Source organism: Culex quinquefasciatus, chromosome 2 (assembly GCF_015732765.1).
Source record: "Culex quinquefasciatus strain JHB chromosome 2, VPISU_Cqui_1.0_pri_paternal, whole genome shotgun sequence".
NCBI classification, from domain to species: domain Eukaryota; kingdom Metazoa; phylum Arthropoda; class Insecta; order Diptera; family Culicidae; genus Culex; species Culex quinquefasciatus.
Window position 1 is genome coordinate 87,955,354 of NC_051862.1, and position 71,285 is coordinate 88,026,638.

General features: G+C 38.2%; 6 protein-coding genes across 6 annotated transcripts; 4 read left to right on the forward strand and 2 right to left on the reverse strand.

The window, feature by feature from the left end:
- Positions 1-3,373: 3,373 nt before the first annotated feature.
- Positions 3,374-50,489, reverse strand: LOC6045987. Its single transcript, XM_038250477.1, has 14 exons — positions 50,196-50,489; positions 49,027-50,140; positions 47,409-47,428; positions 42,984-43,378; positions 34,965-35,391; positions 34,794-34,906; positions 27,895-28,138; positions 26,174-27,204; positions 25,899-26,106; positions 23,040-23,543; positions 21,164-21,400; positions 20,831-21,103; positions 4,045-4,566; positions 3,374-3,978 (listed from the first exon to the last, which is right to left on the reverse strand). The coding sequence occupies exons 1-14, from the start codon at positions 50,385-50,387 to the stop codon at positions 3,472-3,474; spliced, it is 5,787 nt and encodes a 1,928-aa protein (XP_038106405.1). The 5' UTR covers positions 50,388-50,489; the 3' UTR covers positions 3,374-3,471.
- LOC6045988 lies at positions 16,183-17,207 on the forward strand. Its single transcript, XM_001863225.2, has 2 exons — positions 16,183-16,258; positions 16,327-17,207. The coding sequence occupies exons 1-2, from the start codon at positions 16,217-16,219 to the stop codon at positions 17,152-17,154; spliced, it is 870 nt and encodes a 289-aa protein (XP_001863260.2). The 5' UTR covers positions 16,183-16,216; the 3' UTR covers positions 17,155-17,207.
- Positions 28,231-48,590, forward strand: LOC6045985 (zinc finger protein 551). Its single transcript, XM_038250129.1, has 2 exons — positions 28,231-29,353; positions 48,501-48,590. The coding sequence occupies exon 1, from the start codon at positions 28,327-28,329 to the stop codon at positions 29,341-29,343; it is 1,017 nt and encodes a 338-aa protein (XP_038106057.1). The 5' UTR covers positions 28,231-28,326; the 3' UTR covers positions 29,344-29,353; positions 48,501-48,590.
- On the reverse strand, positions 34,422-44,046 carry LOC6045982 (7-methylguanosine phosphate-specific 5'-nucleotidase). Its single transcript, XM_001863221.2, has 3 exons — positions 42,984-44,046; positions 34,965-35,391; positions 34,422-34,906 (listed from the first exon to the last, which is right to left on the reverse strand). The coding sequence occupies exons 1-3, from the start codon at positions 43,346-43,348 to the stop codon at positions 34,790-34,792; spliced, it is 909 nt and encodes a 302-aa protein (XP_001863256.2). The 5' UTR covers positions 43,349-44,046; the 3' UTR covers positions 34,422-34,789.
- Positions 48,558-48,962, forward strand: LOC6045979 (small integral membrane protein 8). The gene is made up of 2 exons (XM_001863219.2): positions 48,558-48,726; positions 48,785-48,962. The coding sequence occupies exons 1-2, from the start codon at positions 48,592-48,594 to the stop codon at positions 48,938-48,940; spliced, it is 291 nt and encodes a 96-aa protein (XP_001863254.2). The 5' UTR covers positions 48,558-48,591; the 3' UTR covers positions 48,941-48,962.
- A 218-nt stretch (positions 50,490-50,707) lies between the features above and the next one.
- LOC6045980 (DNA/RNA-binding protein KIN17) lies at positions 50,708-54,558 on the forward strand. Its single transcript, XM_001863215.2, has 3 exons — positions 50,708-50,754; positions 51,266-52,217; positions 54,283-54,558. Exons 1-3 carry the CDS (start codon positions 50,708-50,710, stop codon positions 54,478-54,480), a joined length of 1,197 nt encoding a protein of 398 aa, XP_001863250.2. The 3' UTR covers positions 54,481-54,558.
- The last annotated feature ends 16,727 nt before the right edge of the window (positions 54,559-71,285 follow it).

Here is a 71,285-nt window from a genome sequence, read left to right on the forward strand (position 1 = left end):
GTAAAATTTTTTTTTTGCCCCCTGATTTTTCGGGCCAATTTTAAAGGGGGGGGGGGTGACAAAAACTTTTAAAAATATTTGTACCAGCCTTATTGACAAAATACATGAAAATTTGACATAAAATTTCACTCAGTGTGTGTTTTTTGGAATTACAAAAAATGTTGTATGGAACTCGTTGCAAAACTTGATTTTTTCAGCACTCTTCGTATTTATTCAACTCGGTGAACCTCGTTGGATAAATGTACGACTCGTGCTGAAAAAATCATTTTTTTTGCAACTTGTTGCATAAACTACTATTTTCCACAGCCTGGCATTCATACTGTGTGACTCCGAAATACATCTCTGTAGCAGGCTTTGACCTGTTAGGAGAAGATTTTTCAGTTCTACGCTGCCCATGTTCGCACTAATGTCCCATATGCGAAAACAGCATGCTGAGAAAGACGGATTTGAAGTTTGTCCCACATATAAGGCTACGTGTTAAGTTTGTGTGTGTTTTCAAGTTTCGATCGGTTAGAAGAAGTTACTGGAGTTTTTTTTTAAAAAGGTCCAATAAACCAAATTTTAATTTTTTGATTTTTGGGTGTTTTTTAATACCCCTGACTCCAGGCGGTTTCAAAAACACCCAAAAAGCAAAAACTGAAAATTTGGTTTATTGGTCCTTTTCAAAAAAAACTCCAGAGTTTTACTTTTTAACGGGTGCAAAGAACTGCGGCTAGAGTGTCATTCTGCGATGTCGCAGATCAATTCACTGGCTGATTTTGAAACCCTGTACTGCCGTTCTACGCATAATTGTCCCATGTCAGTTTTTGACGATTTTGACTTTACGCCATTTTTAAGTTTAGTCTGATGTGTACTTTGAGAAAAACACATAAAATCTGGTACTTTGTTCGGAAACTTATCAAAAACAACACCAAGTCTGTTTGTCCCATCGTTGAACTTCTACGCATAATTGTCCCACCAAGTATTTTCATACACGGAATCATTAGTTTTACTAAGCATTATGCCTTGTTTACCTGTTGTATAGCAAGAGGATCACAAATAAGGATGATAAACTGCTAACTGGGGCGATTAGGGACACATAGCGCGAATAGGAACCCACGGGACAATTATGCGTAGAAACACAGAAATCGGTCGAAAAATTACAATCGCATTTTTCTCAGTTGCACTTTTTTGAACATGGGACAATTATGCGTAGAACGGCAGTTTAGCTCTTCATGGTCCTGCGAAAAAACATCGCTAATTCTAGCGAAGCTGATCCAACAAGCAGAGAAAAATTTCACTAAACCAGTAGTTTTTCAAACAGAATCAAACAGTAAAGACAGCTTCTGGATGGATAAAATACAATACGAAACATCGACTCCATTAACAACTTCCATTCATAATTATAAAAAAATCATCAATATTGTTAAGTTTTCTTGACCTAAACTCCAGGTCCTCAATGGTCAAACATGCTTCATTCTTACAAAATGATCGATAACAATACTCTCTACTTTTGGCGAACAGTAAATTGGTTCCACATTGACAGTTAAAAATTGAGGCCGTTTTGCGAACGACTATTCAGCACCCAGGTCCTCAACAATACCTACATCTTTGCCGAAGACACCAAATGGATCAGAAAATTAACTCAAAAGTTACAGCTGTTTGAATATTGTCCGTTTTTTCAAAGGTACACGCCGCGCGGCATATCAGATATGCCATAGACATTGTTGCCAGCACGCAGAAAAATAAGGCATATTGGAATCAACAAAACGTTTTGTTGATTTGAAAATCAAGATTTTTGTTGAATCAACGCTAAATGTAAAAGCAACTTTTTCAAAACAACTAAATATTTTTGTAGAATTGAGAAAATCAAGGTTTGTTTCAACGCAAAATCGGCGTTGATTATAGTCAGCAAAAAATTTGTTGAATCAAACCTTGTACAGGCTGATTCTATCTCGGATTCTAAAAAAACATTTTTCTGCACTTTTGGTGCAATAGAGGAGAAAATCGTGACGTCAGAAATGAACTCAAATCACTCAAAGTTCATTTTGTGAGTGACTTTAACGTTTTGACCTAGTTTGACAGCTACATTGTCCCCCGTTTTCTGTGGGAGAGAAAAGGAGGCGAATACTTTATGAAAATCATACCTGTCAAAATTCCTAGCCTCAAAATTTTGTCGCAAGTTGCTTTTCTTCTCTATATAAAATATACCTGACAACAATGCCAGGCGATTGGAAGAAGAAGATCAACAAAAACAAAACGCGCAGTATGGGATTTGACAGCACGCATTTGCCGAAAGTGTGGCGCGTCGTTTCGAGGCTGGTTTGCCGCGTGTCTTTCTCGGGAATACGTGCAATATTTATGTATTATTTTTGCATTGACAGCTACCAAAATTGTTTGGAGACTTGAATGGGTTCAATGACACAAAATAGCTTCTTTGGTCACAGGGAAGGCCCCCACAAAGTTTGAGCCAAATCAAAAAATAAAATAAAAACTGGTCGAAATCGGCCGATTTTGTAAGAGAGTTGCTCTCTGGTTAAATATCTTAGTAAAGGGAAGGGACCGTATCATGACACCTTAGGGAAGGCGACCTATGGAATGTTGGAATGTGGAAGCGGAAACGAAGATAAAGATTTTCGAGGTTTTCCAATGCAGAAATCAAGGGTGAGCTGGTAAAAGCCAGAAAGAGAAAAGCGTTAGTCGCAAAATTGCCGGAAATATGTTTAAGGCGTTCGAAAGAGTGTGAAAACCTAATGTAAATTCTGAATTTAAATACGCCCAGGTGTTATACTTTCATCGAATGAAGTTGTATTTTCAAATATAAACATATAAATTGTTTGAACTTGAAATCACTCGAAAAATTGTAAATGTTTTTGTTGATATTAATTTGGTATTTTATTCAAAAGGAGAAGTTGCCACCAATACAACCATGTAAACCAAACGAACCTCTGTTTGCCCTCTAAAAACATCAACCTACGAGTCAACATCTTTACTCAATCCGAAACGTTCTTCAGCGGGTTCTTTGAGGAACAGATTAGTTGGATCGTGTGCGTGAGGTGAAGTAGCAAAATCTGTTCGAAAAGCTCGGACCAGGAGAACGGTGAGTTAATGTTCAAGCAAATCATAAACAATACAAGGTTAAATCGATGAAATGGCTTCACCTGTTACTTGCCAGCGCCCCTAATTCACGACAAGACACTGAGAATGCGGCTTGCCCACGGCATATTTCTACGATAGTAGTCAGCAATTCATCTCAATGTTTGAACCATTACTCGGACTATGAAGTCCGTATTAGAAAAAAAATAATGTTACTATTTATTTTTTCGAAAATAATGAATTAAGATGCCATTGTTTTGAAGCGGTACTTTCGGACAAAATAAGGACATAATTTAAGTAATTTACACACAACTTTTATGTAAAATCAACTGAACACACAAAATAAGACAGTTAAAAACACCACTTTCTAACCTTACCTCCTAAAGTGTCATGCTCTCAAAACTTGAGATGTCCCTTCTCGTCCAGCAAGTCCAACGCCAGCAGCTCTTCGGCGTGTTTGGTCTTCATGTGGACACTTCGCGCCTTGTGGTGGGCAAACCCGGTCAGGCAGATCCGGCACTGCAGCGGTTTCTCTCCGGTGTGCGTTCGCATGTGGATGATTTTGTGCGTCGAAGTCCGGAACGCCTTCTCGCACAGTTCACATTTGTGGGGCCGTTCGTTACTGTGCACGTACAGGTGTTTGTTCAGGGTGGTCCGCATGAGGAACCGCTTGCCACAGACGTGGCACTCGTGCTGCTTGTCCTGGGTGTGGGTCAACTTGTGACAACGGAGCGTTCCCGCAAAGAGGAAGCTTTTCGGACAAAGGTCACACTGGTACTTGCGGTCGCCGTTGTGGATCCGAAGATGGCCCTTAAGGTTGTTCTTTTCGAGGAACGCCTTCCCACATATTTCGCACTTGAAGTCGCGCTTTTTCAGGTGGACACTGTTGATGTGTGATTGCAACTTAAAATAGAGAAAATGAATAAAAATTGTTAAACATCTGATTCAAATACAATTCAATTTATACACCTTATTCCTCGAGGTAAAGTTCTTCGGGCAGTGCTCGCACTGATGCGGCCGCACCTCCTCGTGGATGACCATATGGCACTTGACGTTGTTGACCAGCGCCCCGCAGATGGCGCAAACCGTCTTCTCCTTGGACTTTTTGTCACACCTTGACGAACCGGACGACTTGGCTCTTCTTCCCCTTCTACCGCTCTTTCTAGGCTGACCCTCTTCCTGTGGATCATCCGGTTGGTAATCGCTGTCGGACTGGTCTTCATGCTCCTCCAGATATTCCTCCGACTCGTGTTCGGGTTCGCTTGCATCGTCGGCTGCCTCTTCCGGGACTAAAGCCACCTGCTCGGCATCGTCAGCTGGGAATATTACCTGAACACTGCCGATAACTTCCTCTTTGATCTCTTCCGGTTCGATTTTGAGCGGGGAAGCGATTGTCTCAGCGGAAGGGGCAGTGACTTCCGGTGGTGTTGGAGCTGATGTTTCATGCTTAACGGTTTCGTCAACTTTTTCTACGCTGGTGGTTTGGGGGAGCTGAAAGTAATTTGGTTTAATTTTAATACTACACAGAGTGTTTGGGTGGAACCACACTACCGTGTAAGATTTGAGTAAAACCTCTTGAGCGTGCAAAACAACCACAACAAACTGTCAGTTTGCCACCATAACCAATAAAGAAAACAACGTTTAGAGTTCGCCACGCGTTTAATTCTGTTTCCGACCAAATTCGAACATTTATGGTCCTTCGAGCAACCGGATAGCAGATCCGACCCAACATGGAAGCAGTCACCGCGAAACGGAATGTGCTTTTCGAAAAAGTGAAGCGCGAGCTCGAAACCGCGAAACGCGTCAAGTCGCAGGAGCCCTCACTTTGCGAGGTTAGGGAGCGCCTGGAACGGCTCCAGCAGCTGGGTAACAATTTCTTCGACGTCCAGGACGAGATTGAAGACTCAACCCCGAAGGCAACCCTGCAATCACTGATCTCGGTCTTCGACTACCGGAAGGAGTTCGAGGATCGCTACTACGAGGCGAAGTCGATTTACGTCGAACTGGATGAAGGATCCGTTGCGAGCGATGTCACGGAAGGTCAGCCGGCGAATAACATCCAATCTGCTCTGACGGCGCTACTGCAAACACAAAGAGCGCTACTATCGAACCAAGCGGCTCAAGCAGCCCAACTGAACCAGCTTCAACAGGGCAGCCAACAGGCGGCAGGCCAACCCTATCCTGCACAACCCGACCCTTTCATTGACGTGCGGCTTCCTCCAATCGAGATTCCTAAGTTCAGTGGCGACCGCAAAGCCTGGCGTTCCTTCAAGGATCTCTACGTCAGCACCATCCACAGCAAAGAGACGCTGCGGCCGTCGCAGAAGCTGAAATACCTGAAGTCGTTCCTCGAAGGCGATGCAAGCACTCACGTAAGTTCGTTCGACATCTCAGACGCCAACTACCCGCTGGCGTGGGAAAAACTCCTCAAACGTTACGACCAGAAGAAGTACACTGTGTTTGCGCTGGTTAAGGAATTCTTGGACCAGCCAATCGTGTCAGACGCAAACTTCGACGATCTTCAGAAGCTAGTCACTACGTCAGACGAGGTCATAAGACAGCTCGACACCCTTGGCGAGCAGTACCAGACACGAGACTCCTGGCTGATCCAGCTTCTTCTGGAGAAGATTGACAACGAGACACGAGCGCTCTGGGCGCAAAAGGTAGTAAACATGGATAAACCCACGTTCCCGGACTTCGTCAAGTTCCTGGAAGACAGATGCGATGCCCTCGAAACCTGCTCGTCATTCTCCCGGCAATGCACCGTAGATGGAGATGCAGCTAAGAAGAAGATTAGCAAGCAGCCTCTCAAGCCCGCAGAGAAACCCGTCCAGAGCTACGTTGTGACCCCACAACACTGCCTCAAGTGTTACAAAGCACACAATCTTTTCCAGTGCTGCGAATTCAAGGCGATCAGCGTCACCGACCGACTGGAGTTAGTACAGAAATCCAAACTGTGCTTAAACTGCTTGAAGCCATCGCACACGGTGAGATCATGTTCCTCGAAGCAATTCTTCAAAATTGATGGATGCAGGCAGCGTCATCACACACTTCTCTGTCAACACGACGACAGCCCGGTAGCTACCGCAGCACTTCAAAGTCAAAGGCAGTCGACGATTCCGGTCCAGCAACCGGTCACGGAGACTCAACCACCGGAGGATTCGAGTTTGAAGTCTGATGCTACTAGTGATCCACCCGCCAAGACCACGGTTCTTCCTACTGCCCTCATCAAGCTTCGAGGTAAGCATGGTAAATTCCACACGACCAGAGCAATGATCGACTCGTGCTCCGGTGCATCGCTGATCAGCGAAGCCTGTTTGGCGCGCCTCGGGATCAACCGGAGCAACACCCGATTCCCGGTCACCGGAGTGGCTGGAACGCAAGCTGGAACTACGCGAGGAACGACGCAGTTGGAGATCGCGTCCCGTTTCAACAACGATGTATTTCTGAAGACGCAAGCACACGTGCTCGAAGTGCTGGCACCCCCTACACCGTGCCGAAGCGTTAACTTCAAGCAGACGAAACTACTAGAAGGACTTCCGCTGGCCGATCTTGGTTTCAACCAAGGAGGACAAGTGGACGTCATCCTTGGTGTCGAATTATTCTTGCCGATGCTTCAAGCTGGACAGATCGTAGACGGGGATGGCTTGCCTGTTGCACAGAAGTCGTCGCTCGGCTGGCTTGTGGCTGGCAAGCTCGAAGAAGAATCAATGCTGCAAACTCAACTAACGTCCCTCTTCGTGCAGCTGGATGTCAACGCCGAACCTCAGGGTGGAGCTCAAAGTTCCGAAACACTGTCAAAGAATTGAGGCTACTGCCTCAAGGTGGGGAGGATGTTTGGGTGGAACCACACCACCGTGTAAGATTTGAGTAAAACCTTTTGAGCGTGCAAAACAACCGCAACAAACTGTCAGTTTGCCACCATAACCAATAAAGATAACAACGTTTAGAGTTCGCCACGCGTTTAATTCCGTGTCCGACCAAAATCCGAACACAGAGAAAACAGAGTTCCGCATCTTCCACAAAAAAATATCAAATTATTCGATTCCGTGCGGAATCGCAAACCGGCAGCCAAGCGAAACAATTCTGGGTGCGTGGAAATCCTAATCCTAACCTCTCGACCGAGGGGTCGGAACAGGTTTTCTACACAACAGTTGGGGGTCATAATAATCATCACCTTCATCGCGACTGATTTGGAAAAATTCACAAAAAAAAACAAATCATTCGCTCTACAGCATTGTCTTGGCGTTCTTGATTGCGTGATTCCTACTCGAAACTTGGTGTCCGATTGTTGAGGCAATAAAGGAGAAAAGCTCGGAACTTAACCTCAAAGGTAAACAACCGAATGAACTTTTTTGACAGGTGTCAGTTTCGGGACTTAGCGATTAAAATTATAATTTTGTTCCGGTTGTTCCGTTTCGCATGGACACAAACACGGCCAAGGACATGGCCACGGGAATGGCCAGGAACAGGCACCTACACGGCCAGAGACACGAAAACGGCCAGAAGCACAGGTACGAACACGGGCAGGAGTCCGGACAAAGACACGGCCTAGAGCACGGCCACGGGAACGACCAGGAACAGGCAATTAAGTGGCCAGGTGCACGTACACGAACACGGCCAGAAGCACGGACAAGCACACGGACACTCATACGAAAAAAACTCGGGTTATGACGTTTCGCGCAATCGGAAGCAAATTCAAAAAAAAACCTAAGTCCCGATTTGACACCTGTCAAACCACTCAAATGGCACTCACAAAATGAATACTGAGTTCTTTGAGTTCATTTGCTACGTCACAGTTTTCTTGCCTAATAACATACCTCTTTTCATACCTAAGCTTCCATCCACCCTGGGATTCGAACTGATGAACTTTGAATAAAGGAGAAAATTGTGACGTCAGAAATGAACTCAAATCACTCAAAGTTAATTTTGTGAGTGACTTTAACATTTTGGCCTAGTTTGACAGCTACCTCGTTCCCAGGATTTCCGTGGGAGAGAAAAGGAGGCGAATACTTTATGAAAATCATACCTGTCAAAATTCCTAGCCTCAAAATTTTGTCGCGAGTTGCTTTTCTCCTCTATTGTGAGTCCAACTGCCTACCAGCTACTCCGCCGAGACAGGACCCAGGAAGACGACTGCTACACCTCGACTGAGCTTACGACCAACATTTCCTTCCCCATCCGACGGAAGGCGTGATTAGACAAATCTCGTCTCGAAAAATACCACCGGGACCTTCTGGGATCGAACCCAGGCCGACTGGGTGAGAGGCAACCACGCTTACCACTACATCACGAATCTTCCAGGTGTTTTAAATGATGGGTTTGATAGAAAACCTATATATTCGCATATAAAAATATCCAAAATTTGAGTCATAAAGAAACCGGCGAAACTTGGACCGATTCGGATGCCAGCGGATTTTCCGACGACGTAATTCCGGGTGGGTACAAAATTTCAACGAATGATCATTTCTATCGTTCCAAAGGCCCCCAAAACTTTTATTTGACTGTTTTTTTTTTGCATTTTCTAAAAGTATTTGTTATGGAAAATTATAGATATCATCTTTTAATCAGTTTTTTGTGTCGAAAAAAAAATAAAAATTGAAATAAACTGTCCTGTTTTTTTTTTTTTTGAGACCGAGAATTAAAAAACAAGTACAGAGCAGTTTCGCTAATTCGAATGGAACTGCATTCGAATGAGCGAATCCAAATTCGCTAATTGGTACGACTGATAGCTGTCAAAAGCTTGAAACCACGTGTTCGTAAATTGTCGAATAATGGTGTTGAAACGTCAACATCAGTTTGACAACTGGTTTTGACGGTTGACTCGACGACGTTGAGTGCTTTTTAATTCGAATACGTTCGAATTAACGAGCATTCGAATGAGCGGACATTCAAAGTAGTGAAATTCGAATTAACGAATCCGCTCTGTATGTCCACATGGTTTTTGGATGGTCCCTAATTTGCGTTTCTTAATTCAAGTAAACACGGATCTAAAATTGTCGTGATTGATTGTCAAAAAAATTAAATTAAAAGAAAGTATAGCTGATTTCTAAAATTTCTAAAAACTTCAGACATTCATAACTTTAGTAGTTTAATGTGTTTTATACAACTTGATATAACTATAATATTGAAAAAAAAAACATGAGTATGTCTCAATGGGAAAATAATGGAAAATCTTCAAAACGTTTAAAAGTCTCAGGAAACTAAAAATAACAAAAATCAAATTACAAGACAAGTACCCTGCGATGCGCTAAGATGAAGGAAATTAAATAAAAAAATAAACCAGTTTGAGGACCACGGTGGACAAATTATGAAACCTTGCTACGGCGAATGTCAAGGCCGTTGCGCCGGGTTATCGGGTGAAGGTTTTCGCATTTTCTTTTCTTACTGGACTCGTGGGACAAGTACACTGTGTTAAACGGTGTCTTCTTCATTTAGGGCGTGTTTTTAAATCGGTTCTCAATTCACGTAACTTGCTTGAACCCTGCAATGCCCAAAGTGACACATATCATCCACTATTTTTTATAAGTTATAAACATCTCCGGACTTGATGAACGGATTTTGACCATTTTGGTCTCATTCAATCCGTCTTGGGATCCCATAAGTCAGCAAGCTTAGATAAGAATATTAAAAATTATGCTAAAAATAATTTTGATCTAAGTACGGAACATTGTAAAAAGGATTGTTTCTGTAATAAAACTCACCATGATATACATTTTAAGAGATGTATTTAAAAGATCTTTACAACAAGACAAAAGATTGAAGACTTATTTCGCAAAACTTATAAATTTATGCACTTTTTTGAGGTCAGATCTAAGTTGTTGTTGTACTTGATAAGGACTATCTTTTGGAGTTATTGGCTTACAGGGTGTCTACCAAAATCTAACTTTGTTGGATAATGTTTTAGGGCAAAGTTGTAGACGAGAAAATTTCATGAAAGTTTGTGCAAGATGCCAATTTTCTAGCTCTTGTTCATTAGGTGTTTTTGACTGTTCCATAGTAATAAATAGCTCAAATAGAAGTGAGCAAGCAACTCTCCTTTGTTCTGAATCTGAAAACGTTGATTTAAAAGCGGAAATCAGCAAAAGTGATGAGAATTGGTCGAACGGCTTAGAGTGATTAAAATGGGTATATTTCCCCTACGTATACATGATCGAAAAATGCACTTTTTTGTCAATAACTCAAAATTTTAACATTTTGGCGGCCTACTATGATCTGGAGAGTTGTGTATCAGCCATTCCACGTCAAACAGGAAGTCTCCAAATCAAAAGTGCTCCAATTTGGCTCAAATTTGGAGTGGGGGTTCTTTGACCCAAATAATTAGACCGGTATTTTTTGTTTGGCGATTAGGGTGCTCCTATCCGAAATAGGGTGGCCCAAAAAATGGCATTTTTCGTCCATTTTCGCAAAAAGAAGAACCAATTTTAGAGCGCCACGTTTCAAAAGAAAGGTTATTAGTTGGGCTTTTAAGGAAAAATATGTGGAGGATCGAAAAAGCTAGCTGAATATCAGTCTGCGATCAGCAGAGAAGCGAGTCAGACGTGCGTCCCTCACAAACCAAAAAAGTGCTAAAAAGTGCAAAAAATGCATCACGGCAAGAAAAAGAGGCGGTCCTCACCAGAAGGATCGGCAGATTTGAAGAAGCTAAAGAATGCCGAAGCGCTACCAGGCAGTTTGAGCAAGGACGCTCAAAAAATGTCTGGAAACCAGTTCGCTACCCTCCCTGTGGACGTGAGCGAGAAGGAAGAATTTGAACGACGGGAAAAGTTGCCACCCATTTTTGTGAAAACATCGTCATCGGATTCGGTGCGAAAGTGGCGGACCGGATTTATTAAATCTGGCGCTTTACGAGCTTCCATTCGCTTGTGTGCTGATGGACTCAAAATTCTGCTACCTACCAGAAAGGATTACAACTACGTTCGGGATTTCATGAACAACACAAAGATTGAATACTACAGCCATGACGATCCAGGTAAACGTCCCATGAAACAGGTCCTCCGAGGCCTGTACGACATGGATGTGAGTGTGCTGAAAGAAGAGCTCAAAACTCTTAAGTTGAACGTGATCGAAGTCTTCAAGATGACGAGACACAACAAGGACATCAAGTATCGTGATCAACTGTACCTAGTTCATCTCGAGAAAGGATCGACAACGCCGTCTGCGCTGAAAGCAGTTCGGGCAATTTTCAACATCATCGTGACTTGGGAACGTTATCGTCCAGTGCACCGTGACGTGACGCAATGTTCGAACTGCTTGCAGTTTGGGCATGGTGGAAGGAACTGTTTCATCAATAGTCGTTGTGCAACCTGCGGAGGTGAGCACAAAACTCAAGCTTGCGAAACAATCAACGAGAACATTGAAGCCAAATGCTTCAATTGCGGCGGCGACCATTCGACCAAGAATCGAAGCTGCCCAAAACGTGCTGAGTTTGTGAATATTCGATAGCAAGCGACGACGAGGCACCAACCAAATCGTCGCAAAACACCACCAACTTTCACGGACGTGGACTTTCCTGCTTTGGCGTCACCTGGAGCGGGATCTGTTCGAGTGGTTCCAAATCTGAAACCATTGCCGTTGAATCAGCGGCAAAAAGTTGCAGAGAATACAACACCTCCTGGCTTCAGTCAGCAACCGAGGGAAAACCAACTAGCATCAACGGATGAAGGCAGTAGTGACCTGTTTTCACCACAAGAACATTTTCATCGAGATGACAACGACACTGCGTGGGTGCAAAACTCGCCAAGAACAAGAAAGAATGCTTGGAGCATTCATCTTAAAATACAGTTCGTAGTTTACTCGTTCTAGTGATTTTGAATGTTTCAATGAATTTGCTTTTTTAGTTTTAAGTTAGGATTAGTTGTTAAAGTGATTTTTTTTTCTTTTTTACCCAAATGTATTCGATTCAATGCAAAAATGTAAAACAATTTGAAGTAAATAAATGAATGTGAACAGTTAATAAGAAAACGAAAAATATAACAAAGATGAAGAGCATGTAGCCATACCACTTAGAATGTAAATGAAATGTAATTATTATAAGAAAGTTCAATAAAGACATATTTAATTTCAAATTTCTAGCTGAATATTTGAAAGTCTAATGAAAAATTCATTTGTCAATTTGAAGGTCTCGGGATCAAAGAGCTCATATCTGAAAATATTTTCCCTGATTCCTTGTAATATTTTACATAACATATCCAAAAATTGCGAATATCCATTAACACGATTCGGAGATATGATTTTTTGATCACAAAAAGTGTGGGTTTTTTTTACGCGCCGCGCGCAAAAACGGGAACATGACGAAAAGGGGTAAAAATCATCTTTTTTCACTAAAGCTGCGATAACTTTGGAATTTCAGCGATGACCTATACATGTTAGGGTATCAAGATTTTCGTAATTAAAAGACGCAACTTTTAGTACACCGTTTCTTTTGAAACGTGGCGCTCTAAAATTGGTTCAGCCGTTCCGCTTTATGCGAAATCGACGAAAAATGCAATTTTTTTGGACAACCCTATTTCGGATAGGAGCACCCTAATCGCCAAACAAAAACAATACGGGTCTAATTATTTGGGTCAAAGAACCCCCACTCCAAATATGAGCCAAATCGGAGCACTTTTGATTTGCAGGGTTGTTACGAAAAGGTCGAGAAAAAATCCGCGCCAGATCCGCGCCGACCCCAAAACCCAATCCGCGCGAAATCCGCGCCATATAAAAAAAAATCGCGACAAACAAAGAAGAGAGTAACATAATGCATGAAATTTTAAACGAAAAAAGAATAATACAGAAGGCATTTGGATCAGTACCGTTGATCAGTGGAATCAGTGGAAATGGAACCATTTTTGCCATTTCTGAAACAATATTAGCATTTTTTGCAACACTTTTAATATCGTTGCTTTAAAAACAAATTCAGGAAAAAAATTAGATTCGAAAATTTGAAAAATTAAAACCATAAAATAAATCACCAATTCATAAAATCTAGGGATTTACTACTTTCTCGCCAAAACTTTACTCTGGAAAATCGAAACACGAGATTTCTATTATTTTCTTCTCTAAATTTTTCTAATCAAAAATATGACTCCGAAAATGAACCGAACTAAAAAAACGGCATTTTTTAATAATTTAATAATTTAATAATTTAATAATATAATAATTTAATAATTTAAGAATTTAATAATTTAATAATTTAATAATTTAATAATTTAATAATTTAATAATTTAATAATTTAATAATTTAATAATTTAATAATTTAATAATTTAATAATTTAATAATTTAATAATTTAATAATTTAAAAATTTAATAATTTAATAATTTAATAATTTAATAATTTAATAATTTAATAATTTAAAAATTTAATAATTTAATAATTTAATAATTTAATAATTTAATAATTTATTAATTTATTAATTTAATAATTTAATAATTTAATAATTTAATAATTTAATAATTTAATAATTTAATAATTTAATAATTTAATAATTTTATAATTTTATAATTTTATAATTTTATAATTTTATAATTTTATAATTTTATAATTTTATAATTTTATAATTTTATAATTTTATAATTTTATAATTTTATAATTTTATAATTTTATAATTTTATAATTTTATAATTTTATAATTTTATAATTTTATAATTTTATAATTTTATAATTTTATAATTTTATAATTTTATAATTTTATAATTTTATAATTTTATAATTTTATAATTTTATAATTTTATAATTTTATAATTTTATAATTTTATAATTTTATAATTTTATAATTTTATAATTTTATAATTTTATAATTTTATAATTTTATAATTTTATAATTTTATAATTTTATAATTTTATAATTTTATAATTTTATAATTTTATAATTTTATAATTTTATAATTTTATAATTTTATAATTTTATAATTTTATAATTTTATAATTTTATAATTTTATAATTTTATAATTTTATAATTTTATAATTTTATAATTTTATAATTTTATAATTTTATAATTTTATAATTTTATAATTTTATAATTTTATAATTTTATAATTTTATAATTTTATAATTTTATAATTTTATAATTTTATAATTTTATAATTTTATAATTTTATAATTTTATAATTTTATAATTTTATAATTTTATAATTTTATAATTTTATAATTTTATAATTTTATAATTTTATAATTTTATAATTTTATAATTTTATAATTTTATAATTTTATAATTTTATAATTTTATAATTTTATAATTTTATAATTTTATAATTTTATAATTTTATAATTTTATAATTTTATAATTTTATAATTTTATAATTTTATAATTTTATAATTTTATAATTTTATAATTTTATAATTTAATAATTTAATAATTTAATAATTTAATAATTTAATAATTTAATAATTTAATAATTTAATAATTCAATAATTTAATTAGTTAATAATTAAATTATTTATTTATTTAAAAATTAAATTATTTATTTATTTAAAAATTAAATTATTTATTTATTGAAAAATTTAATTATTTCATAATTTAATAATTAATTAATTTAATAATTCATTAATTTAATAATTAATTAATTTAATAATTTAATAATTTGATAACTTAAAAACTTTCTTAAAAGAAATAAAAATTATCAAAAAAATCAATTGCAATGCTTTCGTAATTTTTCAATTTAATAATACGTACTTTTTCAGGATTTTTGAGTCTGTAAGTTTTGATAATTTCAAATTATGAATGTTTCTTTTTTATTTCAAATTGTTGAATTCCAGATTTCTTATTTTTAATTTTAACATTACATTTCGCTTTTAGACGGAGATTTTAGCAGATTTCTAAGTGGATTTCGTCATGTTGTGTTAATTGGGAGTATAATCAATTCTACCTGATTCAGAGTGGCAACAGAATTTTTATTTTTTTCAATAAACCAAAAATTTAAAAATTTAAATTTTTATATTGAAAAACATAAAAATCTTAAAAGTTTCATAGCTTCAATTTTTAAAATTCTGTTTTTTTAATTTTGTTAATTTGATTTTAATAAAAATGGTATTTTTTTTAATTGTTAAGTAGATGTTTTAAAAATAATGAGTTGTAATGTTATGTTAAATTAATATAAAAAATCTCAATACATTAAAAAAAATCGCTCCTTGAAGATTATTTCAAAGTTTCGTATAAAAAAAAATCAATAATTTTTAGAAGAAAATTTTCTTCATTAACAACTTCTTAGAAATTGATGTTTTCGCACTCAACGAAAAAGATTGAATTTATTTAATTCCTAATAATATTTTCCTTTTTAATTTGAAAGAAATTCTATCGTTCTCAATTATTTTGTTTATCAAAATTGCTATCCGCGCGAAATCCGCGCCTGAGCAAAATTAGCCAGCAAATCCGCGCCAGATCCGCGCGATACGCGCCATCCGCGCCATCCGCGCGATCCGCGCCGTCCGTAACAACCCTGGATTTGGAGACTTCCTGTTTGACGTGGAATGGCGGTTATAACATAAAATCATTTTTGCCGAAGACAGCATAATGGTTTAAGCCTTTATTAAGGGGTTATAATAATGTTGAGCCTACTTTCAAGCTGCTATGTTTTCAAAATTGCGAATTTTGGCGCAAATCCAAACAATGCATTTGAAAGTAGGTACAAATTTTCAACTACATTTCCGGAAAATATCTCCGGGCCATTTGGTGTCTGAGTTTAGATATCTCAATTTAATGTTGACGAGGTTTAATCCAATTTATTTATAATAACAAATTTAAATAATGATCTAATGATAGATCGCCAATGTTGTTTTACTGGCTGCTATAAATTTGAAAATTCCGCTAAACAGTTTAGGACAAGCCAGTTCTAGAATCTTCAAGGAAACTTTGCATTTCTTCTGCAGTTAGGTTCTTCGTATATACCGCCGCAAGACAAGCAAGAGGTCGATGGATTTTAACCCTGAAGCCTTCTCGCATATCTTCATAGCGAGTATGGAGGAAACTATTCTTCCTTCTGCAATGCATCAAAAAGCGCGACCTTTTCCATTAACTCTGCAAAAGGAGTATTCCCGTGTCAGAAAGTTGTTTTTTCGCGCCGCAGCATAAAGTGAGCGGTACGCACTTTTGGACCTGCAGTACCTTTCGCGGCTCCAGAGATTCACAGTCTGTCCTGGGTACACAAAGCGCGAGGATGCTAGCTTCAAGTAGTGCAATTTTGTGCGGTGTTCTATTGGTACGTTCGAACAGTTGGAAAGTTGAAGAAGGATTTTAAATTAATCATTTTGCTGTCTCCTCAAATAGATCTGCAACTATGTGCCGAGGGACCAGCAAACGGCCGCGTTGGACTCGTACGCCGAAGTCCTGCAGGGTGGTCTCGACGGTCTGCTCCAGAACGTCGCGAGACTTCAGCAAATCAAGGGCAACCTGAACACCGTCTGGCAGCAGAAGATGAACACCGCGTTGGGAAGCCAGGACGGCTCCGGCTTCGTGACCGCCTTGAACCAGGTCAGGACTCAGCTCGAACAGTTCTTTGGCACATACACAGCTGACGCAACGGCGATTGTCGGAGCGTTCGATACGTGGATAAAGTCGTCTAGAACCGCGTTCCTGACCAAGACCGCGTCCTACCAGGCTGAACGTGACCTCCTACTCAGCTCCTTCAACGAATCCATCGCGACCAGAGATTCGGACAACCTTAGGCGTCGCCAGTGTGCCCAGCACTACCACACCCAGTTCGAGGGCATCGAATTCGACTACCTGCACGCCAGCGGCAAATCCTTCGCAAATGTCGCCGGAACACTGGCGGCGCAATCCGCTGAACTCACGGTGCTGCAGAACGCCGGCGAAGCGGACGCCATGCGACTGTTGATAACCTTTGATTCGGGCCGCTCGCAGCCGCAGGATGCCTTCGATAACTGGAACCTGTTCTTCCAGCGAATTTCGACCCTGACGGGAAGCGCTCTCGGAGAGCTGAAGACGGCAGTTCAAAGTTCGATCGCGAGCGTTGATGCGTCCATCGTGGAACCCAACGCGCTGCGTGTTTCGCTGGGTCAAGTTAAGAACGGTTACGACCAATGTGTTGGCACGGGTGGAACTGGAGAGGTTGCTACAAGGTTTTCGTGCCATTGATTTGAATATGAAATAACTTGAATAAAATTTCTTTTTGAAACGTCTCAGTATTTCAAATTAATCATGGTATCAATTCTCCAAAACCTATCCCATTTTCTCTCTTTCGGTTTAGTTTACAATGTTTATAAATGCAGGCATACAGTTATTCCTAGACCTACCGTCATTTATACATATCGACTCAGAATCACCAGCTGAGCAAATGTCTGTGTGTTAGGCTGTATGTAGACATCTGTACCGAATCAATGTCACTGGAATATCTCGTCACTGGTTGAACCGATTTTGACCGTTTTGGCCTCATTCGATTCGTCTTGTGGTCCCATAAGTCCCTATTGATATTTATAAGATTTTGTAAAGCACATACATACATAAACAATTAAACACACACATACACAAATACATTTGTTCAATTTTCGATTCTGAGTCGGTATGTATACTTGAATGTGGGGCTACAAACTTCTTATGAAAAGTTCGTTTTTCGAGAAGGATTATTGCCTTACCCCAGGAGGAAAGCAAAAACTCTAGAATTATTCCCTTTTGTTTCAATAAAGATTGTCTAAAAAAAGCAGATTTTTGGTTTTAAGCCTAGCAAGTAGTCTGCATGTTCGAAATTTGTTCATTTTCAAAATGTTTGGAAAATCTCAGCAGAATTCCTGTGTGAATCGAAAATTTTAAAAAATTCTAAAGATTTTTGAACCAACCGAAACATGTTTACCAAATTTCAGCCATATTAGTGAAGTACGAGCTTTTGTACAGGCCAAAACGTAAGCAAAAAAGGGATATTTTTGAAAAATAATTAAACACTATTTTTACAAGCTGGCACAACCGACACGAAAGCATTTTAGATGGAACAAAAAAAAATGTTCTAGAATCATTGATTGATTGTAATTGGGTCAACTTGGTATTACATCATTTTTTATATATTTTTGTTATTCTTGGACTTTTATGGGAATATCAGAGGATTATTGAAATAAGTTTAACTAGTTTTATTAAAGGTTTAGCAATAAATACATTGTAAAAAAATATGTTAGAGGTAGTTCCAATCTCCTTTATCAATTTTACATAAATATTAGCCATGAAAATTTGGTTTTGCAAAGATAAATTTTATGCCAATAAATTCGGTAATTTCGGATAAGATAAATTTTATGCCAATAAATTCGCAATTCGCAATTCGCAATTTTCAGTGTAATGGCCTATCTACAATCACTTAGCTTAGAAAATTTCACTTAGCTTAGGGATTTGAATCAATGGAAATGAATCTGAGCTTCTACAATGGAAAAGTAATCAAATTAGAAACTGACGTTTGGTTTGGAAAATTTCAAAATCTACGGTAAGTTGACGTTTCCATATCAAAGGTAAACAAACAACTGCATAGCAACGTATATCAGCCCAGGAAGTTTTCTAAGTTGATTGTGGATGACGAACGTAAGTTGCAGACTTTCCTAAGTAACTACTTTACTTAGATGTTCTAAGCTAAGTGATTGTAGATAGGCCATAAGAACGGGCCTTGACCGATCTTATGCACAAGGTTCTCGACGAACACGCACTGCCCTTACACCTACATCTCACCCTTGCTCTGAGCCAGTACGAGCAGCACGCTAGAACACGCTTTGAGTGTTCGTGCCAGGCATGCACACCTTCTTTTCCGGTTACGCATTTTAACTCGGCCGGGGGTGGTACATTACGTAGGGTTTGATGTAAGTATAAGCGCCTAACCATTTATAGTGTGCCTATACTGCCCACCATTGAAAAAACGGCTAATATCCACTTTTGGCAAAAACGAGATATTAGCACCAGGTGATAGAGAATGTTCCAGCGCATCTTCCAGACCTTGAATTTCACTGAAATAGTGTATAGACTTGGCTGCCGATGCGAAAAACCAAACGGCTAATATGCCACTCTTATGGGAAATTGCATTGACGGAGATTTGGTGACAAACACTAAAACGCGTTTTTCTCGGAATACTTGATGTGGCATTATAGCCGAATTTTCAATTATGGGCAGTATAAACTTTCATTAAAGCAAAAACTGTTTTATTTTTAGTTTGAATTCAAAAACTAGTTGTTATTTTACTGTGTATTGTTTTCTCCTGAAATCTTTCCTAGTGTTGAGTCGTGTTTATCTGTTGCTATTTCTTTTGTCGCGGTGTTTTGTTACAATTTTTTGTCCTAAGCATGTTATAAAAGTTTACCAAAAGTACAATAGTAATGTTTGTGTTAATCCTTTTATCATTCCATAAATTGAGTAAGGGCTCAAACCTCACTTGTTTGAAAAAAGGGTGAAGATTGAAAACAATAGGCAGTAAAAGAGAATTTATTTTATAAAAATCAAGTATCAATAGTAAGAAAATGATGAGCGTATTTTGAAGAATAAAAATGAGAAGCTAGATGTATTAGATGTAAAATTAGACAATAGTTAATAAATAGAGATACAAAACAAGCTTAGATTATAGTAATGATAATTTATAGGACAGATAAAGAATTATTCAAATAAATAAATTCGCAATAAAATCAAAAAAGATTAGGCGAATGATAAATAGACTTGATATTACTAGTACATTAAGAAAAAGTTTATTTTCAAGGAAAAAAAAAACAAGTTTGTTACAGCAGTACCAATTGATAGAAAAGAGTGGAAAAGCTTTGAGAGATAAGAGAATCAAAACTTAGTAAAATTAAAATCAAATGTTGGATATTAAATAGAAGAATCAGTGAAGAATTGGGAATCACAAGAGCAAAATAAAAATAGGAGATAGGTGGTAGCTGAGAATGAAGAGAAGAGAAACCCCGTTGTGGGATGTTTCAGGTACATCCACAGCAGTTGACTCAACATACTGCGAATCAAAACAATACCGTCTACAATCACAAATTACTTCCCTTTCCCACATTGTCGCGCCTCTTTCTTTTAGCCGTCTCGACTCTGACCCGCGGTGGTCAAAGGTTTACGATCCGTTTCCACAGGCCACCAGCTAGGTCATCATGAAAACCAAGCCAACGTGGAGGTAAGAAAATAGGACACTCGCAAGGAACCAGAGCTATACTGTTCTGATCAAGATAATTCGGATGATCTAACAGAACTACGGATGTAGTTAGTTACGCTCCTTCCAGGATGTTCCTTACGTGGACGTCAACCGAAGAGCACGCAACAAGGTCAGTGCCATTGCATGCTCTTAGGTATCAATCCTTGACCTGCAAGATAAATTTTATGCCAATAAAGTAAAAAAATCCTACCTTCCTGGTGCAGCACTGATGCACCAATCCAAATTTTAAAATTTTGCATGGATTCAATGATTGTGGGCTAAAGTAAAGCGATTCCAGAGATATTGGACCAAACTTTACCCATTTACTTTTTTTAAAACAGGTAAAAAGCTCTGGTATAAAGGACTGGTGACAGTAAGGAGGAAACTCAACATGAGCTCTTTGAGATGGTAGAGTATGGATGGCAAAAAACCATTTTGTCTAGTTGCCTGACCCTGACTAGCTGACTAGATGTCCGAATGCTTTATTAATGATTGCAAGGCAAGACTAAAATTTTGTTTATAGTACCCCTTCAAAAAAAAACTATTATTTAACAATTTTATGAAATGGGTCTGCCTTGCCTCTCTCATGCGGGATCAAGTTCATATGAAATTCACAATGGAAAATTCGGAATGTTTCTTGAACCCGTCTGTTCCATAACTTACCTTTTTTAGAACCTCTCCACTGTTCTGCAGCTGGGGCATTTTCTTTGACCTCCTCAGTCGGCCAGAAATGCCCTGCTCATTCGTTGTTGCAGCGGGTGGCGCTGACCCAAGCATCTCCACTTCCCGCAAATCATCCGGCACGATCGTCTTGTCGCGAACCTTTTCCAGAACCCGCCTGGAGGCGTCACACTTTTTCTTAAAATTGCACAAAATGTTTAAATTTCGTTCACACTTTTCGCAGATAAAATTCGGAAGATGATCTTTTTTGTCAATCTGAAAGTTAAATAAATCAATAATAAATTATTGCGGTAGGAATCCAACAAGACTCGTTACCTTCTGCTCCAGCAGCCGGAAGCCCTCCTTGACAAAGTTCCGCACGTAGAAAACGTTCCGTCCCTGAACAATCGAGTAGACATTTACGAGCCGTTCCGTGGCCAAGCAGAGCCGACACAGCCGCTCAAAGTGGTCCATGTAGTGGCGGATCCGCAGCTGGTCCTGCTTGCATTCTCCGTTGTCGTTCTCCAGCGTCTCTAGGTCCAGGCAGCCGGAGTTTTCCATTTTCGGAAGAGTTAAGCGTTAGGCTCCGACGAAGTGGCCAGATAAAAGTGCACGCAACTGTGTTTTGTAAACAAGAATGCATTTGATGCGCGAGTGCAGAACTGTCAAATTTGCATCTTGAGCATCTTGAGACGTTTTAGATCACATTCGATTGCACTTTGAATTAGGAGGAGTTAGAATTTCGTTTGGTTGGCGAACTCTCTGCCGCTCAACAGACAATGCGTAAATTTTAGTAGCTTTTGAGTGCGTTCACACAGATCACTTATTATAGTTTCGTAGTAACAGTTAAATAGTGCGAATCTGCGATTGTAAACAAGCAGTCTATCCCCCTCTTACTTGACGTGAACTGTTACTTGAGCAAAAGGGATAGAAAGCTTATTTGGACTGAAATCGAGTGATAAATAGCTTAAAAGGTAAAGAGCAAGTTATTTTGTATAAAAGTTTTACAAATAGAGCTTTATGACGTTTCGCGTACATACACTAGCTCATTTTATTTCGTGTACGTACACACCATTAAGTTCAAAAAAAAAATCAAACCATCCACATTAACGACCCCCGGGTCTTTTGTGGTCTCTATTGCAAGTTTCTGCTCGAACCTAGGAGTCCGAAGGCTTGAATGGGGAGAGCACCCAAACCTCTTTTTACTCCAAGGAACCTTCCACCCCAGTGTTTGAACTGACGACCTTCGGATTGCGAGTCCAACCGCCGCCAGCGTTTCCACCGGAGTAGGCTTGGTTTGGTGTGTTGTTTGTACTTATGGCATGGAGACGACTCCTACACCTGGAATGACCTAACGGCCTAACAACCAAGGCCGGGACCGACATTTTACTTCCTCATCCGATGGAAGGTTGCAGCAGATGGGAATCGAACCCACCATTAAGTTAAAAAAGTAATAATCAGCGAAGTCGGGTAGAGTTAGGAACGAGTGTTTATCCTGCCAAACATGTGAGATTTCCACTAGTTTCTTTCTATTTATTATATGTCTTATCTATTGTTTTTATTCATGTAATTTTGTTCGGATAATTTTAATTTTCGATAACAGTAACGTCTGTTTCTTTGATTCAAACATAACATATTTCTTTAACAATAACAAATTAACGGAAAGATGTTTTCAATGAAACTTGAAGGAAAGAGTTTTGCAAGAATAAACCATATTTTTGATGCACTTTTTTGTATTAAGAAAAAAAATAATAAGTGGAAATTTCGTATTACATTTCAGAACGAATAAATTTCAACGAATCAAATCTGTGGAAGAATTGACGCAGTCGGCCACATAAAAAATAGAGCAAGCAAAGGGATACTTGAGATGTTTCTGTAGGCAGTGATTGAAATGATACGCAACAATTTTTTGATTTTTCTGAAATTCAACGTTTATATATTTTTATTGTTTACTTTTGTTGTACATCACCTTAGTCAGAATTGTAATTAACTTTTTAGAGTTTCTTATAAATGAGAATGTGGCAAAAGAATTCATGTTAATTGCCAATACTTATGTCTACCTGTTTCATGAATATCAACCTTCAAACAAAGAAACCAACTCAAATTAGGGTTATCAAAGCAAAAGCTGGTAAAGATAACTTTAAAGAAATGAATTGAAACATTTAACTTCTGAACAGGATCAAGCAAGCGCCTACGATCCCCGGAGTCGTACACGAATATCGTGCGCTTCATACTTGTGCATCAACAGGCCTGATCCATGCATGAACTGCTGGCCGCATATGTCGCACGTGTACCGACTTGGATGTTCCTTGCTCAGGTGGGCTGACAGAGCTTTCGGCGAGAACCCTTTGAAATCGCACAAATGGCAGGAATAGGTTTTTCGCACTGGTTGAACGGCACGCGCCAACTTGTACGGTTTGTCCTGACTTGTGCGCCTTGTAGCTCTCGGAGAAGGCGACTTTTGGGACACATTTGTGCGTTCATTTTTCACGACAACAGCAGCGCTCGGAGATGGAATCTGGGGCCGAGGAAGAACCAAGGGCGGAGAGCGCACTGGAACAGGCAGCGCTAGCTGCATCTGCAGGTCGCCCCCCGGGCACGCTTCCATCACCAAATCGTTCGCTTCCTGGGCTTGCTGGCGAAACTTGTGCAGCGCGCGCAGGAAATCCTTGCAGACTTGACAAATTTTCCTCGGATATGGGCCGGACGGGTCGATCTGGAACAAAGTTGTAGCAAAATTAAGCATTCGGAATTGTTATTGTTTTCCAATCCTGGCACCCTACTAGAAGTATGGAAACATTTGCCAAATTTAAATTCGCAATTCGCAATTTTCAGTGTAAGAACGGGCCTTGACCGATCTTATGCACCAGGTTCCCGACGAACACGCACTGCCCTTACACCTACATCTCACCCTTGCTCTGAGTCAGTACGAGCAACACGCTAGAACACGCTTTGAGTGTTCGTGCCAGGCATGCACACCTTCTTTTCCGGTTACGCATTTTAACTCGGCCGGGGGTGGTACATTACGTAGGGTTTGATGTAAGTATAAGCGCCTAACCATTTATAGTGTGCCTATCAACTTTCATAAAGCAAAAACTGTTATATTTTTAGTTTGAATTCAAAAACTAATTGTTATTTACTGTGTATTGTTTTCTCCTGAAATCTTCCCTATTGTTGAGTCGTGTTTATCTGTTGCTATTTCTTTTGTCGCGGTGTTTTGTTACAATATTTTGGTCCTAAGCATTTTATAAAAGTTTTTCAAAAGTACAATAGTAAAATTTGCGTTAATCCTTTGATCATTTCATAAATTGAGTCAGGGCTCGAACCTCACTTGCTTAAGAAAAAGGTGAAGTTTCAAAACAATTGACAGTGAAAGAAATATACTATGTAAAGAATCAATAGTAAAAGAAAGATAGTAATTTATGAAGAAGATAAAGAAATTAACAATAGTTAATAAATAGAGGTAACAAACATGCTTAGATTGTATTGAGGGCAATTTACAGGGAAGATGAGAAATTATTGAAATAGATAAATAAAGAAAAGGCACATGATAAACAAAATTGACATCGCTGCCAAATTAAGGGAAAGCAGACAGTTTGTTGCAGCAGCATCAATTAGTAAAATAGAGTGGAAAAGCGTTGAGAAATAAGAGAATCAAATAAGTAAAATCGAAATCAAATGGAGGATAATAAACAAAAGCCGTTTAAGAAAATCAGTGAAACAAAATAAACAGATGATAGATGGTAGCTGGAAATGGAAAGGAGAGAGGAAACCCCGTTCTGCAACGTTCAGGTACATCCACAGCAGTTGACTCAACATACTGCGAATCTAAACAATACCGTCTACAATCACAAATTACTTCCCTTTCCCACATTGACGCGCCCCTTTCTTCTAGCCGTCTCGACTCTGACCCTCGCTGGTCAAAGGTTTACGATCCGTTTCCACAGGCCACCAGCTAGGTCATCATGAAAACCAAGCCAACGTGGAGGTAAGAAAATAGGACACTTGCAAGGAACCAGAGCTATACTGTCCTGATCAAGAAAGATCTAACAGGACTACGGACGTAGTCAGTGACGCTCCTTCCAGGATGTTCCTCGCCTGAGCGTCAACTGAAGAGATATCATCAGAATCATTCGCACTTGGCCTGCGGAAACATTTGCCAAATTTAAATCATATAAAATTAATTTCAACGAATTATCACAACGGCAAACTTTATGTAGTTGGCCTGCCCGTTAGGTGAAATGTTATCGAGAAATTAAAAGTGCAACATGGAGTTAAACTTTCTGTGAAGTTTTCCATGACAGCTGGAAAAGTTTCACTCCATGTTACCGGCTCACATCTCTCTTTTTAATTTCTCGATACACTGTCAGAAGAATTTATTTATTGTTACTAAAATCACTGACGAACTGACGTGCCACCAGGAACAAATTGGTCGATCATTTTTGACCGCACACTGCTTCTTTTTCTTTCTACTGTTCTCTTCTTCGGCGATTGTCAGAATTCGAGTTTGACGTTTTGTCACATCAGCTGTTTTCTTGCTGTGAAGAATTCTGGAACAACATGTGTAAATGGCGGATAAGAGTTGGAATGGAAATGTTACGAAAAGTCTAAAAGTTAGCCTAATTTGGAAGTTTAACGAAATTTCTTGCCTCATTTCACCTTAAATAATGCAAGATTAGCAAAATATTCATCGTTTTGTTCAGAATTTGCAAAAGTTTTCAGGCTTCAATATGTTTTCCCCCATTTTCATTTGTTGTTCCTGAAAGTTTCTCAGCAAAGGCAGCTGCGCATCTGTCAAATCGTCTGTTTGACAATCGCTGATCGCTGAGGGTGAGTGAGAAGGAAGATAGGAAAGTGCGGTCAAGTTTGGATTCGGGGTGGCACGTCAGTTCGTCAGTGCTAAAATGTTAACACTATTACCCTAAGTTGAGTTTCTCTTGTTCTTTTTTTTCAGGCAGCCATTCTATGATATGTTTGTTTTAAATAGAACTCAGTTTATTTATCAAATGGAAATGTCATCGCAAAAGAATACTCATGGAAGTTCGCGATGAAAACAACTTTTTTATTTTTATGACACCACAACTTCCACCGCATCGTCGGACTCTTCCCCGGCTTGCCGCTTCTTCTTCCTCGGAGTCTTCGCCGGTTTCTCGCGGAACGGATCGTGAATTTTCTGGTGCGTTTTCGCATGGGTCGAGGTCGAGAACCTCTTGTGACACACCTCGCACTCGTACGGCTTCTCGCCGGTATGCGATCGCTCATGCTTCACCAACAGCCACCTGGATGTGAAAAGTTGATTTTAGTCAAATAAAACACCCTTCAAATTTAACGGTTATGAACGCATACTTGTACAAGAATGACTTATGACAGAAACTGCACTCGAACTGCTTGTCCTGGGTGTGCGTCAGCTTGTGAACCCGTAACGTTCCCGGCAAAGCGAACGCCTTCCCACAGTTTTCGTAGTCGCAGACATACTTCCTCGTCTCGGCATGCGTAGCCATGTGACTTTTGAGATTTCCCGCGTCCAGAAACTTTTTATTGCACACCTCGCAGGTGAACTTCCTCAGCTTGAGATGCACCCCGTCGACGTGAATTTTCAGCTTTGTGGATGTCCGGAAGGACTTTTCGCAATGCGGACACGAGTACGGTCGCTCTCCGGTGTGATACATCATGTGATACTTCAGGCAGGTCGAATACTTGTTACATATCGTGCACAGCTGACCCTTTACGCTTCCGCGTTTGACCGTTGCCACCTGCAGCTGTTCAGACTGATCCTCACTTTTCGCTTCTTCCTCCTCATCGGAACCAGAATTCTCTTCCAGATAGACCTCAAAATTCTGAACATCCCCGCCACCGTCTTCCCGCTCTTCCTCCGCCTCGTCGGCTTGCATTTCGATCGTGTACACATCCTGCCCAGCGTTCGCTTCCATCTCTTCCACCTTACCATCGCGCTCCCCGTCGTCTGGTTCGCTTTCCTGCTCCAGGTATTCGTACTCTTCGCTCACCGTCACCGTACTCGGCGCTTCGCTCTTCACAATCGACACGTTGAGCGCACTGCTCGAGTCGGCCTCCAGAACCATTTGCTCCGAGAGTTCCACCGGTTCATCGTGATCATCGATAGCGGGAATGTCTTCCTTTATCAGAGTGCTTGTCGCTTTGACGGAGATAAATTCTTCGGATAGTTTAGGTTGGGACTCTGGGACTGAAACTGTCAATTTGCTAGGGACTTCCTGTGCTACAGTTAGTTCAAAGCTAGAGAGAACTTCCAGTATCAGATCGTTCGCCTCTTGGCATTGGTTTCTGAATTTGTACAGCGAGCGCAACGAGTCTTTGCACGGTAGGCACATTTTACGCGGGAAGTTATCGTCCGGGTCGATCTGGAATGTAAATTGCACGCGTTGTATGGCTTTGGGTCTCGTTTGAGCTTGCAAATTATAATTCTACTCTATTTACTACGCTATACAAGCCATGCAAGGTTGAACCAGGGTTGCCAGATAAATCTGGGAAGTGGGATTACTAGATGTTAGAAGTGTCAGCCAAGATAAAGACCGGCATCCGGCATCCAGCATGTTTTCTGCTCCGCTGCTCTGATACATGGTGAACCCCAAAACATCTCTAAATCTTTCATTACCATCCAGTTCAACTCCTGCAGTGCTACAACATCGAAGATGCGGGGTTTTGGCTCGTCCACTAAAGCGATCTACAATTCCAAGATTCGAACTTCCAATCGAAGTCCTTTCCGAACTTAGATCGAGAAACGGCACCTCATTGCTATTCAAGATCTTGCATGCTTCCAGAAATCAGAACGGAATGAAATTTTCTCCCCAGCCCTCAAAAGGCAAGACAAAATCGTTTTTATTTACATTTTTTTTTTTAGCAATCATTAAAATGGAATTTCTGGCCACCCTTCAAAAAAATATGAGACCTTTAGCTTCTGAGTTTGAAGTTTAGGAAAAATCACCCAATGAACATCACCCCTAAATTGCTGCCCCCAAAAAGTACTCATTCCCAACCTCCCCCAAATCATGAATCTCTCCCCTTCCCACTTAACCGTGTACACCACTCACCGTCAGCCCGAGCATTTCGACCGTTTCCCGGACCAGCGTACTGAGCGATTCCTGCTGCGTTTTCGGGTTCCGGTCGAAGATGTTCACCAGGCTGGCACTCTTCAGGCAGAGCCGGCAAATCTTGTCGAAATCCTCGCGCTTCGGACGCTCCATTTTTTCGGCACTGAAAATTTGTTTGAAAACTTTTTCACCAGAGAGCAAAATTTTGCGCGACTTTCGCGGCCGAGCGACGGAACGAAAATGACTGACAGTGGTCACAGTTGACTGGGAGAACTGTCATTCTGGCGGGGAGAAAAAAAAATAGATCACTTTCAAATTCAAAACAAACAAGGTGCGGACATCAACACAAAATCAGCTGATTGTGTTTGGAATCGCGTTTTTCGGAAGTTTCTTCGCGATTTTTCAAAGATTTTAAATTAAAATTAACTTAAAATGAGTAATATTATAGAGATATCGCCAGATTTTGACTCCGTTTGTCGATGTTGCTTAAAATCCGAAGAATTAGTTGAAATTTATCGCGATGGCACCGATTTAAACCCGGTTCTAGAAGAAGTGATTTTGCCAAACTATATTCCCGTAAAAGTGGACGATTTATTTCCGAACTATTTGTGCACAAACTGTCTAGACTGCCTCCGGCAGTGGCATCGGTTCCGTAGTAAATGTGAAGAATCTAGTCGGATCTTGGAAGGGTTGTTGAACGAATGCCAGCTTGAGATTCTCGAAGATCCGGATTCGTTAGAAGAAGAAATCGAAGAAAAAGATGTTAAAATTGAGGAAGTCTTTCTTGATGAGGAGCTGGACAGCATTGCAGACCACATTTCCGACTCGCCCGATGGAGATCATGACGAAGAGCCCTCGAAACCAAACTCCACCTCCCGGAAGTGTCCAATTTGCAACATCCCAGTGCCCCGCGGTCTAAAGGAGCACCTCCTAACACACGAAGATCCAACGGGGCGCCCATTTCGGTGCGACCAGTGTGATAAAAGCTACTGCCGGAGCGCCAACTTGCGACTCCATCGCGAAAAGGAACATCTCCAGATTCGATACCCCTGCCCGGTCTGCGGAAAGGTCTTCACCACCAAGGACATTTTGGCAGTGCACCAGAAGTTGCACGATTCGAACCGCCAGTACCGGTGCGACCAGTGCGGCCAAACGTTCAACTCGAACAAGTACTTGTACAAACACCAGCAGAAGCATCGCGGAGAGCGGAAGTTTGTTTGCTCGTACTGCGGGAAGGCGTTTATGGTTGGGGAATACCTCAAGAATCACCTGCGGATTCACACCGGAGAGAAACCGTATCCTTGCAAGCAGTGTGGCAAATCGTTTCGCATTTCGAACCAGCTGAGGCAGCACATGCGAACGCATTTGCCCAAGGGGGAACGTGTTGCGTCCGGGAAGGAGTGGAGCGTGGACGATTCGAAGCAGGAAGTTGACGATGATGAGCTGTAGAGGAGCGTTGGTGAGTTTTGAGCTGTTTTGTTTGTTTATTTTAAATGTTTAAAAAATTGTACACCATCATTAAAATTGCTGTCTAATCATTTGAATTGAACGAAAAGAACAATCCTGTTGAAAGTTTAACTCCATGTATCTCACTTTTGATGCCTCAATTTGAAAGTCAAACTTATACATCATTCATCAAATTTTTAAAAAAATAGTGTGATATTTTGAACAAAATTATTTAATACAGCTGTGTGGATACTTGAATACAAATTTCACCCTAGGCTATTGCGTCTAGCAAAAGGCTTCTTGTGGCATTTGATAGGTAAAAAAATGTCCGTATTTGGCTACCGTTTCCGGTAACGCTTGTACAAATCGATCTCAATGTTTCGATTATATTTCGTGCTTGCCGTTTCATTAGGGCACATAACTTTTGTAAACAAGAGTGTGTCCCTTTCACACCTTATGTAAACTGTCATTGGAGTGAAAGGGATATACTACTGTTTATAGAAGTTATGTGCCCTTTTGAAATGTTAGGCTCCAGTTTCTCTTCTCACGATCGTGAGTTGTTGTTGAGAACATTCGATCGTAATTTCTCTTTATCTTATCTAATATAAAACATCTCGAAATGTGTTCGAAGGAATTTAACAGTTCTGCTCCAGGATGTTATATTCGCAATTCAGAGATTTGGAGAACCTTTCAACTGAGATCAATTCATAAGCCTTTGCCGGGAGGATACATATTAAATTTAAATTTTCTATTAAAAAATTAAATTTTCTACGTTTAGATTTTGCCGATTTTGCTACCTGGGGGTTATTTTAGGAAAAATAAATTTTGAGAAAAAACCCTAGATCTATGAAAAATTTCAAAATTTCATAATGCAAAAAAAATATAAAGAAATTGTGGCAGTGCGTGACCGAATGGTTACGCTGTCCGCTTTGTAAGCGGATGATTCTGGGTTCGAATCCCATCTGCTCCAACCTTCCATTGGATGAGGAAGTAAAATGTCGGTTCCGGCCTTGGTTGTTAAGCCGTCAAGTCATTCCAGGTGTAGAAGTCGTCTCCATGCCATAAGTACAAACAACACACCAAACCGAGCCTACTCCGGTGGCGGCGGTTGGACTCGCAATCCAAAGGTCATCAGTTCAAACACTGGGGTGAAAGGTTCCTTAGAGTAGAAAGAAGTTTGGGTGCTCTCCTCTTTCAAGCCTTCGGACTCCAAGGTTCGAGCAGAAACTTGCAATAGAGACCACAAAAGACCCGGGGGTCGTTAATGTGGATGGTTTGATTTTATTTTATATTTACACCAATTAAATTGTTTAGCCGCGATTTTTTTTTTCGTGAAAAAGAAACAGTTTGCTGTTTTTCACAATTTCACAAAAATTAAAAATATTTTCAAACGAACTCTTACATGCGAAAGGGTGATACGGAGATATAATAGAAAGGAACGCAAAATTCCATATATAAAATTCCAAGAAACGGTCATGGAAAGATTCTTCTTAAGCGGTAAGCAGCTGAAAAGAAACAGAAACGGAAAATCAGGCAGAAAAAAAAAACTTTGAAAAATTTAAACAGAAATTGAAAATACAGAAATTTAGTCATTTTTCAATTTCAATTTAAAAACTATAGATAAATCAGAAATTTATAGATTAAACAATACTGGTGTAAATTTACCAATAATAACAAAAATTACAAATAACAAAAATAACTAAGAAAATTCAAAAATCTAAAATCTGAAAATTCCAAAGCTTAAAAAATCAATAATGTTCTGAACATAAAATTTTAAATATTTGTCCTCAATTTAACAATTGAAAATTTCAAAATAAAATAAAAATTTAAATTGAGACAATTAAAAAAAAATTAAATTAAGAATTTTTGAATTTCTTTTTTAAATTTTAGAATTTTAGAATTTTAGAATTTGCAGGCCAAGGATTGATACCTAAGAGCATGCAATGGCACGGACCTTGTTGCGTGCTCTTCGGTTGACGTCCACGTAAGGAACATCCTGGAAGGAGCGTAACTAACTACATCCGTAGTTCTGTTAGATCATCCGAATTATCTTGATCAGAACAGTATAGCTCTGGTTCCTTGCGAGTGTCCTATTTTCTTACCTCCACGTTGGCTTGGTTTTCATGATGACCTAGCTGGTGGCCTGTGGAAACGGATCGTAAACCTTTGACCACCGCGGGTCAGAGTCGAGACGGCTAAAAGAAAGGGGCGCGACAATGTGGGAAAGGGAAGTAATTTGTGATTGTAGACGGTATTGTTTTGATTCGCAGTATGTTGAGTCAACTGCTGTGGATGTACCTGAAACATCGCACAACGGGGTTTCTCTTCTCTTCATTCTCAGCTACCACCTATCTCTTATTTTTCTTTTATTTTGCTCTTCTGATTCCCAATTCTTCACTGATTCTTCTATTTAATTATAATTTTACTAACTTTTGATTCTCTTATCTCTCAAAGTTTTTCCACTCTTTTCTATTAATTGATACTGCTGTAAAAAACTTTGTTTTGTTTTTTTTTCCTTAAAAATATACTTTTCCTTAATGTTCTAGTAATATCAAGTCTATTTATCATTCGCCTAATCTTTTTTGATTTTATTGCGAATTTATTTATTTGAATAATTCTTTATCTGTCCTATAAATTATCATTACTATAATCTAAGCTTGTTTTGTATCTCTATTTATTAACTATTGTCTAATTTTACATCTAATACATCTAGCATCTCATTTTTATTCTTCAAAATACGCTCATCATTCTCTTACTATTGATACTTGATTTTTATAAAATAAATTCTCTTTTACTGTCTATTGTTTGCAATCTTCACCCTTTTTTTCAAACAAGTGAGTTTTGAGCCCTTATTCAATTTATGGAATGGTTAAAGGATTAACAGAAATATTACTATTGTATTTTTGGTAAACTTTTATAACATGCTTAGGACCAAAAATTGTAACAAAACACCGCGACAAAAGAAATAGCAACAGATAAACAGACTCAACAATAGGGAAGATTTCAGGAGAAAACAATACACAGTAAATAACAATTAGTTTTTGAATTCAAACTAAAAATAAAACAGTTTTTGCTTTAATGAAAGTTGATAGGCACACTATAAATGGTTAGGCGCTTATACTTACATCAAACCCTACGTAATGTACCACCCCCGGCCGAGTTAAAATGCGTAACCGGAAAGAAGGTGTGCATGCCTGGCACGAACACTCAAAGCGTGTTCTAGCGTGCTGCTCGTACTGACTCAGAGCAAGGGTGAGATGTAGGTGTAAGGGCAGTGCGTGTTCGTCGGGAACCTAGTGCATAAGATCGGTCAAGGCCCGTTCTTACACTGAAAATTGCGAATTGCAAATTTAGATTTTTAGAATTTTAGAATTTTAAAATTTTAGAATTTTAGAATTTTAGAATTTTAGAATTTTAGAATTTTAGAATTTTAGAATTATAGAATTATAGAATTTTAGAATTTAGAATTCAGAATTTAAAAATTCAAGGAATTTTTTAAATTGTAAAATTTTATTCCAGAATTTTAAACTTTAGAATCTTAGAGCTTTATTTTTTTTTAAATAAAAAAATGTTTTCCGATCTCTTAACTTTTTTGTAGGTTTTTATTAATCCCTACATTTTTGAGCTATTAAATTTTGGAATTTTTAAATTTTTGTGTTTTGATCATTTTGATTTTTTAAATATTTTATTTATTTTTGTCTCCCGAGTACCATATCTCCATACCGTATTTAAAAGAGTATTATCAACGCAGGAAAACTCATTTTAAATTGTTTTCAGATGATTTGATTTTGATTTTCTTGAAATTTTGGAAGTTTTTTTTCGAAAAAAATGCCCCCTGATTTTTCGGTCCGATTTTGACATTTCAATAAATTTTAGAATTACAAAACATATATAATTTTTTAATTTTCAAATGCTTTATTTCTTTAAATTTTATTAAATCTTGTATTTTAGATTTTTTGTATTTCCTACTTTTTTTTATACTTTGAGTTTTACATTTTTTTTAATTTTTGGTTTTTGTGTACCGTTTTAATATAAATAAACGCAAAAATGCTCTTACAAAATACATTATAAACACTTCGATAACCTCAAGAGTTTTAAAAAAATATTTAAAGCAAAAAAAAACAAATTTGAAATTTCAAGCTAAATTTAAAAAAAAACGTTACTTAATCCACCCTTAGGTGGTTGGTGCCTTCCTCACATTTAGAGGATAATGCTATCCAAAATAGATACAAAAGGGCGGACCTTTTAGTGTTCTATAAACTTGATTCATTATTCATACCATCAGATTGGATAGTCAGAACTTCATAATTCAAGGCACATATGAGCTTATAACTTTTGGTTGTCAGTCAATCTATTGAACTCGTTGGGAAGGTCTTTTGAATACCTTTCTGAAAATGTATAACATGACGTGGTATCTTAGAAAAACCACCCTTTTTACAATCTCCGGACTTTTGCTAAATCGTTTAGCATGACTTTTGAAGTACTTAACCAAACTTTATAAATTTCAATAGCGAATTATGGGAACCCAAGACGGATCGAATGAGACCAAAACGGTCAAAATCGGTTCGGCCAATGCCGAGGTAACCCAGTGCAATTTTTTTTTTTTTTTTGATCAACATCCCACCACACACACATACTTTTGCTCAGAATTTGATTCTGAGTCGATAGGTCAAATTAAGAATTTCATTTTTCGAGTGATTTTATAGCCTTTCCTCAGTAAGGTGAGGAAGGCAAAAATGAGTGGTACGGTACGGTATGTCCACGCATCCTTCCTCCCCTGTTGGTTCTGTGAAATGTGGTCCGTTCGCAGAATACTCTCTGCGGTAAACACAACGCAGTAGGGCCGGCCGCTTTAATTTTTGTATTACATTTCCGGATGTTCTCGAGTGTTCTGCAAGTATTTATATTGACAAGAAAAGTGATTAGGGCGTAATTCAACCCTAAGACTTTCCAGCATGCTTTCATCGGACTGGCTGCGTCAGTGTTGGATTAGAAAAATCTGGATCTTTTGCAACCAGAAGCATCTAATTTGATCAATTCTTCCAAAAGTAGTATGTAAAGAACAAAAAAAAAACAATTGATGACGTTCATCACACAAAGACTTTTATTTGTGCTTCATTCACAGAGTGGATCTTCAACAGATAAATATATGTAAAATACATAATTTACTATAGATAATGCTTCTGCTTAAGTATCAACCAGTCAGTGTTAATTGTGTATTTGTATGTTTAGTGTCTGCAGTATTAATTTAATATGTTTTTGTTTAAATCTCAGTGTCATTTACTCTCAATATTAATGTGTCGACCTAGACTATTTCAAACCAAGCTATACGTAAACAAAAAAAACAACGACAATGGCGGAATAAAAAAACAACTTCACACGAACATAAACAGCCTTCCAGGAATTTACGATTATGAATTGATGAATCTTGTTTTGTGTTGCTGGCTCTTTACTTGTGAGATTTATTCTTCACCATCTCGACGATCGTTCGGGGCACGTCCATGGTTTGGTCATCGATCAGCACGATGTCGAAGGTGTCCATGTACCGGGGCAGGTTCTGTTCCGGCTGCGGGAAGAATCTTTCAGTTATAGTTATTTAAAATGAAAATAAAGCTTAAACTCACATGATCAAAGAGGAACCCAATTTTGAGCACGTGCGACGAGGACGGAATTCCGTCGGCCATTCCGGCATCACCCAGCGAGTCACCCATCACGATCACGTGGTCCCGGTCGTGCACCAGGTCGTAATAGTCCGTCCCCTTCAGCGCCGTCTCGTTCTTGTTGAACGTGTGAATCATTTTGTCCTGGAGACCGTTGAGCGTTCCGTCCGGGTTGTACTGCAGGAAGTTCGAGATGACCTTCACGTTCGGGTACATGACGTTGGCCTGGCGGAGGACCGATATCACGGAATCGCCCAGGCCGGCGGAGAATACCAGACATGGGACGCCCAGCTGGTCCAGGTCGTAGAACATTTGCGGGGTTCCGTCCCGGAGACCGTCCTTGAAGCGTTTGGCCACCTCGGCGATTTCCTCTTGAGGAAGCGGGAAGCCTCTGAAAATTGAAAGAAAAATTAATTACGATGGTAACGTTCTCGCGGTCATGTGCGCGTGGAGTGTAACAACAAGTTTGCGTGAAATTAAAACATAAACAAACGTTCGCTAGAATGTGCCTGCATTCTGATTGCTGTCATAACTGCTGATAAGATTACATCAGGGAACGAATAAAAACGTTAGAATAGTCAGTTGCTCCGATCAATGCACCGCACTTGCGCAGAGGAAATATGCCCATTCCCAGCAGTCTTAGCGGTCTAGTCTGAATGATGCTCGATAATACGGAGTTTACCTTAAAACTTACTGAAACCAAGTACACCAACCAGTAGAGCAGTTTGTTTGAGAACATTTCTGTTTATTTAGATTTTTACCAAAAGTTATTCCTATTACTTTTTCAAACAAATTAGAAAAATATTTCCAAACCCTATTTTAGGCAGTCGGGAGTGCACTGTCTTCTTTGCGATTTGTATTCTCTGTTCGTTTTGTCCCTTTAGGGAATGCTAAAACATAAACAATAAATTTGTACATAAAAACAACTAATCGTTGCACACAACCTAATAAGGTAAGGGTTCGCCCAACAACAAGTGACAACAGTTTGTAAAAATCAATCGAATTACGTGACCCCCTTGACCCCACAACCTTAAAGTGTCCACGTGATTTATGAATGAACCAAAGGTTACGATGTAAAAGCAAAGGAAGGATTCAAAGGTTTATGGTATTCGACGTATGGACGGGAAAACTTACACAAGTTCGAAAAAATGCTCAGCTTGAGATAAACTTAAAAACCTTGACATTACCGTTTAGTACATCTAAATACACGCAGAAAAACAAAGCTTATTTGAATCAACAAAACGTTTTGTTGATTTGAAAATCATGATTTTTGTTGAATCAACGCTAAACGTCAAAGCAGCTTTTTCAAAACAACAAAAGACTTTTGTGGAATTGAGAAAATCAGGAAAATCAGGGTTTATTTCAACGCAATTTTTTTGGTTGATTCAATCCTCGTACAGGCTGATTCTACAAAACATTTTTCTGCGTGTACCTACAATTTGGAGATTATGTTTATGTTACTTTATTTAAAATCATGATTAAACAGACTTTACTGAAGTAACTTTTGCTCATTTTTGGTGGAGAGGTAGCTTATTAGGAGTTTTGTCAGCCCGGGAGCATGTTGACAGCTCCCATACAAACTGAGCGTACCCCGTTTTGTAGGCCCAGTGGGCCTAAGATGGCGGCCTTCGATATTACCTAGCCAAACTTTTGAAAATCGCGAATAGTTTAAATAAATAAAGTTTTTGCCTTGTTTTGGTATAAAACGACAAAATAAGCATTCTGGAATCATTTTCTTTAAAAACTAGTTTAGAGATACGCCACGTTCAAATATTAGTCTAGAACAGTTGAAGTGAGCGTGCCGCAAAAGCCGTCACGAAAAAAAAGTTTCCTATGCTAATTTTGAGTTGCGTTTTTGATGGGCGGACTCCGACGAGGCCCAATTGCCATCTGTCGGCAAATACGCGCAACTCACGAAAACTGTCATCTTATGGTCCGGTTGAGTATTGTGATTTCGGAAATAAATCGAAATAACAGCGCGAGTGTTTTTCATCTCGCAAAGCAATTTTGGGTAGTTTCTTTTCTGAGTGTATGTCAAATGTCACATTCGAAACCAAAACAAAATTTCGCCGCGGCACCAAACTGAAATGGCGCGAGTGGAGTTGCTAAGAGACTAGCGCCGCGGCCGAAATAGATCAAGGAATTGACCTCAAAGTTCTGCTAGAAATCGCTCAATGGGCGTGGATTTCATGGATAATGCCATGAAGTCTAGCCTGAAAAGGATAATGACGACAAATTCGGCTTTCAAAAGGGTGTCTTTGCCAAAACAAATTTTATAAATTCTGGGGCCCACCAAATCAGCAACCGGATTATCATGGTTAACTCGTGATGGGACTAACGGACCAGAATGACGGTCACTCGGTAATTTTGTTGAGGCCAGATAGCAACCCAGCCCAAGATTGTGACCAAAACTCTTGACATTTTATCTCTCCTTCTGAAGCTGTGAACAAATTGAAAATCATTACATGACCCAACCAGAACAGTTCTGATCGTAGTTTGAACCCCTATAAATAATGATTTTATCACTAATAATTCAAACATTATTGTCGCATTTCTTTGCAAAACCACGTAGAACCCCACAATGCTTTCCAACGACTCAAACAAAACCCAGCAATCAAAACAAAAAAGCTAACACACTGATTCGAAACAGCCCAAACATGCTTGACAGATATTTCGCGACAAAAAATCGTCGCGAAATTTAAACTCGCTCAATTCGGTTTAGTGCCGCGGCGACAATACTTTTAGAATATGCAATAACCCAGAAAGTGTCAAAATGTACATGATGCCTTTTGAAATGTTACCGTCGAATTATTCGATTTTATTTCTTGGAAAACTTGGCGCTTTAAGAAAAATGTTTTAAAACATCGCTTTTTTCACGAATTTAGAAAAGCTATTTTGAAAATTACATAACCAACTTTTAGAAAATTATATCAAATGACCCAACAATAAATACAGTGATTATTAAGCTTCAAGTAGCATGGAATAGAGGAAAAACATAAAAATAACTTAATCTACTTTTAAAATTTCAGCCTCTGGTGTACATTGCCGGAGAATTTGTCGATAATTTTATCGGCGATAAAATTATCTAAAACTTCGGAAGGAACCGGTCAAGAAAAAAATCAAATGGGCAGCAGCGGCAGCGCAAGCAAGTCAGAGAGGGTGAAGAAAAGCCCCAAGAAATCACTCCCTCTCCTTTGTTCTGCTCTTCGTAAAGCTGTTTCTTGACCCCTTTCCTTCCGATCTGCATACTTGCCTAATATAAGGAAACCCCATGTGATTCCATCGGGCATCTTATGTTGGCATATCAGCACTTTGACAGCTTCTAAAAACCGTGTCCAACTTAAATCAAACTTAGCTTTGCGAAAAAGTTAGCAAGCAAGTTTCTATCAAAAGTTAAGCAAATTTAGTTGTTGAAAGAGTGGAATGGATCCTTAACACTCTACAACCCAATCCCGGCTCTAGGCGGGCTTCGATCTAAAAATTCGCCAAGAATCCATTTTCTACCAATTTTTGATTTTAAAAACGTTACTTAATCCACCTTTAGGCGGTTGGTGCCTTCCTCTCATTTATAGAGTGATTACAATCCCCTTAAGTGTCCACATGGTTTATGGATCTCCCCTAACGTGATCGCAGCACCCAAGAGGTCCTAATAAAAATATTGTACGATCAGTTCCTAGCTGGACTCGGTCACAGGAAACGACCGGCGACTCAGTGACCGACGAAATAGGCGGCGGGCCAGATGCGGGCATAAAAATGTCAAAATCTCTTACCCCCTCACTTCGTCTCACCATCCAGCTGCAGCTTTGTTGACAAACAAACGGAGCACGCGGTCGCATGATGGTGGCATCGAGCCAGAATTAGGGGTGATCATGTGATTAAAAATGAAAGTTTTTTCAAGAAAAATAATATTTTTCCGACCGAATAAAAAAATTGCGAGCATGTTCAAACAATTATTCCTGGTGTCGGAGAAGTGATAAAAAAGCAAAATTATAATCCATAATTTTTCTATAAATTGATTTTTTTCACTCCAACTGGGAACCCCTAGGTCTATCCACGACCGTTTCCAATGACCGTGAGAAGATGCCAGAAAATCCAGCTACGAGCTAAATCCACAATAAGTGACGAGTAAAAAAAAAATAGACTTCCTACAGACTTTTTGTTAAGATTGTATAGACACCTCCTATCAGGAAAATGGCATCCCTCTACAGGGCTTTTTTTCGTGGCGATCAGACGGGACCATTTGAGGTTATGTATATTCAGTCCATTTTTTAAACTGCTTGTAATTTTAGATAGGTAAGTCAGATCTTGAAAATTCTTAATCCACAAGAAAGGTCTTCTCCTATGCCTTCTAAAAATATATAACATGTGAGGGTTTCATGAAAAAACCACCCTTTTTACCATAATTTTAATTTAATATGAAACAGTTTTTTTAACATAACTTTTAAAATACATTATAATACTGCATGAATTTATATAGCAACTTAGGGGACGTTAAGACGAATCGATTAAAACCGTTCCGGCCAAAATCGGCTCAACCAGTGACGAGATATTCCAGTGACATTGATTCTGTACACATGTCTACATACAGCCAAACACACAGACATTTGCTCAGCTGGTGATTCTGAGTCGATATGTACAAATGAAAGTAGGTCTAGGAGGTCTAACTAAAAAGTTCGTTTTTCGAGTGATTTTATAGCCTTTCCTCAGTAAAGTGAGGAAGGCAAAAAGCATTGAAAAGAAAAACTCTTAAAATTTAAGAAAGTTTCATAGTCGGCAGTGTGACTTGTTTTATGTTGAATTTCTAATTAAATAGGCAATCAGCTATTCAAATTTGCCTAGGGGTGCGTTCTTTTAATACGTAACGCAGTGGGGGTCCATAATCCACGTGGACAATTTTTTTAATCCCAGACCTCCCCTCGTTTCAATTTCATACAAAACAATTCCTCGCCAATCGCTTCACCTCCCCTCCCTAAGGTGTCCACGAGGTTTATGGATGATCTCCCCCCTCCCCCCAACGTGGAAAATTTCCATACAAAAGAAATCTTTTTTGTATAGACCGTGGACAGCCGCTAACCCCCCCTCCCCCGAAAATGTCCACGTGGTTTATGGACGGTCCCTATTTTGAGATTTTTTTTAATATTTTACACGACAAATGTAGTGATGAGTGTAGTGTAATGTAGTGTTTGAGCAGAATCAGTTAAACTTAGGAATCCTAAAAACAAATTTAATGTTAAAATGCAAATTTCAAAGATTTTTCCCAAATCTTTTTATATTGTCAACAAGCCTTACCCGACAAACTTCGTTCTGTATTTTTTTCGTTTTGTTGAGGTTTTTTTTTTATTTTTTGCTTATTCAGCCTCCTGTGATCAAAATATGATTTTACGTAACTTTCTCCATACAATTTGCCGATGCTCCGGAATCGGTTCCAGAGTGGCCATAGTGTCAATTAGTTAGCGTAAGAACTTTCCTTGGGCTTATAAGAACCCAACGCAACAAAAAGCACCTCGATCCGACGCTCCGTATTGAACTGATGCGCGTTCGAACAAAACCATCGAAATTTATATATATACAGCAATTCCATTTGAAAAGAGCCTAAACCGAAAAAAAAGTTCTCCGATCGGGCTCAAAATTTTTCTGGGGGTTCCTTGGCCAAAATAATTAGACCCGTATTTTTTTGTTTGGCCATTAGGGTGACCTACATCGTGCTAGGGTGGTTCGAATTATGGGAATTTTCGTCATTTTTCGCAAAAAACACTTTTTTCTAAAAATCATATCTCCGCGCCATTTCATCCGATTTTAGCTGTCTTAGATGCAAAGAAAGGTGATGAGTTTGGCTATTTGGGAAAAATAGTAAAGTTCCAAAATCTAGCTTAACTATTGAAAAGTCTTATGAAAACATAAAATGGCGTTTTGACCGTGTCTGGACCAAAGAGCCTATGTCTGAAAATATTTTTATCGGATTCCTCGGAAAATTTCACATAACATATCAAAAATTGGCGATGTCGAACCGTACGTTTTGGAGATACGATTTTTGAAAATAAAACTGCGTTTTCGACGCGCCACGCGCAAAAACGGGAAAATGACGAAATCGGCAAAAAATCAACTTTTTTCACTAAAACTGCGATAACTTTAAAATTTCAGCGATGACCTATAGATGTTTGGGTATCAAAATTTTCGTAATTGAAAGACGCAACTTTTGGTACCATAACATCTATAGGTCATCGCTGAAATTTTAAAGTTATCGCAGTTTTAGTAAAAAAAGTTGATTTTTTGCCGATTTCGTCATTTTCCTGTTTTTGCGCGTGGCGCGTCGAAAAACTCAGTTTTTATTTTCAAAAAATCATATCTCTGAAATGTACAGTTCGACATCGCCAATATTTTATATGAAATTTTCCGAGGAATCCGATAAAATATTTTCAGACATAGGCTCTTTGGTCCAGACACGGGCAAAACGCCATTTTAAGTTTTCATACGACTTTTTCAATAGTTAAGCTAGATTTTGGAACTTCTTACTATTTTTCCCAAATAGCCAAACTCATCACCTTTCTTTGCGTCTAGGACAGCTAAAATCGGATGAAATGGCGCGAGATATGATTTTTAGAAAAAGTGGTTTTGCGAAAATGACGAAAATTGCCATTTTCGAACAACCCTAGCACGATGTAGGTCACCCTAATGGCCAAACAAAAAAATACGGGTCTAATTATTTTGGCCAAGGAACCCCCAGAAAAATTTTGAGCCCGATCGGAGAACTTTTTTTTTGGTTTAGGCTCTTTTCAAATGGAATTGCTGTATATATATATAGATTTATTACCGGTTCTGCTGGAGCTGATTTACCAAATTTCTGTCAATAATTTTTAATGAGACTGATGGTAGACGGCTTCACATAACGTGTGTGACATTTCATATCTAATTCACCCCGGGTTTCTCCGAACAGCAAGTTTGAGAACTCATTGCCACAAATAAATAATACGTGGTAATTCCAGTTCTGCTAGCCCGTATAACAAAATTATTGCGCTTAAAACATTCCGAGTTTATTCTTGTCTGGGTACCAAAATTTTCGTAATAAAAAGACGCAACTTTTGGTACCCAGACATGTATAGGTCATCGCTGAAATTTTTAAGTTATCGCAGTTTTTGTGAAAAAAGTTGATTTTTTGCCAATTTCGTCATTCTCCGGTTTTTGCGCGCGGCGCGTCAGAAAACACGGATTTTATTTTCAAAAAATCATATCTCGGAATCCTGTTAATGAACTCCTCCCATTTTTTAATATGTTATGTAAAAATGTCCGGAGAATCCGATAAAATTATTTCCAGACATAGGCTCTTTGGTCCAGACACCGTCAAAACGGCATTTTAAAGTTGCATACGCCCTTTTCATATGTTAGGCTAGATTTTTGAAACTTCTTACTATTTTTCTTTAAAAGGCCAACTTATCACCTTTCATTTGCGTGTAAGACAATTGAAATCGGTTGAAATGGCGAGGAGTTATGATTTTTCGAAAAAAGTGGTTTTTGCGAAAATCGATGAAAATTGCAATTTTTCAGACCACCCTAACACGGCGTAGGTCACCCTAATGGCCAAACAAAAAAATACGGGTCTAATTATTTCGGCCAGGGAACTCCCACAAAAATTTTGAGCCCGATCCGAGCACTTTTGTTTTTTTCCATGCTGTTTTCGTGGGGAATTGCTGTATATATAGATTTATTACCGGTTCTGCTGGAGCTGATTTACCAAATTTCTGTCAATAATTTTTAATGAGACTGATGGTAGACGGCTTCACATAACGTTTGTGACAATTCATATCTAATTCACCCCGGGTTTCTCCGAACAGCAAGTTTGCGAATACATTGCCACAAATAAATAATAAGTGGTAATTCCAGTTCTGCTAGCCCGTATATCAAAATTATTGCGCTTAAAACGTTCCGAGTTTATTCTTGTCCAACACTGGTTCTACGCTCTAAACCCTTTATGTTTGCAATACTCACTTGAGCAAATCTCCCGTCTTGGTCCACCACTCGATCATGTACCGCACCTTGTCCTCCATCGGCATGTGCGGATCGATCTCTATGGGCCTATACTTGTGGAACAGCTTCTTCGACTCCTCCAGCACACTCACCGGCAGCGACCTGCACTCGTTGAACATCCCGAAGCTGGTCAGAATCTTCTCGCCGTTCGTCAGCCGCTGCTTGGTGATTGTATAATCAAAGTCCGTCACGACCTGGAGCTTTTCGGTGCCGCCCGCGACCAGCTCGTTCAGCATGTGCTCGACCTTGTCCGGGTCACGAATCTTGACGTGGTCCCGGTTCAGCAGGGGAACCTCGCTCAGGCGGAATCGCTGCTGGCCAACCATTATGCCACGACGCACCTCCACGACCAGACGCTGCCAGAGGCGAATTTTGCTCTGTTTCGATGACAAACTCAGCTGCAGCACCACGGTCGAGAGCGAGAGTTGCCACAGGTTTGAGGGTTTATTTTTAAGTTTTTAGCGTTGTTTATGTATGCGCGGGGGATGTTCTTGGTTAACCTCGAAGCAAGCTTAAACGACGATGCACTCACAGCTGCTGAATCCGTCTTGCAACCAAGCAGACAGTAGTAGGCTTGGATCCAGGTTGTTTACTTCAAGCAGATGTTTTCGCCTTGATTTGACTGGTCTGTCTGTCACCAAGCGCGATGACGATGAACTTTGTTTTGTTTTGTTTTGGAGGAGTCGGCTGGCACCTTACTTCTCTAACACAATGGACACTTATCAGCGGCCGTAGTTGGCTTTGGTCGGAACACTGATAAGGGCGCTCGGCACAGGGCTTACTTTGATGAGTTGTTACAGATTACAATGAAGTCTTGAGCGCTACACTAAATAGCACCTTTACAACAATTTTTCAGTCCAATTTGCGATGGAAAAAAACAAAACTCAAACTTCGCAAAACTCAGCAAGGTGGGTGGCAGTCGTTCCACAGCGGAAACACAAAGCAGAATGAACTCTCCCGTCCTTTCAAAAATGTAAATAAATACACGAGAGCTGGACGGTTCTCTCTCCGTCGCGAACTGACCAACTCTGTCTCCTCGAAAGTGAGGTGCAGATGTAAAACTTGAAGGGGGAAAGATTATTCTCACCGCGCGGTAAAGTTCAGCAGAGAGAAATCATAGACAAGTGGAATCCGTTAGGCGTCGAGCTGGAAATAAAAATAACTGTTTTAGTATTATAACAAACATTTAATTAATCCACTTAAAATCAATTCAATTCAATTTCTGTTCAATTTTGAAATTTGAATGAATTTCTGAGCTCGTCCGATTGCTTGCTATTTTTCTATGCGTCGTTCTATGGTACCATTCTCTACCAAAACCGGAAATGTATTTAATTTGTATTTTTTTTTATTTGGCTCAAACTTTGTGGGGGCCTTTTCTATGACCAAAAGAGCCATTTTGAGCCATCACCCATACAAGACTCCATACAATTTTGACAGCTGTCCATACAAAAACGGTACGTAAATGTTCGAAAATTTGTAACTTTTGATGGAATTATCTGATCCATTTGATGTCTTGGGCAAAATTGTAGGTATTGATGAGGGCTATTAAAAAAAGGTGCAAGGAAAAAAAGCCTTTTTTTAATTTACTATTTTTACAAAAACTTAATTTCCCAATTTCCTTTTTTTGTTATTTTCGAGATTGTTTGATGTTTTAGGGGACAAAAATCCGCAACTATCGAGCTAGAGAAGTATGGTCAAAAATGTTGCCACCAGGTTATGATTTTTTGAAAAATTTAGATTCTTGAAAAAAATCGATATTTTACGCATATTTTTTACCTGATTTGTTTTAATGTAAAATTGAATAAACAATCGAAAAGTATTTTGGGACCATTCATAAACCACGTGAACTCCATTATCTAATCTAATCTAATCAGACCCTAGCGCAGCCAATCTTTCGAAGGGATCCTGGAGAGTGCCTTAGGTTAGATGACGCCTAGCACTCTTCTTGTCATTTATTAACATTTGTAGTGCGCCATTGCATTGAAATGCATTGAGACATCACAAGCGTTAAAGCGGCCAGGCCTACTGCGTAAAGCCGTATCGCAGAGATGACTCGTAATTGGGTTGAGTTTGAGCACTGAGTGTTCGAACAACAACACAATTCTGAATCGACAGGGGAGGAAGAAGCGTGGGGACACACCACCATACGCTCCGAGATTTTGGTTGTATTCGTTGGGAGCACCATGCTAAGAAGTTTTGGTACTCCGGGACCCTCTGGGATGGGACATTGTATTTCCACGAATGCCCTGGACACTATTTGCCGTGGTTATAGCGCCACAACTCGCTCTCTGTAACAGTATTCCTAATTCCAATCCACGCTCACCAAGTCGTCATGGCCTAGCGGTTAGCATTTTTGCTTACCAATCCAAAGACGGGGGTTCGAATCCCGCCTAGAGCGACTATGATTTTTCGTTCAATTTCAAATTTTATGTGTTCTTAACTTTCTCGTTGGGAGCAGATGGGCATCGAACCCAGATCCATTCGCTTACAAAGCGAACACCGTAACCAGTCAGCCACAGCCGCTCCCCATAAACCACGTGAACTCCATTAAGAAAAAAAATAAGCTGCAAAAATTCAAATAATCAAAAAAAAAACTGAAATTTATTCATTCAAAAATTTAAGATTCAGATTAAAATAAACATAAAATACTTTTAAAAATAAAAATTCTAAATTTAAAAAAAACGGAATATTTAAATTCAACAATGCTACAATAAAAAATCAAACAAATTAAAATTCCAAAAACTTTTGAAATTTAAAAAAAAGTGAATCAAAAATTGCCGAAAGTTCTTGTCAAAATTTCCAATCTCTTATCTCTGAATTTTAGTTTATGACCTTTTCTGACCTAAAATATGACTCCAAAAATATCCATTTTTAATTTAAGATGGCGGCAAAAATGGCAGCATTAAGAATTTAATATTTTCAAAAAATATAAAAAATAGGATTTTAAAATCTAAGAAATTAAAAATTTTGAAATTTAGTTTAGTTCTAGAATTTTTAAATTTTTGAATTTATGAATGTTATGGTTCTAGTTTTTGAAATATCGAAATAGCGCAAGTTAACGATCTGCAAACAAACAAACAAATTCGCACTTTTTCGTGTTTGACCAAGGGCATTTCAGTGAGAAACTCTGGGAGTAACTCGGAGTAACTCTGAGTTTCTCAGCTTCCTCCCGACTTTTTCAATTCCCACCCGATTGTCGATACCTTGGTAAATGCAACCATGACTACGTCAAACTTGCGTCACATTGTTGACTGTTTACATATTTCCTCCCGCTGAATTGATTAAGGAGTTTTAGTTTTCGCGTCTCTGCTAGGTGCAGTGTCCTCGATTCCGGTGGTGTACTCTGGGAAAACCACGGAAATTAAATCACTACGGCCGGGTCCGGTGGCTGCGGCGGTTGGTCACACCCGTTGGTGGTGTGCGGAGATTGTTTCCAAGTCTGGGCCAAATTTTGTCCTGTTTTTCCGTCTTCCATGCCCGGCAGAATCCGTCATCATCCGAGGTATCAGAGGCAATCTGCTCGTACCTCTGTGGGATCTGAGGCCGGATCTTAGCATGAAGCATTACATGGGGAGTGTGGGCTAATTCTGCAACTTCTGACGGCGAAATCAAACAAACGGAGGCTGCCTGCGCATTGTGGTTAACCTGTAGACTGCTAAAGTACTATAGTATCTGCCAAGTTGGTACGGAATCGGCGAATTTGGGAATCGGCCACACTCATCGGTTGGTATTTGAAATGTACTCAAATAAGCCGATTTATTTTTGAAATTAACAATTCCAGCTTTCAATTCCGTCTTTTCTCATTAAGATTTTTTTTCTTATAAGAAATATAAATAAAACACACATTATTTTAAAAAAATCGACTTTATTTTATTTTTTCACAACACTAAAATTTGCACGCTGGGTGCCTCTTCAGGTGGCCAAAGCTGTCGAAACTCCGTCATAGCCAGAGTTACGCTGGAATCTCATGTTGGTGGAAACGGCGAGGCACGAGCCTTTCAGGAGGGTTTGCGTCTCGGGACCGGATGCATTGTGTGCCGGATGTTGTAGCGGTTGCAGGTGGTTTATCGGTTACTTCTCTCGGGACACACCTGCCAGTGGACCATTGCGACGCACTTGGCTACTTTACAAAATGCTTGAAATCCATTGACCGGATAGCCCTTTTCCAGCAATTAATTTTACGAGTTTTTCCGCGACAGAACGGCCGGATTCTCCAGAAACCTTTTTTTCCAAAACAAACAAACCCCTAGCAACGACACACACACTTTTTTCAAAAACAAGGTTGATCTATGTAGGTGGGAATGGTGAAAAGCAACCAGAGTAACTCGGAGGAACATTGAGAAACTCTCGTTACTCTGGACAAAATTGAGGAACTCTTTTGCTCACTGAAATGCCCTTGTGTTTGACTGTTTGCCAAACTCGCAAACTTGTTTGCGGAAAACTAGCAAACAAGGCAAAATGTATGCAGGCTGACGTTTGTATAAACAAATCCAGCCAAACAAACAAAGCAGGCAAACTGGCAAGCTGTCAAAAAATGCGAGTTTGTTTGTATGCTTGCAGTAGTGTAATAGCTCCATGATTTATCGAATCACAGTTGTTATTTTATTATTCGATATTTTGCACATTTTTTTTTAAATATTGACCGGAAATGGTTCTCTGACGTGTTGTATGATAAAATTAGCATGCGGCTTTTAGATCCAATTTTTATGCAAAATATCGAAATATAAATTAAAAAAAAACATAACACATTTTGATAACCATTACATAATAAAATTTTAAAATAAGTTTAATAAATATATTTTTCTTATTTTATTTTTTTCTCTTGAATTTGGCACTTACCGGGAATTTTACAAAAATACCCGGGAAACGGGAAATATTTTTTTGACGAGCTATCCCGGGAACTCCCAGGACAATAAATTAGAAAATCGAAAAATATGTTTCACTTTTTAAAATTAATTTTCGTTTCGTATATTTAGTCTGAAGATGGACGTTTGGGATACGCCCTAAGCAAAGGTTACGATCATTGGCGTAAAGCGGATTTATTTAGTTATGGGAACTATACCCTTTCTCAGCCTATTTCTATTTTCAGCCTATCAGCACTTTGATCATGAATTACAGCTTAAAGTGTTTTTGACTGTCCCAAAGTAATAAATAGCTCAAATAAAAGTGAGCAAGCAACTCATCACTGTTGATACATCTGAAAATGATGATTTAATAGCGGAAAATGGCAAAAGTGATGGTCGAATGGGTCGAACGGCTTAGTGTGATTAAAATGGGTATATTTCCCCTAATTTACAGCTTTTTTGAAAAGGTCTATAGAATACTGTCTTTAATATGTTTATAGGAACTATTAAAAAAAACTATAGAATATAACAAAACGTTTAAAACTGTACGATTGGTTACCATTTTACCCCTACATGAGAAGACGTTCCTCAAGGGTTTTTTTTTCTTGTTTACTTCTGTCATCCTCTCATTCAGTTTGTTTTGATTAAACTTTCTTCTGTGAATCCAAAACAATCTCCCGGGGTGATTATTCAACACGATCGCCCCCTCTTCAAATCAACTCAGCATGGACAAACCCCCGGAGGAACCTGCGAAACCACCGCAACCGGCCCCAAAAACGTCCGCCCCGGGCGACGGCATCCGGTCGATGCGCTCGACGAACGTGTTCCGTGCGATCAACTTTGAGCTGTACGCGAAACCGGTGAGACATTACTTTATAGTTGTGTAGTTCACAGAATGATAATCTGACTATTTTTTAGAACGCAATTATAATGGGAATCGGCCTGGTGGCTATCGGAGTCACCTTCGGCTACATCGCGTACATGCGGTCCAAGTACGAGGGTCTGGGCTATTACACCGCGATTCAGGAGGACGGAAAGGAGGTGTTTGTAAAAAGAAAGTCAAAGTGGGAATAAAGCTATTTTTTAAGGTAGAGAAGGGACTGTTTCGAAGAATTGATGGATCAGAAGATGATTTACCTTATGATAACAGTTTAATTAACCTTCAACTTGATGCTGTCCGCGAGCCACGTGCCGATCCAGCGACTTTTTGTTGGCGTACGCCACTGGACAGAGCTTGCACTTGAATACTTTGGCTTGCGTGTGGGATCGCATGTGTTGCTTCAGGTGGGTCGACGTTCGGAAGCTTTTATCACACGATCCGCAGGGAAAAGGCTTTTCTCCGGTATGAATTCGGGCGTGCTGTTTCATGAGTTCCTTAAATCGGAACGTCTTGCCGCAGTCTTCGCAGGTGAACCGCTTCTGTTCATGCACGGCCATATGTTTGAGCAAGTAGACTCGCTGCAGGAACGTCTGACCGCAGTGCTGGCAGCGGTGCTGCTCGTTGGAGTGTAGCTTCTTATGGACGCGCAGCACGTCCCGGCTGACGAACTGCTTTTGGCACACATCGCAAGCGTAGCGGATGTTCTGGTGGACCTGTCGGATGTGATCGGCGAGTGTCTTCTTGATCGAGTACGATTTGTCACACTGGGTGCATTTGAAGGGACGTCCCTCGGGGTCCGAGTGGCGCAACAGGTGATGCTTCATCTTAACCTTGACCAGAACTCCACAAATTGGACATTGCTGAGGGGTTGTTGACTTTGGGGCAGGTTCTTCAGAGTCTCGACTCAGACGTCTCTTCCTCTTTCGGCTTCTTGTCTGCAGCTCGATAACATGCTTCTCTTCCTCCTTTTCATCAAATCCGATAAACTGTTCCGATTCATTCGACTCTTCTTTAGTCTCGATCAAGATCTCTTCCCTCAACGGCAGATCAAACTCCTCGTCGATCGTCTCAATGATCGTCACGTCCTCAACCGTCACGTTGTCCGGCAAATTGTGCACGTACTCAATCTCGTAAACATCATGGTCTTCAGGATACACCTTCTCCTGCGATTCCTCCTCAAATTCCTCATAACTTACGTCGTCGTCATCTTCCTCGCTGGCGAGCGCCGGATCGACCTTGATCGCTCCAACATCGACGACCAGCTGTTCCCGCACCTTGAGCAGCAGCTTGGTCGTCGCACTAAACGTCTCCTGGAACCGGTTCCACCGAACCAAACTATCCACGCACTTTTCACAGATAAAATTTGGCAATCCGGCCTCATTCTCTGGAACAAACTAAGCCAAAATTTCAATCAAAATGAAATTTAAGTTGAAATTAAAACAAGCAAACCTGCACAAACTGCTTCTCCAGCAGCTGGTCAATGTTACGTTCGGCGTTGAAAGTTTGGCGATCCTCGGTGAAGATCCGCAACAGCCCGCGGGTTTCGGTGCCACAAAAACGGCAAAGCTGCAAGCCAAAGTGTTGCTGCACAAAAGCAATGCGCTTCTGCATCGCGTCGAAGCTTTCTGGCAAGTGGCTCATGGTTTGTGGGAAAAATAACTTAAATCGACTTTCTAACAAAATTCCCGGAAAAACATTAAAAATTCGGGAAACTTTCGAAACTGTTGGTATAAACAAATAAGTAGAGTATTACACGTTTAATCTTTTCTATTTGTTTTGAGTCAAACATTTTGTACACGTACACTCTCGTTCAGGAAAACTAAGATTTGTAGCAAGTTGAAACGATGAGGCAATCCAAACCTGTTTTTAAACCTAAGTTCTCATTCAAACCGGGATTCGAACTGCCGACCTTTGGATTGTGAGTCCAACTGCCTACCAGATACTCTACCGAGACAGGACCCATGGGACCCTGCAGGGAGACGACTGGAGCTAACGACCTAACCTCTAGGTTAGACTGGGGCCAACAGTTACTTCCCCGCCCCATGGAAGCCGTGATCAGAAAAATACCGTCTTGAAAAATGCCACCGGGATCGAACCCAGTCCAACTGGGGTGAGAGGCAACCAAGTTAGTTTACCCGTCCCGGCTAACTAAACTGCCATGGCCTGTCCAAAAATATGAATTCTTAAGAGTGAATTCTAGATGTTTTAGTTTTTACAAGCTTTCTGTTTATGATTTTAGGATTTTAAAAAAACTCTATTTTTTATATTTAAATAATAATCTCGGCAAACTAAATCGTTTTCTCAAACCTCATCATTTCACTTCAGTGTGTATGTTTGTTTTGAAGCAACAACGAACTGTCATCTCAGAAGCCAATGTTTACAATTCGTTTTCGTGAAAGTTGGTGCAATTTCGTGAAATCGCAGCTAAAACCTCCTAAAATCGTAAAACTCCTCATTGTGGTGTTTTTAAAGTTTGTGACTGCGTCCGAGTTCCCTCCCGGCCACCGCCATGGGTAAAGGAAGGCCGAGGTCAGTACGCCCAAGTACCTGGCCAACAAGATGAAGGCCAAGGGTCTGCAGAAACTGCGATGGTACTGCCAGATGTGCGAGAAGCAATGTCGTGACGAGAACGGCTTCAAGTGCCACACGATGAGCGAGTCCCACCAGCGGCAGATTATGCTGTTTGCGGGGAATGCGGGCCGCTTCATCGACAGCTTCTCGTCGGAATTTATGACCGGATATCTGCAGATTCTACGGCGCCAGTTCGGTACGAAACGAGTTGCGGCGAACAAGGTTTACCAGGAGTACATCTCCGATCGGCACCATCTGCACATGAACGCGACCAAGTGGCACTCGCTGTCGGATTTTGTCAAGTTCCTTGGCCGGAACGGACACTGCGTGGCGGACGAAACCGAGAAGGGTTGGTACATCAGTTACATCGACCGCGACCCGGAAACGCTGGCCCAGCAGGAAAAGATGGCCAAAAAGCAGAAGATGGACAAGGACGACGCGGAACGGCTGGCGGAATTTATCGAGGAGCAAGTCAAGCGCGGTCACAAGGAGGAAGAACCGAGCACTTCCGCGTACTCGGAGTTGAAACGCGAAAACGAGGAGGAACCCATCAAGATAGCGCTGTCTCTGGGGTCCAGCTCAAAAATGGATATCAAGCCAATCAAGCTGGAGAAGCGACCGCTGGAGGTGGCCGATGAGTTTAGGAAGGAAAAGAAGCACAAACCGGGAGAGTTCAAAAAGCCGTCCGCGCTGGATGAACTTATAAAAGAGGAGGAGAGAAAGAAAGAGAAGAACAACCGGAAGGACTACTGGCTGGCGGAGGGAATCGTGGTCAAGTTGGTGGCGAAATCACTCGGCGAGAAGTACTACAAGGAGAAGGGTGTCGTGACGGAAGTGATTGATAAGTATCGGGCCAAGATTCGGCTGTTGGAGACCGGGGATAAGCTGAAGGTGGATCAGGTATGTGGAGAAATTGTGGTTTTATTTTATATTCGCATTTTTTTGATATTTTTTAAATATTGGCTTTAATCTAATCCAGGACCCTCGAGGATGGGACATTGTATTTCCACAAATGCCCTGGACACTATTTGCCATGGTTATAGCGCCACAACTCGCTCTCTGTTGATGAGATAATGTTAAAATAATTATTATAAAAAAATTGATTCATACAAAACACTTAAATTTCAGTCAGATTCAGCTGATAAATGAAAAAATGATTTCAAGTATAACAAACGAATAGCGCAAAACGTACACAGAAATATGATTGGAGATATTTTTTAAATATTGGCTTTAAGAAATTTTTCTAAAGTTAAATCGAATTTAATTACAAAAATAGTTATAATTTTTTTAAGAGAGCTTTTTTTTTCTAGATACGGTATTTGTCCCTATTTTGGGCCTACTAAGCCGAGCAAACTTTGAATTTGATGTATAATTCTCAACGGCTGCTACACTTTTAGTTTGATTTGAGAAAAAATTAACAATTTTTACCATTTTTGAAAATTTCCTATCAACTCACCTAAGAAACATAGAAGATTTTATTTTTTTGTTTCTGAGATAAACTGTTATTCTACGCATAATTGTCCCATGTCAGTTCGATTTTAATAGATTTAGTCAGACAAAAAAATGTCACACTTAGACTTTTCTACCGAATTCGGCAAATTTTACCGAATTTTCAACTGCTGAAAAATTTGGTAAACTGAAAATGCGGCAAACCCGCAAACAAAGCCAAATCAAGCAAAACAATGTAAATGGGCCAATGTCGAAGTGTAAACAAACAGTCTATCATGCTCACATCAGTTGATGTTTATTATGCGACCACCAAACCGAAGTCCTTTGCCTTTGACAGGTTGCGCTTGTATTTTGATTTTTGTCTGCTTTCACAGTACATTAGGAACCAGCAGGATAGACTCTTTGTTTACACTTCGACATTGGACGATTTATATTGTTTTGCTTGAAATGTATTCAGGGTGACGTTCCGCAAACAAACTGCCAAACTGTCAAAAAGTTTGTTTTTTTGGCGAGGTTATTTGCCATAGTCTAATAGCGACTTAAGTTTTCGAAAATGAGCCATTGCATAAACATTCAAACAAACGCCAAAGCGATCAGACATTCTGCGTAAATCTTATCGCAGAGATAATTCCGAGGATGATTCGTTGAATAACAAGCCATATTTTCAATATTTGACTAAAAAAAAGTGTTTAAAATTCATTTTACACTAATTTTGTTGTTTTCAATCATTAGTTTTCAAAAAATTTAAGACTTGACGAAAACAAACGTTTTAGAGAAAAAAAAACTTTTTGAGGTACTGTACATCGAACATTTTCTAAAATGACATAAACCTTTTTAAATATTTGTACCAGCCTTATAGTTTTATTTTAGTGAGGAAGGCAAAACCACACAAAACAAGTGAACATAAAACATTACAAATCGACGTCGTCGTGCTATCTTGTCGCACCCGCCATTTTGACGTTCCGAGAAAAACGCGTTTTAATGTTTGACCTTGAATATTCAAAAACGAGAGCATGCAATGTAAACAATAACAAACACGTTTTGTTTGGCTCACCATTCTGTGCATTGTCCCAAAGTTTGGTTGAAGTTGGTTGCTGGAGTCCCGAGTTATAATTACAAATGTTTACGGTAGTCTAGCTTGTACGTGCGACAAACGCATCCTGACTTTCCTGGCCTGAAATCCCTTTGGCCTTTTGTCGCACTTACATCAATTTTCAGGGAGTGACAAGATAGCACGACAAGATTGAAACTACTTTCATAAGTAAAGTGACAAAAATGCACGGAGTTTTTTCGGTTTTTGTTGAATATCTCAGGATTGAAATCGAATTTTGGGGATCTGTGACGGTCAAAAGGTAAGGTATTGTGAGCTGCACAAAATGGCGTTCTTAACTCAATTTGGCCCAAAATGCACGTACGACAAGTTAGCACGATGGCGACGAAATGAAAGAATAAAATTTTAAACAACAACAGTTAAAAAGTTCTCTTTTCTTCCTTCATTTCACCCTTCCGTACACAGGCCCACCTGGAAACTGTCATTCCGTCAATCGGGAAGCAGGTGCTCGTGCTAAACGGCGGCTATCGCGGAAACACGGCCACCCTCAAGGAAATCGATACCGACAACTATTGCACGACGATCGAAATCGCGTCCGGCCCACTGAAGGGGCGCATCGTCAACAACGTTCAGTACGAGGACATAAGTAAGCTATTCGGTTAAGTCTGCACAGAAGTGCGTGAGGAAGGAACTAGGTTAGTTGAAATGAAAGAAAAAATAAACCAATTTCGAACAAAAAAACAGCGCCACTCTTTTGCTTCAGTTATTAGTCTTCGAATGCCGGACAATTTGGTTATGGTTTAGTTGCTTTGTGGATTTCAGTTACTGTTACGCGACGACCGGCGACGACGCATGCGTTAAAATGTTTCAATTGCGCTTCCGACTTTACTTTGACTCAAATTGCACTCGCGGTGCCGCATTCTCTTTTGTGCGTTTATGCGCAATGTGAATCGATCGCCTACACTTGGACACCGCGGCAGCAGCACTTTGCTTTGCGATGTTTTTGGTCGGAAACGAACGCCGAAAGCCCCTTTTGCTTGCATTATCCGGCTTTATTTTGCTGAATTGAACTGAGATGTCTTTTGTTCGGTGCGAGTGTCCAGTTTGAACTGGTTTTAGTTTTGGAGAAAGAAAGAAATGAAAATAAATCCGCTTAAAAACAAACGTAATTCAATGAGTGGTCTCATTATTCTCATTTTAAACCCTTCCCGCCCAGAACAAAATCGAGATTTTCCATTCGTTAATTTGATATTCACTTGATTATTTGATTTTCAGGCAAATTGAACTGTTGGCCTTTGATTTTTAAGTATAAATCACAAATAGGGAAAAGAGCTATTCTCCATTTTATTTGTATTCTTTTTTTTATTTGGCTTAATCTTTGTAGGGTAACTTCCCTATAATCAAAGGTTCACCAATACAAGTATCCAAAAAACTTTGGCAGCTGTCCGTACAAAAGTGGTACGTTAATACAGGCATGCCAGATTTTGAAGATTTTCGGGCACATCACAAAAACGCAAATGAGTTTAACTTGATGACAAAATAATATTTTACAAATTTGTTTTTGGCAAAGGAAGCAAAGCATTGTTATCTTTTTCGTGAGTAATTCATTTAATTAAAAATCATCGAATAACATGGAAAAAACAATACGTTTGAGCATTGAGCCTGTGCTCGAAAATCTTCAAATGTGGCATCCCTGCGTTAATATACGAAAATCTGTATTTATCTTTTGGAGGAATTTTCTGATCGAATCGGGAACACTCGGAAACTCGACTGACGAACCGGAAAAATTTTATAAGTTGATAAATAATTCAACAAACTTCTGAGCAATTCTCTACGAAATCGGTCTTTTTTCTTAAATTTTAATTTTTGTATTTTTTAATCCGACTGAAACTTTTTTGGTGGCTTCGTTATGCCCAAAGAAACCTTTTTGCATCATTAGTTTGTCCATATAATTTTCCATACAAATTTGGCAGCTGGCCATACAAAAACGATGTATGAAAATTCAAAAATCTGTATCTTTTGAAGGAATTTTTTGATCGATTTTGTGGCTTCGGCAAAGTTGTAGGTATGGATATGGACTACACTGAAAAAAAATGATACACGGTAAAGTTTTTTTTGGTGATTTTTTATTTAACTTTTTGTCACTAAAACTTGAATTGCAAAACAACACTGATTTGATTTTTTTTTATTTTTTGATATGTTTTAGAGGACATCAAATGCCAACTTTTCAGAAATTTCCAGGTTGTGCAAAAAATCTTTGAGCGAGTTATGAATTTTTGAATCAATACTAATTTTTTTCAAAAAATCGAAAAATTGGTCGCAAAAATTTTTTAATTTAAATTTTTCGATGTAAAATCGAAATTGCAAACAAAAAGTACTTCAGTGAAAATTTGATAAAGTGCACCGTTTTCCAGTTTAATACATTTTTAGGTGACTTTTTTTTAAAATAGTCGCAGTTTTTATTTTTTTTAAATTAGTGCACATGTTTGCCCACTTTTGAAAAAAATATTTTTGAAAAGCTGAGAAAATTCTCTATATTTTGCAATTTTGAACTTTGTTGATACGACCCTTAGTTGTTGAGATATTGTCATGCAAAGGTTTAAAAACAGGAAAATTGATGTTTTCTAAGTCCCACCCAAACAACACACCATTTTCTAATGTCGATATCTCAGCAACTAATGGTCCGATTTTCAATGTTAAAATATGAAACATTCGTGAAATTTTCCGATCTTTTCGAAAAAAATATTTTTAATTCAATTTTTAAACCAAGACTAACATTTCAAAAGGGCCAAACATTCAATAATACGCCTTTTTGAAATATTAGTCTTGATTTAAAAAAAAATAAATTTAAACATTTCACTAGAGTACTTTTTGATTGCAAATTTGATTTTACATCGAAAAATGAAGTTGAAAAATTTTTGCGTCCGATTTTTCGATTTTTTGAAAAAAATAGTATTGATTCAAAAATTCATAACTCGCTCAAAGATTTTTTGCACAACCTGGAAATTTCTGAAAACTTTGCATTTGTTGTCCTCTAAAACATATAAAAAAAAAAATAGTGTTTTTTTTGTAAATCAAGTTTTCGTGCTAAAAAGTTAAATAAAAAATCACCAATTTTTTTTTACCTTGTATCATTTTTTCCAATGTAGTCCCTATCTATACCTACAACTTTGCCGAAGACACCAAATCGATCAAAAAATTACTTCAAAAGATACAGATTTTTGAATTTTCATACATCATTTTTGAATGGACAGCTGCCAAATTTGTATGGAAAATTATATGGACAAACTAATGATGCAAAATGGCTTCTTTGGGCATACCGAAGGCACCAAAAAAGTTTCAGCCGGATTAAAAAATACAAAAAAAATCGAATGACCGAAATCTGAGAGAACTGCTCAAAAATGAAATAACTAGCCTTAGTCTCAATATTTGAATGAAAAAAGTGTTTTAAAATGCATTTTACACTAGTTCAGTTGTTTTGCAATCTTTAGTTTTTGAAAAATATAAAATTTGACGAAAACAAAAAAATTAGCGAAAATTTCAGAAAAATCAATGAATTTGAGAATATATTATTTTTTTAGATCCTCAAAACCAAACAAAAATATTTATTAGCTTCAAAGTGACCCAATTAAAAAATCTAAAATAAAATGTTGTACAATGTTTTGAATACAATAAACTGTATAAGTCTTTTTAAGGATCTTATTAAATAAAAAAAAAATACTTTCAGCTTTAAAATAATCCAAATAGATTAGCCGAGATAAATTTTCACATGCAGCTTAAAGAATCCTCCCGAACTCTTAGGGATTTTAAGATCAATCGTTAGTTGATGAACTAGAAAAGATTGTTTTGAAAATAAATTTGAATTCTAGAATCCATAAGTTTTTTTTTAATGTTGCGAACACAGACACAAAAAAATCATAAATGCTGTAAAATATAAATATTTTTCTAGATTTTTAAGTTGGTTCACAAAAAATCTATTTCACAAAATCAGTTTTTTCGTATGAGTAATTCTCGCTGAAAGTGGACCACTATTTACACAAGGTGCTCAAAAATCAAAAGCAATGTACTTTTCCAATAGCCCCCACCAAGTTATGAAAGAAACCATGTTTGGTTGGTTGAATTTGTCCTCACCTCGGCGCCACGAAGCTAAAACATTTTTTTTAATTGGTAATTTTTTGACTTAGGCGCGTCTACAAAATTGCTAATAACATTGCCAAACTTCAACGAACCCTTAATGTTTAGGGGTGTTTTGGAAAGGAAATGAGCAGAGCTTTCGAATGCACTTGTCAGAAAAATACCGTTCCATACATTTTTTAGCCATAAAACAACAATGTATTTTTAAAAGTCATTTTGAAGGCCGGCGCCCCGCTTTATCGAAAAACTGACAAATCCATTCGAAAGCTGAGACGATTTCACATAAAGGACCAATAAATCTAAGGTGTATGTTCCTCCTATCTTTTTTAATCTTATTTTGATTCTGAGAGCGCAGCGCTCCGTTCGTATTTCGGGCGCCCAAAATGTTGCATTAGCTTGCCCCAATTTAAGGTTTTGTCAAACAATATAGGTGCTCACTTTTTAAATGATTGTTTATTATCCAAGGATCAAGATGCACTATCGATAATTGACCAATATTTAAGGTTTTGGGTTCTGCCAGGCAATTTAATGTCGAAAAGTTGTTTTTGTTTACTTTGTTTGTTGTTAAATGCTTATTTACAATTGGGTGGACATTTTGACAGTAAAACTAATGAATGTAGCATGTAGGAATTTTCACTACGAACATTTTTCTAGAGGAGAAAACGTAATTTCGATACTCCAACGCAAAGATATTTGAGTTTTAGTGAGAAAAAAGTGTACAGATTTCCCAGAATTAACATGCACGGCCTATTATTTACATGCGGCATATGTTTTGGAACCCAAAGTATGGTTTCTTACAGTTATTTAGGTAGCTGAGTTCGGATCTGCAATCAAATTTCACCCAATTGTAAATAAGCATTTAACAACAAACAAAGTAAACAAAAACAACTTTTCGACATTAAATTGCCTGGCAGAACCCAAAACCTTAAATATTGGTCAATTATCGATAGTGCATCTTGATCCTTGGATAATAAACTATCATTTAAAAAGTGAGCACCTATATTGTTTGACAAAACCTTAAATTGGGGCAAGCTAATGCAACATTTTGGGCGCCCGAAATACGAACGGAGCGCTGCGCTCTCAGAATCAAAATAAGATTAAAAAAGATAGGAGGAACATACACCTTAGATTTATTGGTCCTTTATGTGAAATCGTCTCAGCTTTCGAATGGATTTGTCAGTTTTTCGATAAAGCGGGGCGCCGGCCTCCAAAAATGACTTTTAAAAATATATTGTTGTTTTATGGTTAAAAAATGTATGGAACGGTATTTTTCTAACAAGTGCATTCGAAAGATCTGCTCATTTCCTTTCCAAAACACCCCTAAACATCAAGGGTTCGTTGAAGTTTTGCAAAGTTATTGGCAATTTTGTAGACGCGCCTAAGTCAAAAAATTACAAATTAAAAAAAATGTTTTAGCTTCGTGGCGCCGAGGTGAGGACAAATTCAACCAACCAAACATGGTTTCTTTCATAACTTGGTGGGGCTATTGGAAAGTACATTGCTTTTGATTTTGAGCACCTTGTGTAAATAGTGGTCCACTTTCAGCGAGAATTACTCTATGTTTTAGAGGACAAAACTCGCAACTTTTGAGTATAGAGAAGTATTGACACACATTTTGCGCCAAGTTATGATTTTCATGAAAAAAAAAAAAATTGTTTAAAATAGAAATTTAGTTAAAAAAAAATTACAGTCATCCCACATATTCGGAACACCCACAAATTCGGAACACTTTTGTCGTAATTTGTCAATAGAATGCAAAATTCAACTTTTCTGACGACCCTGCTATTTTTAGGGCCTTTATTTGGACACTCTCTTGCTATTTCACCAGTAAAAGTAAAACTTTTAAAACATAAACTGCATTTCCAGACTATTTTATCCAGAGCATCAAAACACTGCCTCCAAATTGTCTGTTCAATGATTGTGGGATGTTATTGTGTCTCCCACAATTGTGGAACGCCTGAATTTAACTGATATTTTCACAAAAAAGTTATCAGACCATTCATAAAACATTACTAAGCATGAGTTTTATTGGTTTTAGAGTGCAAAGTCATTATTTTGTAAAAAATATGTACTCCTGGAGAGAAAAAAAAGTTTGTTTACATCGTAAGAAAAAAGTGTTCCGAATTTGTGGATTTCAAGGGTCAATGTTTTTCTTTGAAAACTTGATATAAGACGTAAAAATGTACAGCCGGTCAATACATCAATCGAAAGATCGCAAGAAAAGCTTTCACATGAAGGTAAAAGTAGGTCATTATGTAAAATTATCGATTTTATATGATTTGTTGAACATTGGCCAATCTGTAAACTGTTCCGAATATGAGGGATGACTGTACTCTAGGTTTTAATGTAAATTAAATTTGCAATAAAAAGTACTCCATGAAGCATGAGCATGAGCATTATTGACTGCCAAATGAGTTGCTACGGCTGTTCTATAGCCTTGTTACTCCATTTGGATATTTTGTATTTGTTTCAGAAAGAAATGACACAGATTAACAAAAAAAAGTACACCGATTTCCAAATTTTCAGCTTTTAAGGTGAAACGGGAGATCAATTTAAGAGCGAGTTTTTCACCAAAGTGTAACAGGTCGTATCGAGGTGCTCCGATTTGGATGAAACTTTCAGCGTTTGTTTGTCTATACATGAGATGAACTCATGCCAAATATGAGCCCTCTACGACAAAGGGAAGTGGGGTAAAATGGGCTTTGAAGTTTGAGGTCCAAAAAACCTCAAAAATCTTAAAATTGCTCGCATTTCCGTAAAACTTCATCAATTCCAACTCTCTTAGATGCATTCGAAAGGTCTTTTGAAGCACTTCAAAATATGCCATAGACATCCAGGATTGGTTCGACTTTTTCTCTTAGCTTTTGCAAATTACTGTCAAAAATTGATTTTTTTAAAACCTTAATATCTTTTTGCAACAGCCTCCAACACCCATACTCCCATAGGTCAAAAGATAGGTAATTACATGGACTATAAGCCTACGGTATTAACTTTTTGGCCAATCGCAGTTTTTCTCATAGTTTTTCGATTTTTCTAGAACAAACATTTTACAACGTTAGTTTTTGGCCGGTAGGCCGCCATAGCGGCACTTTTTAGTCTCAATTTTGTTATATTCGGAATCCTCGGACAATTTCACGTAAGTTAGAAGTATTGGAGTTGTAAATTTGATTGGAAAAATTGCCATTAAGAATGAATTAAAATATTTTTTAACAATTTGTTTAATTAGGAGTAAAACAGGTTTTCGCCTACTTGATACAGCATTTGACGTATTGATCACAGGGTAAATAAGATCTATTTCTTTTTTCAAAAATGTTTTATTTAATTATATTTTAAAGAGTCAATCTTATCATTTCAGATTTTTCAAAAATTTTGAGGCCGATCTATCAAAAGAGCTTGCCACGCAAATTCTTGGTTCGATTGAAATCCACAATAATTTGTTCTTTTTGATTGATTTCAGTTTGGTTGTTCAATTAGCACACATTGAAAACAACGAAAAAAGTACATCGTTGTTCAAAATTTATTCTTGATGTCCCTTCCCATTTGCAACAACTCTTCTGAATACACTAAGGTTCCAGATTGGCACCATTTTTCGGAAAATCTATTTTTTTACAATAAGTATTTTTTGTACTTGGTTGATGAAAATCACCTTTATTTCATTTATTTTTTAACGATCACGACGACGAAAAACACCATTATTTCATTTATTTGATCGAGCTCCAATCCGGCTCAAGCTTGTCATGTGTCGCGAACTGAGAGGGACAGATTGCGGATCTTGGACTCGTCTCAACTTATCACACTCACATTATCTTGGACATTGAACGACGTGAATCCTCCGCCCGGATTTAACGGATTTAACCACCTCGTCGGTTCCACCGGCTCCCAGCTCCAGCGTCGACGCTTGTTCTTGGGTTCGGTGTGGGGCTTGTGCTTGATTTCGTCCTTAAACTCCACCACTGGCAACCGCTCCTTCTGGCCGATCTTGCCGTTTAGATCCCACGGTAGCATAATCTTGGCCTGTATTCCGAGCACTCCCTGACGCCGCAGGACGTGGCGGGTGGCCGTGTCGTAGTACTCGTTGCACGGATCTTCGGAAGCTCCCGGATGCGGTGACCCTTCTCGGCGAGCTCGTTCTGGGTGCGGGTGGTCATAATGATGATCTCCGTACGGGTCGGGATGACGTGAATCTCCACTCCACACTGGAGAAACCATCCGCGGCCGGCCAGGCAGAAAAGGATTCGGTGGATCTATTTTCTCGGCGGTCCACGCAAGATAATCGGCAAGGACACGGATTTTTTTTTCTTTCTCGTTCTCTTGCCAACTTGAATTTCCGAAAATGACAGATAAAAAGAGACAAAACATATCTGTCACAACCTTGCCTGCCAGTGAAAAGTGTTGCCAATCAGGGCAAAGTTTCATAAATAGTTTTTTTCATATATATTTTTCATGCTGATTTTTTACCTTTTATATCAATTGTAAATACAATTTATCAACCAAAACAGCTCATAAATTAATTGTTTCAATATTATACATCAGTCCAAGACAAAAAATCAATTGTTATGGCCTATCTACAATCACTTAGCTTAGAAAATTTCACTTAGCTTAGGAATTTGAATCAATGGAAATGTAGCCGAGCTTCTACAGTGGAAAAGTAATCAAATTAGAAACTGACGTATGGTTTGAAAAATTTCAAAATCTACGGTAAGTTTACGTTTCAATATCAAAGGTAAACAAACAACTGCATAGCAACGTATATCAGCCCAGCAAAATTTCTAAGTTGATTGTGGATGACGGCCGTAAGTTGCGTACTTTCCTAAGTAACTACTTTACTTAGATGTTCTAAGCTAAGTGATTGTAGATAGCCCATTAGTTCTTTATTATTCAATTTAATTTAAAATGTTTAACTAAAATATCTGGCAACCACATTCTTGATGACAACCAACATCAGTGAGACGTATGGTTGTGTTGAAGTGTGTCTGAATACAAAAAAAAGCTCGCGGAAAAATCCAATTCGAGAAATTAGATCCAAAATTTTGTTAAAATATCGAGTTTTGGAGTGTTAGGCGATAATCAGCTGTTCCCCCTGCCTGCAGCACGTCGAGTGATCATCGATTTATTAAGGTGATGTGATTGAAACGGTAGTTTTGAGGTGTTTCAAAGTGCGCGTATTTTTGTATGGCGAAAATATTATTTTCAAAAACAGGCTAAATTTTCAAAAATAAAAGCTTTTTCGAGCCTACTGTAAGTTTAGCCGTTTTCCCGTGGTAGTTGTGTACGTAGTGATTATTTTTCTATATTTTTAAGCTAATCATAAGTGCGAGAAAATAACAGTTTTCAAAAAAAAATCTGATTTGGTGGAACGGGAATTTTTCGCCATATTTGATGATGGCCCGTTACACCTTAATAGCTTAAAACCTGCTGTCTTCATTCAGACTGCAGTCTCGATTCGTCCCAGATAGCAGCATTTCGTCCCAGATAGCAGGTAGCACGAGTCGTGCGTTAGTCCAGCGGTTTAAAAATAATTTCAAAAGCGGTTTAAAAATAATTTCAAAAGCTTCACTTTTTTAACAACACTTGCTGCAGCACTGGTTCGTTGCGTTTCGTACGGTATGTCCACGTATCGTTCTTCTCCTGTTGATTTTGTAAAATGTGGTCCGTTCACAGAATTTGTCTCTGCGGTTAACGTAACGCAGTAGTGCTGGCCTCATAAATTCTATGCACACAAGTTCTTTTTTGGATGCTTTTTTCGGACGGGAAAAGAAATAACTTTTTTTACAACGCTTTCTTTTTTCGATAAAAATCTAAAGATTTCTTCTTCAATCTACTTTGAAAATCCTTCAAAAGTAAACGGTTTCTAATTGAAATCATTCGCCCTGAACCAGTCTAGCAGAATTGATTAGGCAAAACTTCCTCCGCTATAATGATTGTCGTAATTCTAACTCAAGCAACTTCGGATGTGTAGCACATTTCCATTATATGAATACGATTCAATCAACAGCCGCTATTCAATTCAACAACATATGTTGCTCTCCAACCGGCAGCAGCAGCTGACGATGCTAATCTAATTCACCGTGGGCTGGGTTCGTCGCCTTCTGCGCAGTTGAAATCTTTCATCTTTCGTGGATTTGTTTGTTTAGAGATCGATGCAACGTTACAACAACATCACACCCGGCACGTTCAAATTGGCTTATGTTAATAAAATGGTCGAATTCGGAGCCGGCAAACCCCATTCAAGGTTACACCCTTGGGAGTTCGAAAAAAGAGAGAAAAATGTATCAACATGGAAAGAAATCGAACAAATTCATTGCCCAATATAAACCGTTGAACTTGAAACCGACAACGGGCGCGTTAACGAACTTTTGTGGCCGGTGAATGCGAAAGATGGACCATTGGGCCATAGAGTAGTGATGAAGACCACAAAAATCTCATTACTTTTTTCTGATGTAACTTTGTAAAATTTCTTCGAATTTTTTTCCTAATTTTTTAATACCACTGAACGAGTAGAAAATAACAAGGTTAATAATCATAAATACTAATCTATGTCAAAAAAGCAAGTTGTAAAACTGCGTTGTAACTTCGACGGACTCTCCTCGCTAAATCAACTTTCCGACATTGTCCCAGCAGCAATCTTTTCTCTGCATTTGAGCTTCCATCCGCTCTCGACGAGGCAACATGGCTCTGGAAAGTGACCGCCAAAATGCGAATTGCTTAATGGCTGTTGCCATGTTCTTGGGTTGCAAATTCCTTGCGGTTTTCTTTGGCTATAATTACAAAGACTTTTATCAGGTCAAGGCTATTTGCGTACAGGTCGGTGTATGATGCTGGACAAAAAGAGTTTTACCAAGAAATGTTGTCGTGACACTTGACTTAATTGGCGTCGTTTATCCTTTGCGACAAAAGGAAATAAAAAAATCTTTAAGAAAAAATTTCTCAAATCTGAGCTTAGCGTGAAATTGAAACAACAAGTTTAAAATTGATTTTGAATTTGAATCTTCTTAAAATTATCCACCAAACAATCGAGCTGGTTCTAAAGGGCTAATAAATAAAAAGCAGGTTTGTGAAAAATACAGGTAAGTGGTATTGACACCATGTTGAAATCACTTCAAAACACGTTTCATACCATCTGGATCATAGCATAGCCATTCATAAACATATCTATTTTCGAGTCCACCAGATCTGCACGCGACCCATCAATAATGTGCTTGCAAAATAGTCAATATTCATCATCAACAGCGTTTACTCCACCCCGAAAAAAGCTCAAAGCCCCGTTTCTCAGTGCTCCATCAATTGCTTCACAAATCGAAAACGATTGAGACACGACGACGACGACGAGGGGCGAACGAATTGTTACAAGTATTACTTTACTTACACTTCTATTACACTCTTGCGGTGCAGTGATGGAGTTGAGTTTGGTTTGGACGAGAGGGATCATTAACAACCGCTGAATGGTTTCAAAACGCTTTCAAACAAACACGTGCAGAGCACAGAGATCAAACGCGGTTTAAAGGTTTGACTTTGGATGGCATGCAGAAAATTTGTTTACCGTGGAATGGAAAGGTTTGAATTTAACCTTAAAAAGTTAAGAAAAAAATAAAACAAAGAAAATGGTTTCCGGAGAACTAAAAGCTGTCAATTCATCCCTTAAAAAAAATAAAATAAAATAAACCGAAAAGTCATGGTCGGTAAACGTAAACACAACGACGAAACGAACAAAAAATGAGCACGACTCAAGCAGCCGCCCGAACGAGACAGCGTGCTCTTTCTCTTTCACTCGTTTTTCGTCGCTCTCTTCCTTGTGTTTGCTGCGTGGTGACAGAAGTCATTTGAATGCAACCATGGGAGAGATGATCGGAATTTCGGTAAAATCTCAAACGACCCAGATAAATTGATTTTATTTGTATTTTAGATTTCTAGGACCTAGAAACATATGAAACACAATAGCTTATATGACATCTTCAAAAAAAAAAAAAAAAAAAAAACTCTAGATTTGGCAAAAACTGTGAGAAGGTAATGTTGTGCCATTGGCTCGCCCTAACAAGAACAAGTCAATATTATTTTGTTGCAAAAAATCAATTTCCCAAAATCCGTGCTGTTGTTATTATTGTTTATTACGTTTGAAAGATCAAAACCCGCCACTTTTGAACCATAGTTCGGAAAAAAAAATGCCACCGGGTTATGATTTATCCGGCTTAAAAATTTTGTTTGACATCACTTTTTAATTTAAAATTGAATCTAGAGTTTTTTTTATTAGGTCCTATAAACATATGAAACACAATAGTTTTTAGGACATATACAAAAAATCTAGAAATATTCTTTTAAAATTCTTTAAAATGTGGGTTGATACCAATATTTTCAACATATTTTTTTTGAAGTGATCAGAAATTTTCACAAATATTTCATAATTTAACATTGAAACTTGTTGCTTACATTGGCATAAAGGCTTTTTAGGTGAGACTGAAAAGTTCAATTTTCCTGTTAGTTATTCTTTTATCTGCTGTATCTCAGCATCCAGAGTGGTTGAATGTATCTTAGACGAAATGTTCGGACATTTTTGGAACTTTTCGAAAAATAATAATTTTGAAACGGTCACTAGGGTGGTCCAAATCAAAAGGGACAAAATGTTGCTGCCAAGTTATGACTTTTTGACAAACAAAGTTTTTGGAAAAGAAAAGAAATCTTTACAAAACATTTCGTATATTGCTGTTTTAAATGTAAAATCGCATTTGCCATTCAGAAATAATGATAAAGATTTTGAAGATTATCAAAACAGTGTCCACGTGGTCCCGATAACGATTTTCAAATATCTGGAGTTTTTTTTGAAAAGGTCCTATAAACCAAATTTTCAATTTTTGCTTTTTGGGTTTTTTTGAATACCCCTGACTCAAGGCGGTTCTAAAAACACCCAAAAAGCAAAAATTGAAAATTTGGTTTATTGGACCTTTTCAAAAAAAAAAAAAACTCCAGATATTTACATACCATTTTGGTATGGACTGCTGCCAGGATGTAACAAAACGGGTCAATTTTGCGGGCATTTCAGGGCATGATCTTCTACAGTGAGTCAAATATTTGTCCGTACCCCCCCGTACGGGAAATGTTTGTGATATAAAAGTACATAAAATTCGACTAAAGTGCCATGTTTTATACATCAATCGACGCGGCAGAATGTCATCTTTAAGACACTGTCATTGGATTTGCAAAAAACTTTTTCTTAAAAAGTACAAAAATTGTACGGACAAATATTTGACTCACTGTAGGAGGTGTACTGATCCCGAATCCCAAATATGAGCTTGATTGGTTGCGACAGTACCTGGCGCTTTGACTTTGAATTTTAAATGGGATTTAACCCATCAAATCGATGCGTTTTGGTTTTTGCCGGTTTTGAGCTTCTTAACGATTTATACATTTTTCAACAACTTCATGAATCAATAAAAGGCAATAAAAGTCCTGAAATGTCCGCAAAAATTACTCATTTTGATACATCCTAATGGAGACTTGTATGGGTGAACCTAATGACCAAAATCACAAAGTTTGAGGCAAATAAAAAAAAACAGAAAATTAAAATGCTAAAAATCGGCCGATTTCGTAGAGAATTGCTTATTTGTCGAATGTTGTGATTTTTTGTATTGGATGCAGAATTACAAACAATTTTGTTTTATTTAGGGTAACTGACAACTAAAATGCTTCAATGAGGTCAAAAAGGATTCTAAGGGAAAAAATGTAGTCTGTCTGTGAGATTTCTGCATGTTTTCAATCAAATAAACATCGTTTGTTAAAGTTTCTAAATACTCAAAGTGAAAATGATAATGTTTCGTTCTTGATTCTATTACTCGTTTTTCTTCTACTTTTATTTCAAAAAATATTTTATCTTTTCAGTGAAAAATCAGAAAAAAATAAGAAGCAGTCAATACTCGAAAATCAACAACAAAATTTTCTCCCCAAACCACGGTTTCATCTAAATTGTTGGTTTATAAAGAAGCATTTAGCAACAGATCGATTTTTGGCGCCACTTGCTCTTGGTCAAGCATGATCTGGCTCTCAACTGCCCTCAAGAAAGCACTTCCATTGGGCTTTTCCCATACACATTTCCACCACAAAAGACCTCTTGTATATTAGTCTGGCTTTGTTACGTAAAACGCGAGCCAGTTTTTTTTTCTCTTCACTTAGCCTGAAACGAAGTGCGCGCACGTGTAATTTACTGTAATGCGATCCAATTCCAAGAACACCACAGGCAGCGGGCAATGTCCACACGTGCATTAGTGAGGGGTCTTACGGATTACAGCACCGTTTGGAGACACTTTTATCTCCTTTTCAATGGGAAATAAATGGACTAAGGCTAAACTTTAAACCACGATGACGTAATAGAAAGAGAAGCAAAATAGTACGATTTCCATTTCAATTCGACTTGGCACAATTCCACATCGACCAGGCTGCACTCAATCTTCAATGCATCTCTAACCTATATATAATAGTTGGTAGCTTGAATCTACCTTGCAGAAGCACTGGAGTGAAAAATGTGCAAAACTTGTGGCCGATCCCTCTGTCTGCATTCGCCAGGGGGTGGTTTGGTCATCGTTGGGAATTAATGCTGGCCATTTTCGCAGCTCATAAGCTTCCTTCTATTGTGGGCCACCCTAACCACTTAATGCTCCAAGCGATGGGTAGCACATTTCGACATTTTAATTCATTTGTGCTGCTTCTGAACTGCAGTTATAGGAGATATTGGGTTAACTAGGACAATAACGATAAGATTATTATCATCGTCAGTGATCCACGATTATTCCATTTGTGGTTATTTACAATAATTCTTAATATTACTCGTTGCAAAGCTGCAAATTTCCGGACAAAAAAGCTCAAACTTCAGGTGGGTATAAATTCTATGGAATCATCGCGCGAAACTTACTGGGTTGTGGCAGGAATTCAGAACAAAGATCAAGGCGTTTGAAAATCATCAGGTGAATATAAAAATCTTAATGTTGTTGTGTCTGCAAGCCCAATTCTAACTGACCAATGATGAAAAATCAGTAGATATTGAAAATATTTTTTGAAAAGCTGTTAAATCGTTCTTTCAAAGTTGAGCAAGACCAAAAAATGAAAAAAATAAATAAACACGGAAAGATTGTTTAAGGCAAATCTAAAAATCGATTGTAAATTTTCAAGCCCCTTCCCCCCACCGCGGGTTTTTTCTCCATAATATTTTTTTATTATTATGATCACGTGGTTTATGCACGAGCCTCTAATATTTTTAAGCTGAATTAACCCATATTTTTCTTAATCTCAAAAAATCATTGCTCAGGACAAGAATTTACCCAGCGACGGTTGGATTAGCATTTTGAACAATCTCTCCATGTAAAAACAACAGTGGTTTTAACCACTGCAAATTTAATTTCTCATACACAAATGATTTATGCACAAAAAATCGAAAGCCTTTTCAAATATTAGGGCTGATTTTATTTTCTTCTATTATTAAGTTTTGTTTTTTTTTGTAATTTTTGACATTGAACATCGAACGCATGATTGCTGAGTTATCGTTTCTTAAAAATTCGATGCTATTTTGGTGATGCTTGAAAAACTTCATTTTCCAGTTTGCTTTTCTTTCAGAAGCTGTGTATCTCAGCCATCTTTGGCCCAATCTTCAGTGTTTTTTAAGCAAAGCTTGGATTAAAAAAAGTCACGTGCTGACAAAAAAATGAATTTTATGTGGCTATAATTTGAAATTATGCACGATATCAAACTTCTGAGGCAATTTGTTGTAAAGACAAAAAAGTTTTTTGACTTTTTCCATGTTTTTTTTTTCCAAAACTATGATTTTTTTTCGAAATATTGGCGACACTGCCAAATGAATTTTGACCATCTTTGCCATCTAAGGTATCTCCAAAAATAAGCTTTTTTAAAAATCGCTATTTTGCGCTATTCAACATTTTGTGTTAAATGTCAAATTATAAAATAGGTTTATTTTTTTACAGTGTAACTTTTTTTGAGAGTCTTAGGCATTATCTATAATTTTGCCGAAGACAACAAATTAATCAGAAAGTCCGTTCTCTTTTTGAGTGAGCAACTGTTGAAATTATATGCATTATTGACGTATTAATGATGCAAAATATCTTTTTTGGTTTTAATTTATTTTATTTATTTGCGTTAGAAAACTACTTAAATCTTTTTTGATCATAGAAAAGGTACACAAAAAGTGTCATCCAAATTAAAAAAAAAAAAACAAAAAAAAATTTGCTTGTTCTTCGGAGAATTGCTCTGTGCGATTTCTTTTCAAATAAAACTTAAAATATCAAAGACAAAAATCAATAAAAAAGGGTTGAGTTTGTCCTGATGATCCTACCCAATCTAATCTAATCTAATCTAATCTAATCTAACACAAACGTAGCCAGTCCGATGAAAGCATGCTGGAAAGTCTTGTGATTAGATTACGCCCCAAGCACTTTTCTTGTCATTATTAATAATTGCAGTACATCCGAAAATGTATTGCAAAAATTAAAGCGGCCAGCCCTACTACGTTGTGTTTACCGCAGAGAGGATTCTGAGAACGGATCACATTTCACAGAATCTACAGGGGAGGAAGGATGCGTGGACATACCGTACCAAACGCTCCTGTTTACAGTTTCATATGTGTTTTGTATGATGTGTTAAGTGTAAAATATAGTGTGGTTATATAATCAAATAAATATAATAATGCAATATAATGATCATTTAATAAAATCCCTTCACCTATATATAATAACCGAGCACCCAAGCACACAAACAGCGGCACAAAAGAAATGAAAATGAGCATGCAAAAACAAGACAGCGCGTCCCCGTGGTCAGCGCACTAATCTTGTCCTGATGATCCTACCAAAGTAACATTTTTAAACCAACTAGCCACCACCAAATTTTTATTGAGGTTTTATTGTAGCATCTTGATTGCTTAATAGTTTTATTTGGGCATTCACCGCAACCAACAAGCAAGAGCTAATTAATAGGTTCTAACAGGGTTTTATGCCTCGGACATAAAACCGGGTGGAAATAAAAGCCGACTGACTTTCAATGTTCAAGTTTTATGAAAGTTTTAATAGAGGCTTGAAAACCAGATGACAATGCCATGCCAAACGGTTTTATCGCATGCTTTGTTAAAACCTAGGGTGTTGTAGCTGTCAAGTGCCACTAGGCATGTTAAAAGCTCATTTAAAACCATACGCTCCTAAAAGAGCATTTATCGCGGCCAAATAGCAGTGCATAAATATGGCGCTGAACGCGTGCTCTGATTGAATATTATTGACCGCCATCTTGATTGAAAAAATAAAAAATTGAAAAATTTGATTTAAATTTGATGAAAACACACATTTATGCTG

Excerpts from the sequence above, each read along its gene's own strand:
- LOC6045982 (XM_001863221.2), bottom strand. The coding sequence starts at position 43,348 with ATGGTTGGCCAGCAGCGATTCCGCCTGAGCGAGGTTCCCCTGCTGAAC. Across the intron at positions 35,392-42,983 it reads AAGACGGGAGATTTGCTCAA|AGGCTTCCCGCTTCCTCAAG; the intron begins GTGAGTATTGCA and ends TTCAATTTTCAG. Across the intron at positions 34,907-34,964 it reads TTGGGTTCCTCTTTGATCAT|CCGGAACAGAACCTGCCCCG; the intron begins GTGAGTTTAAGC and ends TTCTTCCCGCAG.
- LOC6045987 (XM_038250477.1), bottom strand. The coding sequence starts at position 50,387 with ATGAGCCACTTGCCAGAAAGCTTCGACGCGATGCAGAAGCGCATTGCT. Across the intron at positions 28,139-34,793 it reads GTGAAGAATAAATCTCACAA|TCATTTTCGTTCCGTCGCTC; the intron begins GTAAAGAGCCAG and ends GACCACTGTCAG. Across the intron at positions 26,107-26,173 it reads CATAAGTCATTCTTGTACAA|GTGGCTGTTGGTGAAGCATG; the intron begins GTATGCGTTCAT and ends TTTCACATCCAG.
- LOC6045988 (XM_001863225.2), top strand. The coding sequence starts at position 16,217 with ATGCTAGCTTCAAGTAGTGCAATTTTGTGCGGTGTTCTATTG. Across the intron at positions 16,259-16,326 it reads TTTTGTGCGGTGTTCTATTG|ATCTGCAACTATGTGCCGAG; the intron begins GTACGTTCGAAC and ends CTCCTCAAATAG.
- LOC6045980 (XM_001863215.2), top strand. The coding sequence starts at position 50,708 with ATGGGACCCTGCAGGGAGACGACTGGAGCTAACGACCTAACCTCTAG. Across the intron at positions 50,755-51,265 it reads GCTAACGACCTAACCTCTAG|GAAGGCCGAGGTCAGTACGC; the intron begins GTTAGACTGGGG and ends CCATGGGTAAAG. Across the intron at positions 52,218-54,282 it reads ATAAGCTGAAGGTGGATCAG|GCCCACCTGGAAACTGTCAT; the intron begins GTATGTGGAGAA and ends TTCCGTACACAG.
- LOC6045985 (XM_038250129.1), top strand. The coding sequence starts at position 28,327 with ATGAGTAATATTATAGAGATATCGCCAGATTTTGACTCCGTTTGTCGA.
- LOC6045979 (XM_001863219.2), top strand. The coding sequence starts at position 48,592 with ATGGACAAACCCCCGGAGGAACCTGCGAAACCACCGCAACCGGCCCCA. Across the intron at positions 48,727-48,784 it reads TTGAGCTGTACGCGAAACCG|AACGCAATTATAATGGGAAT; the intron begins GTGAGACATTAC and ends ACTATTTTTTAG.